This window comes from Leptodactylus fuscus, chromosome 6 (genome assembly GCF_031893055.1).
Source record: "Leptodactylus fuscus isolate aLepFus1 chromosome 6, aLepFus1.hap2, whole genome shotgun sequence".
Classification (NCBI taxonomy): domain Eukaryota; kingdom Metazoa; phylum Chordata; class Amphibia; order Anura; family Leptodactylidae; genus Leptodactylus; species Leptodactylus fuscus.
This window is the reverse complement of record NC_134270.1, coordinates 34,734,778-34,806,866: the sequence shown is the minus strand read 5'-3', so window position 1 is coordinate 34,806,866 and position 72,089 is coordinate 34,734,778. Positions and strand designations below refer to the sequence as shown.

The following is a 72,089-nucleotide window of genomic DNA, read 5'->3' as shown; positions in this document are numbered from 1 at the left end:
TTAGCACACACATTCAGCTCTACTTCATCGGGCTAATAGAATGCATTGGCCAGCGCTGATTGGCCGAATTCCGTACTCTGGCCAATCAGTGCTGGCCAATGCATTCTATTAGCTTGATGAAGCAGAGTGTGCACAAGGGTTCAAGCGCACCCTCGGCTCTGATGTAGCAGAGCCGAGGCTGCACAAGGGTTCAAGCGCACCCTCGGCTCTGATGTAGGAGAGCCGAGGGTGCACTTGAACCCTTGTGCACCCTCAGCTCTGCTACATCAGAGCCGAGGGTGCGCTTGAACCCTTGTGCACACTCTGCTTCATCAAGCTAATAGAATGCATTGGCCAGCGCTGATTGGCCAATGTATTCTATTAGCCTGATGAAGTAGAGCTGAATGTGTGTGCTAAGCACACACATTCAGCTCTACTTCATCGGGCTAATAGAATGCATTGGCCAGCGCTGATTGGCCAGAGTACGGAACTCGACCAATCAGCGCTGGCTCTGCTGGAGGAGGCGGAGTCTAAGATCGCTCCACACCAGTCTCCATTCAGGTCCGACCTTAGACTCCGCCTCCTCCAGCAGAGCCAGCGCTGATTGGCCGAATTCCGTACTCTGGCCAATCAGCACTGGCTAATGCATTGGATTGGCGTGATGAAGCAGTGTTGAATGAGTGTGCTTAGCACACACATTCAGCTCTACTTCATCGGGCTAATAGAATGCATTGGCCAATCAGCGCTGGCCAATGCATTCTATTAGCGTGAACTGAGTTTGCACAGGGGTTCTAGTGCACCCTCGGCTCTGCTACATCAGATTGCTACATCTGATGTAGCAGTGCCGAGTGTGCATCAGATGTGTAGTTGAGCAAAACTGACTCAGCACTGCTAAGTCTCTGCATTCGCATAGGAATGCATTGGCCAGCCTTCGGCCAATCAGCGCTGGCTCTGCCGGAGGAGGCGGAGTCTAAGGTCGGACCTGAATGGAGACTGGTGTGGAGCGATCTTAGACTCCGCCTCCTCCAGCAGAGCCAGCGCTGATTGGTCGAGTTCCGTACTCTGGCCAATCAGCGCTGGCCAATGCATTCTATTAGCCCGATGAAGTAGAGCTGAATGTGTGTGCTTAGCACACACATTCAGCTCTACTTCATCAGCCTAATAGAATACATTGGCCAATCAGCGCTGGCCAATGCATTCTATTAGCTTGATGAAGCAGAGTGTGCACAAGGGTTCAAGCGCACCCTCGGCTCTGATGTAGCAGAGCTGAGGGTGCACAAGGGTTCAAGTGCACCCTCGGCTCTCCTACATCAGAGCCGAGGGTGCGCTTGAACCCTTGTGCAGCCTCGGCTCTGCTACATCAGAGCCGAGGGTGCGCTTGAACCCTTGTGCACACTCTGCTTCATCAAGCTAATAGAGTGCATTGGCCAGCGCTGATTGGCCAGAGTACGGAATTCGGCCAATCAGCGCTGGCCAATGCATCCCTATGGGAAAAAGTTTATCTCACAAAAATCACAATTACACACCCGATAGAGCCCCAAAAAGTTATTTTTAATAACATTCCCCCCTAAATAAAGGTTATCCCTAGCTATCCCTGCCTGTACAGCTATCCCTGTCTCATAGTCACAAAGTTCACATTCTCATATGACCCGGATTTGAAATCCACTATTCGTCTAAAATGGAGGTCACCTGATTTCGGCAGCCAATGACTTTTTCCAATTTTTTTCAATGCCCCCAGTGTCGTAGTTCCTGTCCCACCTCCCCTGCGCTGTTATTGGTGCAAAAAAGGCACCAGGGAAGGTGGGAGGGGAATCGAATTTTGGCGCACTTTACCACGTGGTGTTCGATTCGATTCGAACATGGCGAACACCCTGATATCCGATCGAACATGTGTTCGATAGAACACTGTTCGCTCATCTCTAATTATTGGAACAATTTAGATGAGCGGCAGACCTAATAAATACGTTATGAGAATTTACTGTATTATTAGTCTCCTTTGATAGAATTCTATAATAATGGAGTTTTACTCTTTGTATATTTTTTGATGTTTTCATTTTAATTGAATGGGTCAGTCCGGCTCAGAAAAAGACGTCTTCTGAGAATACGAGACAGTCAATCAATCCAGTTGGCCCAATTACTTGGAAAGATTGTAATGGTAAACAGATTATAACAAAGCTAAATGCAGCAATGTGAGCGCGCAGACACTTCTACATTGTAAGCAAGGCATGCAATCTCAGCCGTACCTAGGAAAACAACATGATATCGATTGGGGAAGAAAATCATTGCACGGAACGTCAGAGATTTGATTTAGCTCTGAGTAGATTATTACTGATAATGTGAAAACTTGAAATCAGTTTAGGGACTTATTGCCATTTTCTTGTTTATAGCCAACCACTTACTCAAGAAGAGAGTCAGTCATCAGCTTACATCCGGGGACTGGTTATTACCGCGCTGCATAACTAGAACTTTACAGGGTTTGTCCATTTTGGATTATTGTATATACAGATGTAAGTGGACGTTATTTTTTATACTGTTGACTAGAGATGAGCGAGTAGTGTTCGATAGAGTACTGTGGTATTCGAAATACTCGTACTCGATCGAACACTACTAGCTGTTCGAAGTTTAAGGTTCAATGCAGAACCAGCGTTGATTGGCAGAATGCTATACATTCTGCCAATCAACACTGGTTCTTCTCTTACCTTTAGAAGTCTTCTCCGTGCAGCGCCCCCGCGGCGTCTTCCGGCTGGAATTCACTCTGCCTAGGCATCTGGCCTAGGCAGAGCTGACTGCGCTTGCGCGGGCATGCCCTTGCATGCGCAGTCAGCTCTGCTCAGGCGTCGGGCCGGGCAGAGCCAACCGCGCATGTGCAGTCGGCTCTGCCTAGGCCCCGATGCCTAGGCAGAGTGAATTCCAGCCAGAAGACGCCGCGGGGGCGCTGCGCCGGGAGAAGACTTCAAGGGGAATCCAGCCCGACCGTCACTCGTGGACTTGGTAAGTATAATTTTATCGAATTTTGCATACCCCTGAAACGAGCATTTCCCCCCATAGACTATAATGGGGTTTGAAATCCGTTCGAACAGTCGAACAGTGTGCGGCTGTTCGAATCGGATTTCGAACCTCGGACATTTTAGTGTTCGCTCATCTCTACTGCTGACCTATGTACAGTGACACGGAGCCACCACTATACATTGGACAGGGCTGCGGATCTATTACAGTAGCTTCTGGCTCTCTGAAGTGGGCAAATAAGCTGATCAGCGCAGGGTCCGGTCTTTGGACCCCCACTGATCAGATACTGATGACCCTGTGACCTAGCCTGTGGGTAAGGAAGTCAACTTAAACTTTGCTACATCTATGGATAGGCAATTTATATTATGTATGAAGATAGTTCATATGCTATGACTAAGGGTATGTTGTAAACCTGAAACTTATAAGGCGTGGTTCACACTAGCATTTGAGTCTCCGTACGAGACTCCATCCCAGATTCTGCTTGAAATCGGTAGAGCAAGAAGTCCTTCAAGGAGAATTTTTCTCTCTTTTTGAATCTAAAAACGGCGGACACCTGGCTGACTCCATTATAGTCTATATTTCCATGTGTAACTACTTTTTAGACAAACAAGGTTTCCTTTTTTCAGGTCCCCGTGTGCACCAAAAGGACGGAAGCCTGAACGTTAGTGTGAAATTGCTGTTATCACGTCTTATGTAGATTTTAGGCGATTTCCCTGTAAGCACAGATGGACTCCTTTGCAAGTTCAGCAATGTCCTAGACACCGGTCCTGTGTCCTCCATGCATTGAAGTATGTCAGATATCTGAGCTGGACCTTTTCCCTTTTTTTTTATGCTCAATGTATTACAAAGTCATAGTCTCACCATGTGTCACAGTATACACTAGGTTGTCCCCAGGAACCATGCCAAAGGTATATAGCGTTACAATATGGGTCTATAAGCAACATATAATGGGTCTGTATAATGAACTTCTCTCACTTGTTTCCATCAGTCCTATCATGCTGTACATTTGCACCATGTAAACTTATCCCCAATGTGGTCAAGCATGAGGAGTAAAGCTGGCCATATGCATAGATAAAGGTGATGTGGAATTTGCGGTACATACAAGACCCCTCTGTCAGTGGCTTAACTCCCACAGGAACAAAACATCAACTCCAAGATGTCCGGTCCTTATATTTTCTGACATCTGCCATTTACCAGTTCACATGAGGAGATCAGTCATTCTTGAGTTTAGTTGACATATTTAAAGTATAGATTAAAGTTGGCTGAACCCACTGGTATTGGCAGGACTGGCCATCTATCAAATCCTCCAACGACCTCCTACTCCGCTCTGCTCACATCCGCTCCTCACACAACCGTCTCCAAGATTTCTCCTGTGCATCCCCCATACTCTGGAACTCCTTACCACGACACATAAGACTGACCCCCACAATCACAGGATTCAAGAAGGCCCTGAAGACTCACCTATTCAGGAAGGCCTACAACCTCCAATAACACAATCACCACAGTGCCATCTGTACAGTCTCCCCCTCTCCTTCTGTCTCTATGCCCCCTTCCCTCATAGATTGTAAGCCCTCGTGGGCAGGGCCCTCTACCCCACTGTGCCAGTCGGTCACTGTTAGTATGATATGTACCTGTATATTTTGTGTTTTTTATGTAACCCCCAAATGTAAAGCACCATGGAATTAATGATGCTATATAAATAATAATAATAATAATAATAATAATATATGTATATGAATATCTACTCATACTTGGAACTGCATGGAACGCTCTTAGGCCGGGGCCCCACGGGACAGAAACGCCGTGATTTGCCTGGGAAAAATCATGGCATTTTACAGTAAGGGCAAACTGGATGGGATTCTACCGAATCGGTCTCAACATGTCAATTATACCTACGGAAACACTGGCGGTTTCCCAATAAGTATAATTGTAACAGAAAGTCCATGGAGGAAAATTCCACAAACTTTCTGTCTAAAGCCCTGCGGGAAGAACTGCGATGCATTGCTGCCATGATTTTTCCCGCAGTGCTTTTTTGCTGTGGGACGTCCCGTGGGGCCTTATACTCAAGAAGTACGTATATACTCGAGTATAAGCCAAATTTTTAAGCACAATTTTTGTGCTGAAAAAGCCCCCCTCGGCTTATACTCGAGTCAAGAAAAAAAAAATACTTTTTTTTTTTTTGGGGGGGGGGGGGGGGATGTCTATGACCAGCCGCGAAAAAAAAGGTATGGAATCTTCCATAAAATAGTGGGGGGGGGGGGAAAGAAGCTTTAAAAATATATAATAAAAAAATGAAATAAAAGTTGTAAATCCCTCCTTTCCCTAGAATACATATAAAAGTAGAAAGTGTCTGTGAAACACAAATACATTAGGTATCCCTGTGTCTGACAGTGCCTGGTCTACTGAATATAGGGGATCTGCAGTGCTCCTGTTCCGTCAGGAAGGGGTTAATAGGAGCACTGCAGATACCCTATATTCAGCCAGACTGAGTTCCACGAGGGGGGAAAAAAAACCCAGTCCTCAAGCTCAGGGAAGGGGCAGACAGACAACCAAAACACCCCCTCCCCTTCCCCAGCAACTACTGCACCCAAAAACTATTTTAATTTTTGAAATTTTCCAGTAGCTGCTGCATTTCCCCCCCTCGGCTTATACTCGAGTCAATAAGTTTTTTGTGGTAAAATTAGGGGGGGGTCGGCATATACTCGGGTCGGCTTATACTCGAGTATATACGGTAGTTGTCACCCACAGGAGTAACACAAGAAAACTTATGTATCAGAAAATATGTAACAAGTTTATTTCATCAAGCCAAAAAATACACGATTAAAAACAATTAAAATACAAAATAATTACAAATTAAGTACCGTTACAAAGTGTACAAGGTAAAGTATCACACAAGTATGTATGTATTCATATACGTACATAAATAAGATGACAAATTGATGAAAACTGTGTCCAGATGAAGAGACGCGACCTCCACCTCCAGCCGCAACGCTCGTTTCAGTGGGATGCCAGGTACGTAAAGCATATGATGAACGTAAGGTTTTATTCACCTCTGCCACATGGTTTTCCTTTATAATGAAGTATTTCGTTTTGATAGGAAATAGAGGGGTGTTTGTATCAATATGAAATATTCTGCAATGGCGGCTCCAAACACAGATGTGAATATAGCCTTAGACTATAAAGGGTCATATTTTTATGAAGTAATGGAGGAAGAGAAGGTAAATGAGTCGGGCACAAACACATAGCGTCAGTGTATGTCTCCAATATCATTTACCAGAAATAAAATATCATTTCTATATCGGGTTGCAAATTAGAGGACGGCAATTTAAAGACACTAATGCAATTTTAATACACAAATGTGATTATTGGCTTGGAAAGCTCACCTAGTATCTATTAGAGATAAGTATGTGATTAACATTAGCCATTATTCAAGATTACATTTTCTTTCATTTTATTGGAGACCCCCGATGGGACTAATGATTGAACTGCACATAATGCAGCATAACTAGGAATAAATACAAATTAACCTTGAAAAATCTACTCTGATCACTTCTAATTAAGTCAGCGTGGTAAGGGTCAATGATTAACAAATAATGGAGACAGCGCTAAGTACATTCAATCAATGCTAACTCTGTATACGGGAAACGTGTCTTACTCTTACCTTACGTGGAAAGACAACTAACCCTACAGGTAATTGAAAAACTAAGCATAGCAAAAAACATAAGTGAGATTACAGGAAATTGCCAAATTGGTTCCATGTGATGAGTTATTTTATCACGTCTCAGATCTTATCAGAGATCAACCACTTCCAAGTTCAAACATAGGACTTGGTTTAAGTTGGCCATGCAGTATATACTTAAGTGTAGAGATCAGTTCTGTGCGACATCTCTAAGTGCAATTCTATAAGTGCATTGACCAGAATTAGACCAGATCTCTGCAGACTTTCTGCCCCAGAAACACATAACCTTGTCTCCTAGTCATACTTCTCATCCTTCTTCCTGCTTCTCTTTGCTGCTAGTGACATATCTCCTAACCCTGGACCACCTCAGGATATCCTCAATATCAGACCTTTCTCTCATCACACAACCAGCACCAGCACAGGGAACCCTTTAAATCTTTCTTGGTCTTGCCACCCCCTCCACCAGTGCATTATAGAATACTCATGCCATAGGTAACAAACTAAATTACACCCATAATCTTTTTATTTCTGGTAAAAATGATCACAGAAACTTGCCTGATACCCTTGGACACTTCCTCACCTGCTGCACTCTCCTCGGTCTCTCTCCAATTCTCACACACTCCTCACCCCAACAACAAACCTGGTGGAGGCGTTGACCTTCTCCTGTCTGACTATTGCTCCTTCACCCCAATCCAACTACTATCAGCTCTTATCCATCCCTCTTTTGAAGTGCATTTTGATTGCATTTAATTACCTTCCAACCTCCAAATCGCTGTCATATACTGAGCACTAGAATACCAAATAGTTATTTAATACTTTCAATTCCCTTCTAAATCCCCTGATGCCCCCTCCAACATCACTTATTTCAGCAGAAGACTTTGCCTCTTATTTCAAAAACAAAATTGACACCATCAGAGATCCTCAATCTACATTCCCCAACTTCTTGGTGCTCTTCATCCTTAACCTGCTGCTCCACCATCATCAATGAAAAGCTCTCCACCCTAATTTCAAAATCCCACCTCAACACCTGGGCACCTGACCCGACCCAATCTCGCCTAATCCCCGACCTCAATGAAGTCTTTATTACTCTTGTCCTATTTACTCTTTGACAGACTATAGTCAGGCTTCAGACCCCACAGAAACTGCCCTAACCAAAGTCACAAATGACTTACTAACTGGCAAAGCCAAACGGCAATACTTTGTTAGCTTTCTGCTTGACCTCTCCTCTGCCTTTGACATAGTTGACCATTCCCTCTTGTTAAAAACTCTTACATCCCTTGGTATCGTAGACTTGGCCTTTTCATGGATCTCCTCATACCTCAGAAACTGCACATTCAGCGTTTTCCACTAACACACCACTTCATCATTGCACCCTCTTTCTGTAGGTGTCCCTCAAGGCTCTATTCTGGGCCCCTCCTGTTCTCCATCTATACCATCTGCCTTGGATAATTCATACAATCCCATGCTTTTCAATGCCACTGTTACGCTGATGTTACTCAAGTATATCTCTCTGGACCACACATTAACCACTCTAGAAGCCATAGCCTCCTTCCTCTCCTCCTGCTTTCTCAAACTTAACATGGAGAAAACAGAGTTCATCATCTTCGCCCCACCTCACACAGCCCCTCTATCTGACCCTTCTATCAAAGTTAATGGAACCACACTTGCCCCAGTCCCACAGGTTCAATGCCTTGGGGTTACTTTTGACTCTTGACTCATCCTTCAACCCACACATTCAATCCCTCAACATCATCTGCTGCCTCCAACTCATGAACATTCATCATATCTACTCCTTCCTCACCCTTGAATCTGCAAAAATGTTAGTCCATGCCCTCATGACTACTGTAACACCCTTCTCTGCAACCTCCCAGCAAATGCTCTCACCCCCCCCCAGTCCATCCCAAACTCTGCCACTCACTTAGTCCAGCTCTTTCCATTTTTCATCAGCCTCTATCCTCTGACAATCCCTTCACTGACTACCCATCACCCAGTGAATTGACCTAATCTGACCTAATCTCCAATCATCTACCCACACATAACCTCCAATCCTCTCCTTTCATCATTCCCATCCCCTGTTGGTCAGTTTCGCACCACAGCCCCATTCACAGAATCCTTCTTTGACTTTACCCTGTTGACAAACTGCTATGTTGTGCCATTAAAGGGTTACTTTTCCCCTTTCTAACAATGAAAGTCAGTGTATCATAAATTTTCTTCACCAGTCTTCACTCCAGTGCACCAGAGTTCAGGGTGATAAATTTATAATATACTGCCAGTCATCAAAAGAAATCGGAAAGGAGGTCAAATGTGTTACTGGTGACGTACAGGCCCTCCTCCCTTGTGAGCCCAGTTACAGCTGTGGCCCCTATTGTTACACCTTTATGGAACTTCTAAATCTTTAGACTCAAGTGCAACGGAGCCTTCCGCCACCCCTCAAGTTATGACCCTGGCAGGAATTAAGTCAAAGCCCTTTATAAAACCCAGGCCAACATCAGCAATTGGTACTTCAAGCCCTTTAGGGAGGCCACCCAAAGCAGAAGACAAGAAGCAGAATGTCAGGTATGTGGATGTGGTAAGGTCGTGACAGTCCTACTATTGTTAGAAGAGTCAAAACTAGAATTCAAGGTGCCCCATAAGCAAACTCAGGAATGCACCTCCAGTTCCATCGATAGTAACATACCTACCTCTACTTGAGACACAACAAGCAAGGACAGGTATTGCAGAAAGGATTCAAAATTTGTTAATAAAGTATATTGCAAAATTTATTTATGACACAAATATTGTCCGAAAATCAAAAGTTATCCGAACGTTTAGTAACACTTTAAAGTTATAATGTACTATGAGTCTAATATTACACTGGACTAAGTGATCTCACGGTTATAATGCATGTAGAGCCCATAAAATGTGATGTCATAGGTGGTAGACTCAGGTAAAGGTTTGATGCCCATAGTCACGAGACAGCTGCCAGCTCTAACATCATTAGGCGGACAGCTGTCACTCCCAGTCATCCCATTAACACGCCGTTTCGGTTCAGCCAAGAATGCATACTAATGTCTAGCGAGCAGGTAGGGGGTACGGCTGCCAATCACTTCTGGCATTCCTTGTCTTTGGATGATGCAAACGTAATAAGAAAAATATAGAAAAATCAAGAGCTATCACCTTGACCATTTTAGTCGATGAATCCCGTCATTACGAATATAGCGTAACCTTGGGTGGCGATGTGAGCTAAACTTTTATAGGACTTGAGTTTCCACATATGCCGTGCACATAGCATTCTGGGAAAACACATTGGTTTGTAACACTTCACTGATATTCCCGACAGTAAATGGGCTGAATGAACATAAGTGTTGCTTTTATAGCATCAGGCCCCCCTCGTACCATATAAAATGATCACCTGGTATGAATATCAATCAGGAAGAGTCAGACACGCAGATGACTACCTGCATTAGAGGGCAGAGCAAATCATTGCTAATTTCCGCTAATGTTGTAAGATCCTCTTTCTGCTGCCTGTCAATCTGTAACTGGAGAGATTTAACATATCTAAAACCCAATTAAGCATCCTTTATTTACTATGAATAGCATTACTGGGATGATGTAGATGACGGCCATTGTAGCAGAGAGTGCTTTCAATGACTTCCAAGCCGCAAAAAATCCGATTTAGTGGTTTATAAGTGTTATGAGACATATAAGACGCCTCACAGAATATTATAGACATGAGATGGGTCATTAGTCTTATGCTATGTATGTATTTCTATACAATTTGCCAAGGCCGGCTCTTCCTACAGAATATTGCTTGACACGTTTGCCCTTGCTGGACACTTACGGTAATAGCTGGTGTATATCTTTCAATGAGGTGCCGTTTTCGGGAGGCCGCACTATAAATATTGGGGTGTCATCAGCGCACAGAAGAAAGTTTGTCCCTAAATTTCCCTTCATAAAAATTGGATTCTTTGGATAAATTGTTTCTTTTCTCTGGACTACACCTTGCCATATACTCTACTATGTCTTAGTATAAGATACCGTATATACTCGAGTATAAGCCGAATTTTTCAGCACAGTTTTTGTGCAGAAAAAGTCCTCCTCGGCTTATACTCGAGTCAGCAAAAAAAATTATTATTATTATTTTTTTTTTTTTTTAGGAGGTGGGGGGATCTATGACCAGCCGCAATATCAATGTATAGAGTCTCCCATAAAATAGTGGGGAAAAAAAGAAGCTTTAAAAAAAATTAATAAAAGTTGTAAATCCCTCCTTTCCCTAGAATACATACAAAAGTAGAAAATCACTGTGAGACACATACACATTAGGTATCCCTGTGTCTGACAGTGCCTGGTCTACTGTATATAGGGGATCTGCAGTGCTCCTCTTCCGTCAGGAAGGGGTTAATAGGAGCACTGCAGATACCCTATAGTCAGCCAGGCTGAATTCCAAGTGGGGGAGGAAAAACCCCAGTCCTCAAGCTAAGGGAAGGGGCAGACAGACAACCAAAACATCCTTCCCCAGCAACTACTGCACCCAAAAACTCCGACCATTTTAATTTTTGAAATTTTCCAGTAGCTGCTGCATTTACCCTCCCCCTTGGCTTATACTCGAGTCAATAAGTGTTCCCAGTTTTTTGTGGTAAGATTAGGGGCCTCTGCTTATATTCGAGTCGGCTTATACTGGAGTATATAAGGTATGTTTCTTACTTGTTGGCAGGGCTCATTAATAATGAGACAATCTAAGTTTTGCTGTTGAAAGCCTTAGCAAACCATTGTATTCAGTTTGGGATCCTGGTAGCAAGTGTTCAATTCACCTGCAGCGCCATATAAGGGGGACATGAGTATTACACAGTCTTCCTTGAAATCTAAGGACTGCCCATTACGGTCATGCTTGTTTGACATAGGTTATGCTAGGTTCACACTAGCGTTCAGCTTTCTGTTGTTCGAGTCCGCATGCGAACAAGAAAGACTGAAAGCTTGACCGCTTACAATGACACCAATGGAGCCCATAGACTATATTGGGGTCTGCCGGGTAACCGTCGGGTTTCTGCTGGTTTTATACTGAAACCATTGGATAGAAAAGTCTTTTATATCTGCTGATTTTAGGAGGAATCCAACGCAGATGTGAACTTAACCTTAGACTGGGGTTTGGCTTCCCCTGGTCGGCACCCTTAATTCTCCATATGGAGACTTTATGGAAGATTTACAGAATAGTCACAGATTAGTGGTATTGGCACTGACGAAGAGAGGCATGGTCAGGAACGGAACAAGAGTCAGGACTGGAAATAATACCGTAAGTGCCATGCGTGGTATCCAAGGGAGAAAGCAGAAGTTTTCTCAGTACAGAAGACCGAGGGCTGGAACAGGAGTGACAAATGAGCAATCCAAAAATAAAAAACTACATGAACATTGCGGAGGGTTAGTGACAACAAGGACCTCTGGAGACAGAGAGATTTGCCTACTAAATGACTGATATAAGCTGCGCCTGGTGCATGGGTGGAGTAGGTAACGGTAGCCTCTCATAGCAGAATAGTGGGACAGGCCGTATGGATTAGCTCACCAAGTCCAAAGAGTCATGCCAATTGTTAAAAGTGGTGCCCCTTCGGTTAAATATCCTAATTTTTTTAGGCTGGTACAAGAATAGAAAGCATAACACCTGTGCGTACAAACCGCCGCATGTTTTTGCACATTTTTATGCAGTTTAGATCGTGTTTTTGAAACTACGGTTATTAAAAATCTGCAGATGTATTTGGCTTTTTGCTCGGAGATATTGGATGACTCAGTTTCCATCAGCCCATAACAAGTAAAGCTCCATTGCCGATAAATACATCCTTCAGATATGCATGTGATAAATATTTCCTACAGTACGGTCTTTGGGTAGGAAACATGAACATATGGCCATTAGGTGGAAGAGAGGATATGTTAGAAGAAGCGGCATTGCTAATCAGGTACATGCAACGATTCTCTATCAGCCCTTGTTACATAAACTCGAAAACTGATCTCAGCAAAGTGTTACCAAATAAATCTGTTCAACTGAAAAATGATATTCCCCACGAGCGAAGAGATGTAAATAGTGAGAATCACATGCGCGGAGATATTAATGTTACAGTAGACGCTCGCCATTCATCTTCTCTTTACACGTTCTTACCCTCCAACAATTCAACATTGCGAATAGTAAACCAAATGGAGAACTGAGCTGAACATTTGACTTTGTAATGTCCTGTCGTTTGCAGACTATGCGCTGTTCACACTATGTCACCTAGGTGCATAACTGAAGCAGTTTTAGAATTGGTTATCCAATCACATGAAGCCTGACTGGTTTAGTGGATAGGCACACGGAACTGCCCTCGGGTAGGGGCATAAACCAGACTCTCTTGTGATAAGATATCCTGTTATGGTCCATTGTACAAGTTGGCCACAACCATAGAAGTGTCTGGGTCCAAGCAAAGCACAGATGGCACCAGATGGCACCCCTATGCCATCTGTTCTGTTTTTCTGTGGATGTGTACATACACACAGTCATGTGCTTGTAGTCTATGCCACTTCTAGACAACTCTGTGTTAGGATTCTCAGCATGGGCGTAACTTTAGGGGGTGCAGAGGGTGCAATCGCATCGGGTCCCAGGAGCCTTAAGGGGCCCATAAGCACTGGAATCAGTATTGAGATTGCAGCTTCCATCTGGCCCATAAGCCAAGGAGACCCACAGATTACCCGAACCACACTAAGGGGGATTAAACTCCTTATCACCCATAACCATCACTATCAAGAATTCACTGTAGGGGTGAGGTAGGGGCCCCGGACAAAAGATTACACCGGGGCCCACAAGACTTTAGTTACACCACTGGACATTATACTGTGGGGCCACATTGGAGGGGATATTATAGAGTGGGGCCACATTGGAGGGGACATTATAGAGTGGGGCCACATTGGCGGGGACATTATAGAGTGGGGCCACATTGGAGGGGAGATTATAGAGTGGGGCCACATTGGAGGGGACATTATAGAGTGGGGCCACATTGGAGGGGACATTATAGAGTGGGGCCACATTGGAGGGGACATTATAGAGTGGGGCCACATTGGCGGGGACATTATAGAGTGGGGCCACATTGGAGGGGACATTATAGAGTGGGGCCACATTGGAGGGGAGATTATAGAGTGGGGCCACATTGGAGGGGACATTATAGAGTGGGGCCACATTGGAGGGGACATTATAGAGTGGGGCCACATTGGAGGGGAGATTATAGAGTGGGGCCACATTGGAGGGGACATTATAGAGTGGGGCCACATTGGAGGGGACATTATAGAGCGGGGCCACATTGGAGGGGAGATTATAGAGTGGGGTCACATTGGAGGGGACATTATAGAGTGGGGCCACATTGGAGGGGACATTATAGAGTGGGGCCACATTGGAGGGGACATTATAGAGTGGGGCCACATTGGAGGGGAGATTATAGAGTGGGGTCACATTGGAGAGGACATTATAGAGTGGGACCACATTGGAGGGGAGATTATAGAGTGGGGCCACATTGGAGGGGACATTATAGAGTGAGGCCACATTGGAGGGGACATTATAGAGTGGGGCCACATTGGTGGGGACATTATAGAGTGGGGCCACATTGGTGGGGACATTATAGAGTGGGGCCACATTGGAGGGGACATTATAGAGTGGGGTCACATTGGAGGGGACATTATAGAGTGGGACCACATTGGAGGGGACATTATAGAGTGGGACCACATTGGTGGGGACATTATAGAGTGGGGCCACATTGGAGGGAACATTATAGAGTGGGGCCACATTGGAGGGGACATTAAAGAGTGGGGCCACATTGGAGGGGAGATTATAGAGCGGGGCCACATTGGAGGGGACATTATAGAGTGGGGCCACATTGGAGGGGACATTATAGAGTGGGGCCACATTGGAGGGGATATTATACTGTGGGGCCACATTGGAGGGGATATTATACTGTGGGGCCACATTGGAGGGGACATTATAGAGTGTGGCCACATTGGAGGGGATATTATACTGTGGGGCCACATTGGAGGGGACATTATAGAGTGGGGCCACATTGGAGGGGACATTATAGAGTGGGGTCACATTGGAGGGGACGTGCTCTGCTCATATCTCTTTGTTTGCTGTACTCTAGGTGACTGATTTTGACTTGTTTACAGGATATCTGTTTGCTTACTGATTTGGCTTTGAACTCTTGGACTTGACCTTGGCATGTTTTCTGATTTGGATAGTCTGCGCTGTTCTGGTTTGACCTTTTTTGTTTTTGCTGCTTTTCCTGGTCTGATTTCAGTTTACCGTTGCACCTATATTTTACATTACCTACTGGCCTGATAACCTGTGTCCTGATGGCCAAGTCCATCTGGCCTGGCAGTGGAGCAGATTTGTCTTAGACTCTATCAGCCAGGGCAGTGTGAGATTCAGGTAGCTTGTACTAGTTCTCTCTGTTATCTGCCAATTTCTGCAGCTTTGGGAATTACTTTAGAAGCAATTTCATAACACTCTGGAGGCAACTTGACTCCCCCATGAACCAGAGGACCTGATACATGCCATCAAGGGGGAATCAAATACCCCCATACACATTAAGTTGTCAGTCAGCTCCGCCAAAATCAGTGGGTTCGGCCAATACTAATTTGAGATGTCTTCTGAGATGGCAGTTTTCCATATGTGTAGTATGCAGAAATCTGAAGGCAAGAGAGGAAGAAAATGCTGCAAAAAATGATTTACTGCAGATGTTTTTTTGTAGATGTTCAAAAAGGTTATGAGGATTTATTTTCTTTGCATCAGGAAGAAAGTGCACCTGATACTTCTAGATGAGCTTGGAGAGAAAACAGACATGGACTGCAAAGAATCCAAGATTTAAAGAGGCTGTCCACTTTCAGACCAGTTTTATTGTTTATATAACAGAAAGTTGTACAATTTTCCAATATACTTTCTGTATCAATTCCTCACAGCTTTCTAGATCTCTGCTTGTTGCCATTCATTCTGCTTACTCCCAGTGCAAAATCAGTCCAGGGTCATGTGATATACAGTCCAGGATCATGTGATATACAGTCCATGGTCATGTGATATACAGTCCATGGCCATATGATATACAGTCCAGGGTCATGTGATATACAGTCCAGGGTCATGTGATATACGGTCCAGGGTCATGTGATATACGGTCCATGGTCATGTGATGTACAGTCCATGGTCATGTGATATATGGTCCATGGTCATGTGATGTACAGTCCATGGTCATGTGATATATAGTCAATGGTCATGTGATATACAGTCCATGGTCATGTGATATATAGTCAATGGTCATGTGATATACGATCCATGGTCATGTGATATACGGTCCATGGTCATGTGATGTACAGTCCAGGGTCATGTGATATACGGTCCAGGGTCATGTGATATACGGTCCATGGTCATGTGATGTACAGTCCATGGTCATGTGATATATGGTCCATGGTCATGTGATGTACAGTCCATGGTCATGTGATATATAGTCAATGGTCATGTGATATACGATCCATGGTCATGTGATATACGGTCCATGGTCATGTGATGTACAGTCCATGGTCATGTGATATATGGTCAATGGTCATGTGATATACGATCCATGGTCATGTGATATACGGTCCATGGTCATGTGATATACAGTCCAGGGTCATGTGATATACAGTCCAGGGTCATGTGATATACGGTCCAGGGTCATGTGATATACGGTCCATGGTCATGTGATGTACAGTCCATGGTCATGTGATATATGGTCCATGGTCATGTGATGTACAGTCCATGGTCATGTGATATATAGTCAATGGTCATGTGATATACGATCCATGGTCATGTGATATATGGTCCATGGTCATGTAATATACAGTCCATGGTCGAATTCTTGCTGCATTTTGTCAGTCTAATCTACACATATTATAGTTATGTGTGTGTATATATATACACACACTTGTAAACAAAGCACAAAAAAACCTACAACACAAACTGACCTGCAAACGTGATGAAAACAAGACACAGCTGCATAGAATATCAATTGGCTTTATCAGATCCAACCCTGTCCCTGCAGACACTAAATCTATCGATCATCTATCGATCTATGGTATCGCCATGTGACAAGTGCCCAGTATCTGGCCCCGCCTCTCTTCCCTCAGGACAATGTGTAGCACGGAATTCCCCTGTAACTCTGCAGGGCAGCAGACAGCTGGACCTCATGACGTCACTCCGTGACCCAGTGAAATATCCCGCCGTACAAGTCTGTTAGAGGGCGTGGTTACCCTAGTTAGTGGGCGTGGTGTCCGCGCCGTGCGGTGAGCGCCCGGGAGATGTCAGTGAGGACGGGCACACGCGGTGTCTCGGGAGTAATAATGACCGGTAATAACGTGACTGAGGAGCGACACCCCGACGACGAGGAGGAAGCAAAACAGGAGGAGGAGGAAGCGGAGCCTGAAGGGGGGAGCCGCTCTCCTCACTGCACGGTGAGGGTAGGGGGGCGGCCGAGGAAATGGGGAGGGGGCTGCAGTAGCGGGCACGGCAGTGTGACCGCCGCCTGTCACCGTTACCTTCTATACCATGTGCTGAGGACTACAACTCCCAGAGTGCTGTGCCTGGTGTACCGGAGCCGGGCCTGGGTGAAATGCCGCTCTATTAGGGGTGACCTGGCGGGGGGCGCTGCGTACTCTGCCGAAGGAAGTTTACGGAAAAGTTTGGCAGCAGCCCCCTCCCCCCAAAAAGTGACAGCAGCTGTTTCCTCTGTGTATAAGTTGTGGCTCCCCTTTATAGGCTGTATAGGGGCTTGGGTGTATGGGCGCAGTGCTGGTCAGAGGGGACCCCCAAAGTCTCTTCTGACTGTATAGTAATGTCTATGGGGTGGGGGCACAGTGATGGTCATAGGGGACCCCCAAAGTCTCTTCTGACTGTATAGTAATGTCTATGGGGTGGGGGCACAGAGCTGGTCAGAGGGGACCCCCAAAGTCTCATCTAACTATATAGTAATGTCTATGGGGTGGGGGCACAGAGCTGGTCAGAGGGGACCCCCAAAGACTCATCTAACTGTATAGTAATGTCTATGGGGTGGGGGCACAGAGCTGGTCAGAGGAGACCCCCAAAGACTCATCTAACTGTATAGTAATGTCTATGGGGGGGTGGGGGCACAGTGCTGGTCAGAGGGGGCCCCCAAAGTCTCTTCTGACTAGTGATTTTGGGAAGATCACATGACCTGATCCCCATGATTAGTGTTAGTCGGGTTGACTTGGCTGAAGTTGGAATACAGTTACTGCCCCGGCTTCTCAATAGATTATTTGTATCATATATATTCCCAGCTTGTTACATATTTCCCTTCATAGGATTCCATCACTACATCTCCTGCTCCTTTCTGACTATTAGTCAGTCAGTGTTTTGGCCTACTGACTCCGCAGTTCTGCCCATCACCCACTCACCACTTTTCACTTTCTTTGCTGCAGCTGACTAGCACTTCTTGCTGCCATGCAGTATAGACATACATGGCAGCCATAATGTATCCAAGAGGTGCAGCCGGACTCAGAGATGGGTTTTAGAAAACTAGGATTCCGAATTGGTGGTTTGGGGTAGCGACTCCACAGCTCTGGTCCTGGGCTCTCTTTGGCTGTCTGTAGGCAGAATGCCTGCCCTGTTCATTCAAGGGTAAAAGGACCCTGACTCCCGTGGTGTTCGCTCATCTCTAGTGTTTACATGCAGAATTCTGGCGTGTGATCATACCCTTACTTCTGTGTGATCATACCCTTACTACAGCATTAAAAAACTGGTCATCGTGGGGCACCTCCTATGTCTGTTTCTGAGACTGGAGAGAAAATTCAGTAACTTTGACATTAAAAGGGCTTATTGAATTTCTAATCTTGATGGCTTATCCTTAGCGTAGGCCATAAATATTAGCTTTGTGGGGAATCGACACTTGGGGACCCCACAATAGGGCTGCACACTTTCCAGTAATGGATTTTTATTTAATTTTTTTTTAATGTAGATTGAGCCCCATATAGGGATCACAATGTTTTTTTTGTTTGTTTGTTTTTTTTTCTCCTATCCGTATGCCTTTGTAGAATGGGAGGAAATCCACGCAAACACGCGGAGAACATACAAACTCATTGCAGATGTTGTTCCTGGCGGGATTCGAACCCAGGACTCCAGTGCTACAAGGCTGCAGTGCTAACCACTGAGCCACCGTGCTGCCCCACTTTCCAGTAATGTTCACATGCTTGCAGTTACAGTTCTCGTTGTACAGGATAGCGTTGGGTTTAGGTGCTGCATCTCTGCCTGGTTGAAGTGTATGGATGTACCTGAGACAGAGTTCACATAGGGTTTTTTGGGCTGGAACCCGAGGTGGAGGCAGTCTCAGGTTCTGGTCCAAAATACGGGTAGCTGTGACTGGATGCCGATGCAACGTCCTCCGCTCCGGGTTAGGCCCAAATGAATGGGCCTATTCGGAAGGAGGGAATGTCTTCAGGTGGATTTGCGAGGCGACTCCACCTGAAGACTGAGCATGTCCGTTCTTTTTTCCGACAGCCAGAACAAACAGCTCCCAGAAAAAAAGAACTGACCGGCTCCCATAGATTTCCATGGGAGCCGTCTTTTTGGTAAGGATTTCGAGGCAGATACGGCCTCAGAATCCTGACCAAAATACCCCGTGTGAGCTCAGCCTTAAGCTGCCCATACACTTTGTACCACTTTATTGGGAACCAGTCTGCCCTGTACAGCTATTCTGCTGGGGCCCCGGGTTTCAGACTTCCACAGATCTAATATTGATAGCCCAACTCATCTATCAATATCAGAAACTGGTTAACCCCTCTAAGCCATTCTTCCATTGCATGCTATCTTCCTAACAAGCCAGCTCCTTAGTTTTCCACTACATGTAGTAGCCCCTTCAATTCCATAGCTGTCAGTGGCCACTTGCTTTCAGATGTCTGGTGACCTCAGATGACACGGGGTGAGGGTTCTCTGACCTATTGCTACTCTGCAGTATTTGGCTACGTGACCTTACAGCACCTCTCTGGCTGACTTTCTTACTCGTCTGGAAAAGCAATAAAAATGAAGTCCCAGGTTCTATCCAGGACTCTTCTGTTGTGGAAAAATGGCAAAAAGTCCGTAGGGGTGAGTCAGTCCCGTAAAATGGCAAAATAGACTAGGCCTTCCGATGTGTAAAAGTCGTAGAATGCAAAAACCAACCTAAGGCCAGGTTCACACTTTATTATGTGCAACATGCTTGGAAAATTCTGAGTATTTTGCACCCGTTGGATGGCGGCTTTCCTCTACTGACTAGGCCCATATGAATGAATCTGCGACCAAATCGAACAGGGTGCTGATATATTTACTTATTCCAGCGTCTTGCTGTGATCTCGAGGCAGATTCCTACATGTGACTGTAACCTGTATTAATAGGCCGCTTCTGTGTTCAAAAGTGTATGTATGACCCCCTGTTCTTGTGCTCATGGGGGTACAGGCGTGAGTCACTTATCACATACCCTGCTATTCTTGCTATGGTATGACAACCCCTTTTAGGATCTCTGTTACCGTAACGTGTGTATGCTGAATGATGGCGGTTTGTGTTAGCCAGTTGTGGCAAAGCCAGCAAAAGGATTAGGTGAGTAGATAATGTGTGGGGCACGCGGCTCACCCCCTGAGATTAGAGAGGTATTCGTTGCTGACCTGGGATATAGTTTTGCTTTGTTGAGGGTTTGGATTTTGCTGCCGTTACTTTGGGAGAGCGCTATAAGAGTGTGGGCATACAATGGCGTTCATCCTGCATGAATACAATACCGAGATGTGACTCGGTATTCCACTCCATATCTACATACAATGCGGATCTGCCATGTTAAGGCCTCACAACAGGGATTTGGCTTTAGGGGAGTACGAGTGTTAGTTTCTTCTTCATGCATATGGTTGTTCCAATCCAGTCTAAACCCTTGTCTGTGTATATTCTACCCATCCACAGTATAAGGTGTAGATCACAGGTCAGTTGGGGGGGGGGGGGTAGTCATCAGGTCCCCAATGATCACTAGAATAGGGGTGCTGCTTTGCACCCAGGCCCAATCGATGCAGATGTACTACCACTCCATTCATTTCTATGTCAAAGTACTGCAAAGTAAAGCATTTGGATATTTAGAGCACCCCTATTCTCCTCACAGATGGGGACGTGGGGGGGGGGGGGGTGTCATCTGACTCTTAGTAATTGATTGCACCCCCACCCCTTTTTATTTTACTGTATACACCAGTATATCTGTGTGGCAGCAGAGATATCTTTATAGTACCTGACCACACATCAGTGGAATGGGCGCTCATGTAGGCTGTGGCTATACGGAGTCCACCAGATGGAAGCCACTGCTGCTTATTGACTGCCGTCCTTACATCCTCCAGGAGACAACACCTCAATATCTTCACTTCTACCAATATAAAGGCTGACCTCATGTCTGTAAATAGTCCTTCATATCCCTTCTCTTTGGGGCTGACCGCTGTCTACAGATTCAGACTAGTGAATCAGGTCCTGAGTCTACAACGTGTCTTCTATGTATCATAGATTATATCATCATATGCTTTTATATAGAGCTGACTCCGTTCTACATCCAAAATGTGGCAGATGTTAAAGGGGTATTGCAGTTATGTTCACAGAACTTGCTGATCGGTAGGGGTCCTATAACTGAAACCCCTACTGATCATTCCCAGTGAAGGAAGCATGTGGTCGGCTAGCTCTAGGAGTGTGGGTATCCGTGTTTTAGTTGCTGTAGTCCTATACTGAAGGGGCCACATCTTCATCATCCGTGGGGGTCTCAGCGGTTGGACTTCTGCTGATCAGCTAGATAACTCCCATCCTGTGGAGAGAGGGTTACATGAATTAAGGTAACTTCTTGTACCACTGGAAGGGGTATTCCTATTTGGACTGGAGCTCCATGCACCATGACTTGTAGTAATATTGCTGCTTTAAGGCTTGAGGACAACTTCAGGGTTTCTCTATTAAGGGAAAAAAAACTCTGTATAGAAGCTTAAGGCTGAGGCCCCACGTTGCGGAAAAGCAGCTTTTTTTTTTTTTTTTTTTTTTTTTGTTGAAGATTTTGCTGCAGTTTTTTGAGCCAAAGTCAGTAGTGGATTGAGCATGAGGTAGAACGATAGAACTTCCTATATATTTCCCATTCCTTATGTAGCCTTTCTTGGTTTTGGCTCAAAAACTGCAACAAAATCTGCAACAAAAAAAGCTGCGTTTCCGCAACATGGGGCCTCAGCCTAAAAGTTGCTCTTGATTCAGTAATCTACAGTTGTACACTTTGGAGCAATAGCCTTAAAGTGGTTATCCTACAAATCACATTCATCCCCAGGATGGGTCATGTATGGTCCCCAGAGGTCACAGAGGTGTCTGCAAGGAGAGGTGGTCCGCACGCTTCCAGCCGCTCCAGTCAGAGTTGATAGATTAAGATAACCAAGTATAGCTGGTACATTGAATGTCACTGCAGAGTTTATACTGAACTACTTTATCGATCTGACTCCAGACAGACCTTTATTATACCTGCTCGTGTAACCTGCTGTCTGGCTTGTGCAATATCTAATCGATCGATCGCATGTTCCTCTAAAGAATAGTAGGTGGTCAGGTTTTTTTTTTTGCCAAATACTGTAGTCAAAGCTAGTTTTATACTGTAATGATAGAAAAGTCATGGAGGTGCATAGGGGCCATAATAGCTCATACATTCCCTCCAGGGCTCCCATCTATCTGGCGTATAGGAGCTCCCTGTTCATACTCCAGAAAGGAATAAACCAGGTATATATGTGCCTCCATTGCACTTGGTGACATACTCAGCTGTTTTTACCGCTCACAACCATGAAGTACAACGAAGATGGCTCTTTCTGGAGTGCTACCCAGGGGTCAGGAGAACCCCATTCTACCTGTATATGGGGGTTGCATGGCCACAAATCTGATGTCTAGTCGGCTATGATCAGAATCTGTAAGTCCGTTTTCAGACCTTCATGTTTGTATTGATTCCACATCTCCAATATCTTCTGATTCAGCATGGTTTCTTCTTAAGATGTAATTGTTAGACCCCCCCCCACCCCATATCGGGTGTTTTCACTTGGGATGTTTTGATGCTGAATTTCATGGTTCAGAGGCATTGAGATCTTAGTATTCTCTGCCATAGTTTCCAGTTTCCTCATCTCTTCCAGCCAGGCCATGTAAATAAATAGGACTGACTGTCAGAGTTGTGCAGCTGTCCATGTGCAAGAAGAGGTCTGAATTCTGCCCAATCTCATTGCTGCAGCCTCAGTGATGAGCCGCTGGCACCTCATTGTGAGCAGGAATGACAAACACAAATGGCATGTGCGACCGACCCCAAAATAGCACATCGGGCTCATTTGCATTCCCTCGCCTCCTTATATGTCCCAGTGCACATAGCGACCCGGGACGTTCCTAGTCACTGCTATCCAGTCCTCAAAAGCCATTCTGTCTGCTCGGACTGCCGGGGGGAGAGCAATGGCGTGATGTCAGCAATACCGTGACGCGTTTCTCTTCATAGTATAAATAATCCTTGTGTGTTCACAATGACTGTGTGTGTGTTGTAATTTTTATATTGTTACAGCAATCTGTGTAATATTGTACTTGTTTATTACACCTATAGAAGGATAGGTTTAGCTTCATGTTCTTTCTATATACATGATGCAGATATTATACTGCTAGATTTCATAGCATAACCATATTTAAAATGGCGAGATCAAAGTTAAACTTTTTTCAAATGTTATTAAAAACTTTGCAGAGTTTTCCAGATTTTTCACTAACCACCTTAGTGGTGACTTCTTCAGTTTTGGACATGTGACCATGAAATGAGGGACAGTCTATGGTCAGTAAATCGGCCATGTGGTCTGGCCTTCAGCTCTTGGTTGATGTACCAAGCGGCCTCTGTCCGGACCTAGAGTAATCCCCCTGCGCAGTAACAGGTGTGGGCATCTGCTAGTACCTGATGTCCATGTATGATGCTGCTGACACTCCTAGGTTATTGTATATCCTTGCAGGTTGTGATCGGTACTCAACTCTGCAGGTCTATTATATATGTATAATTAATGTATATATTAGTCTTGTCTGGGGCATTATCATACAGGCCCAAAGCCTTATGGTAGCAGTAGCAGCCTGTATAGGCCCAAAGCCTGTGCTAGCAGTAACAGGCTATTACTACTAGCACAGGCTTTGGGCCTATATGGTAATATCCCAGACCACATGACGTCTGGGATATTGCCATATAGGCCCGAAGCCGGCTAGGATTAACATCGGATCCCGGAGAGGGCCTACTCGCTGCCGGCCTCCGCGGCCTATAGTATAAGGTGAAGCGGGGACGGCAGTGAGCAGGTCTGGGGAGGTTGGTAAATAGGCCGCTGCCTGCTGGGAATACTCGAGCAGGTAGCGGCCTATTCTACAACAAACAAATATTAAGTTCTCATAATTACTGACCTCATGCTGAAAAACTCTGCTTATGCTTGATTATATACGGTAGTAGTAGTAATCCATGTCAATATCACTATAGATATCACATAAGAGTAATGAATCATGGATTGCAAGTTTAAGGGAAATGGACCATAAGTAGAAAACTATACTAACAAAATGCAAACTTCCATCATCTAACCAACGATTGCAAACCAATCCAAGCAAACTACTAAATGTTTGACCAAATGGTAACATAGCCTAATGCACTGATATGGTTTGCTGGCATTGTAACCTTAAGGCTGGTCTTACACGGCCGTAATGTAAGTCCGCAATTGAGCGTTTTCAATTGTGGACATATTATATTCAATGCGGCCTCTTACACCACCAGATATTTTATCCACGGGCTGCAACCGTGGTCCGCAATTTATAGCACATGTCTGTAATGGCCGTGAATTGCGGCACTGCACGGACTCGCCCATAGAACTCTATGGGCGAGTGCGGAAGGACATGGACATCTGCAGAGTCTGTTGCCGATCAGCAACTAGTGGGCCGTACATTCAATACGGTTGTGTAAGACCAGCCTAAAGGTTCCCCATGATATCTATGGTATTTGTTAAATTGTGTATATGTGTCCATACAATTTTATCTTTGGATACGAATAAAATTTAAGTTTCTATGGATTTTGGGTGTGGTTGTTGTTCTTTGAAACATTTATTTGAGCTGTGACATGGCAAAAGTGGACAATTCCTTTAAATCTTCTCTATCTCTAGTTTATGCCTCACTTTATACAATGTAGGATAAGCTATAGTTTGATTGCTTAAAGGGATTGTGTCATTGGTGTCAGTGGTTTTGAGATGGACATTCTTGGATATCCTTTAAAAAGACTATTTACTACTACCTTCTTCCTTTTTGGATTCTCCCTGCCGATCCATTGTAATTCTGGTTAATTACTTTATGTAAATGAGCTCACCAGTCCCCCCCCCCAAGATGTTCTTCCGTCCAGATCGCGCTGCTGCATTTCAGTTCTCACGCATGTGCAGTTCTGCTCCGTTCAGAGCGGTATTGCACATGTCCGGGCGCCATTTTGGTGTAGCTCGCTATAGAGCAGCATACTGAACATTTATTTTATTTCCTATATTCTAGGAAAAATAAATAAATAAATCATCCATCAAACCCTTATTGTGGTTGGGCTAACTTCTGGTGCATGTAGTGTTCCCGGCCACAATAAGGAAATCATTGCCTGATTTTGACTAGTCCTAGACCATACAAAGTTCCTGCAATAACGGCCTCATCCATTGGCATCTGAACAAGACAACAGATGTCACCACTAAGATGGTTACAGAAAACTTTTAATTCTCTGCAAAATGTTATTTACTTATATGTACAAAGATGTGCGGTGGCTTTTGTCTACCATCTGAAATACGTGTTCCTGGAAAAGTGCTTTTTTTTTAATAAGTGAATTTTCTTTGTGTTCTTGTTCTAGGACAACCAAATGCTGATGAACCAACTGAAGGAGATTACAGGGATTCAAAACGTAACGATTCTGAGTGAGGCACTGAAGGTCAGTTTTATATAGTAGGTGGAGGGGACACCACAACTAGGGGGCTTTGCATGTCCCTACATTCTTTCCAATGGGACTGCTGAAGACTTTCACGTGCTGTATTTCCGATATATTCTATAGCCCCATTGAAACGAATGGCGTGGCGGGCACTGCCATAACTGCATATCAATGCCGATATGACCATGGCCTTCTAGTCTCTTGCATGATGGGCTCACATTAAGCTTCATAACTTTGTCAGAAATGTTTGCCCTATGAAAACTAACCACGTTCCGCCTCTTACCCTAGGTCAGTAATAATGACCTCACACAAGCTGTCAGCCTTCTCACCGAAGAGTGTGCCAAGAAGCCAGAGACCCGGGGGCTAAATAATGAACTGACAAATACTGAGGAAAGTGCTACAGTCATTCAAGGAACAAATGGTATGTCCTCATCTGACATCTCCTCTCCTTATTACAGTGCAGACAGATTATTACTGTATATACTCGAGTATAAGCCGAGGCCCCTAATTTTGCCACAAAAAACTGGCAAAACTTATTGACTCGAGTATAAGCCAAGGGGGGGAAATGCAGCAGCTACTGTAAAGTTTCAAAAATTAAAATGGTCGGAGTTTTTGGGTGCAGTAGGTGCTGGGGAAGGGGAGGGGGTGTTATGGTTGTCTGCCTGCCCCTTCCCTGAGCTTGAGAACTGTCCCTACACACACACACACACACACACACACACACACACACACACACACACACACACACACACACACACACACACACACACACACACACACACACACACACACACTTGGGATTCAGCCTGGCTGAATATAGGGGATCTGCAGTGTTCCTATTAACCCCTTCCCGACGGAACAGGAGCACTGCAGATCCCCTATATTCAGTAGACCGGGCACTTTCAGACACAGGGATACCTAATGTGTATATGTTTTCATAGTAATTTTCTACTTTTATATGTATTCTAGGGGAAAGGAGGGATTTACAACTTTTACTTACTTTATTTTTTTTTTTTTTTTAAAGCTTATTTTTTTTCCCCCACTATTTTATGGTAGATTCCATGCATTAATATTGCAGCTGCTCATACACACACACACTATATATATATATATATATATATAATCTCCATATCCGTGTTTCCCCGAAAATAGGACGTACCCCGAAAGTAAGGCATGGCAGACATATTTTGCTGCCTTGCCGGCGTGCCGGGCGCTTTCATTCATTTCTATGGGAGCGTGTGTGGGCATTAGCGATGGATGTCTGCTGACACCAGCAGACACCAGGCGGCTATGGCAGCTGCCCGACTCCTGGGTGGCCGCCATAGTTAAAATAAAAGTATTAAAAATTCAAATCAACCCATTTCCCTAGAACACATATAAAAGTATGTAAATACTGTGAAACACATACATGTTAGGTATCCCTGTGTCCAAAATCGCCTGCTCTATAAATCTATATTAAATACTGTACAGTATAAAAATATTTTTAGATGTTAATTTTTATATTTAGCAATATATGTGAATTCTTCTTTGAAAAAAAAAGACACCCTTGAAAATAAGACATGGCGCAGCTTTGGGAGCAAAAATTAATAAAGACACAGTCTTATTTTCGGGGGAAAAATAGGGAAAAAAAATTTTCAGGCAAAAAATGGTAAAATATTTAATATATGGGAGTTGTAGTTTTGGAACAGCTGCAAGGCCACATTGACAGGTGATCCTGCAGCTGTACAGGGATGTATAGGGCGTTTTTTTTTGTGGGGCCAGGTGTAGACCGGGCATTTTCAGACACAGGGATACCTAATGTATATGTTTCACAGTAATGTTATATATTTTTTTTTTTTTACTATTTTAATATCCCCCGCCTAGGGGGGTTTGAACCTGCAATCATTTGATTGCAAGTCCCATAGACGTCTATGGGAGATTCTATACATTACTATCGCGGAGGGTCATAGACCAGCCGCGATAGTAATATATATCTATGACAAGCCTCGGAGCCTTCATTAGGCTCCCGGCTGTCATCGGAACAGGCCGGCTCACTAAAGGTATGAGGCCGGGAGGGGGCTAACTGACTGTCGGGACCTGCGGTGGAGGAGTGGGTTTGCAGCATGGCCGCGCTACTGCCACCGCTGGTTTTCTTCAGCGGCAGTAGCACGGCAATCCGCAGGCCCCGGCAGCTAAGACAGTCCCCGGCATCTGCTGTAATAGACCGGCGGATGCCGGGGAGTGTCTTAGCTGCCGTGGCCTGCAGATTGTCACGCTCCTGCCGCTGAAGAAAACCAGCGGTGACAGTAGCGCGGCAATCTGCAGGCCCCGGCAGCTAAGACACTCCCCGGCATCCGCCGGTCTATTACAGCAGATGCCGGGGACTGTCTTAGCTGCCGGGGCCTGCAGATTGCTGCGCTACTGCCGCTGAAGAAAACCAGCGGTGGCAGTAGCGCGGCCATGCTGCAAACCCACATTCAGACTATAAGACGCACCCTCATTTTCCTCCGAAATTTGGGGGGAAAAAAGTGCGTCTTATAGTCCGAAAAATACGGTATATATAATATAATTTTTTTTTTTTTTTTTTTTTTTTTTTGCTTGACTCGAGTATAAGCCGAGGGGGGCTTTTTCAGCACAAAAACTGTGCCGATAAATTCGGCTTATACTGGAGTATATACGGCTCTTTTTAGAAGAGCTCCCACCTTGCCTAGTAATTCCCTCTCTGGCTGTAGTAGCGTTCTGTCCATAACCTGTGACGTTACTGGCAATGAGAGGATATCTTGTATATCGCCAGACTGTGTCCTGCCTGCATACTGAGGATGATTCTGCGGGGCAATCGCAAAAGCTTCCTATAGATCTGTATGTTAGAAATAACTTCCTGATGTTATCGTGCATATGTCTATAAATATAATATGTAGTTTTATAGAAGCTGTAGATATGTTAGGATTTGGTTTATAGATTAGAGATTTATGGATATTTATATTTTTGTTCTCTCCTCTTTCTTTTATAGGGCTGGTTGACACAGTTCACAGTAAAGATGACCTTCAGGCAGCCATCGCTCTCAGTTTAATAGAGGCCACAAATCATCTGCTGGAGGCGAGAGATCCCAACAGGTACTAAGGCGCATTTTCCTGCACTGACCCTTTTTCACCCCTCCCTCCCCTACATACTTACTAAATATAGGTTAAAAGGGTTTTACCATCAAGCAAGATAACATACCGGTCAGGGGTGGTCTGACTGCTCAGACTCCAATTGATCAGGAGAACGTGGGACTTTTGCTCTCCATACTGAATGAAGCAGCATGCACCCGACTCCATTTATTTCAATAAATAGCCAAAGCAGAGTGCACAGCACTACAACTGGAATGAATGGAGCGTTGCGCGTAATGTCCGATCACCGCTGTGTTTAGAATAGTGGATGTGGTCCCCTGTCTTCCTGATCAGTGGAGGGTTTTTTGGGAGTTGGGGGGGAGAAGCTAATTTTCCCTGTAACTGGGGGTTGGTACATGTGGCCCCAGTTACAGGAGGAATACAGCATCCTATATGTTACTGAAGATCTAAAAACTTTGACCCGGTGGTTACATGATCCACTTTGAGAAGAGGGGGGAGCTACATAATGGCGGTGCCCATAGCTGTGTATACAACGCTTATATAGCACTGTACACACCGCGATCTGGAAGGTGGGGACAGTAATAAACTGTGCTTGGCTTCTCTTGGTGAGCTACAGCTTGGATGTACCGATACATCCTTGCAGAACAAGGCAAGGATGCTGGGTTTCCGTCTCCTGTCCAGTTTCTCGGGCAGAAGATGGAAACCCACAAAGCGGAGACTGGGCACAGGTGTGAACCTGCCCTAACCAGCAGGTGGCGCAGTAGTTAGCATTGTAGCATTGGCGGTCTAGGCTCGAATGTTCTCCCTGTGTTTCCCTCATGTAAAACTGATCACTAACTGACTCTTCTTAATTTTATTACACCCGTCAGAAAATGAAGAGGAATTTGAGGCAGACTTCCACTTCGGATTCCTCTTTATTTTCCAATTCCTGCTCTCCATGGTGAAATACTGATGCTAAGCATCAAGGGGAGACAGAATGTAGGAAAAATCAGCCATGGAGTTAGTGGTGAATTCTTCTCTTTGAATAGGTCTTAGTGTAAATTTATCATATAGGTTCTTGCTAATGTGCCTTCTTTTATTAAACCTGGAGCCTATAGAAGCCATTCTGGTCCTTGCTCTTGTCTTCTAACCTGTACACGACATTGAGATTGGCTGTTGCGGACATCACTTTGTGCCGTATTGGTCAGCCAAATGCTTATTAAATCTACTTGCTCAGATTGAGGCCACCTGGCCAGGGCTCTGCAAGCTACCGTTATGTATAAAGACCTGAATAAACCTTTCATTTGTCATATTCATTGGCAGCATCGGACAGTAGTAAAAATCCTAAACCCCTAGCAGAGTTCTTATGAGCCTATGTAGAGGGCAAAGCAAGCAAACCTTGCTTACTGCCAATAGGGAGTAAGTGGGACAACTGAACTCTTGTAGATTATAGGGCCGCTCTTATCAGACAAAATGACATATTTGCGTGCCATAGAGCTCTGGATGCGGCTCCATCTATGCCAGGGGTGGGCAATTAATTTTCCCATGGGGCTGCATAAGAAATTGAAACTATTCTAGAGGGTCATGCGCACTGTGTAAAACTTAGCTCCATCCACTTCTGTTGATTCCGCCCATTCTCAATCATCTTTTCATGTGCCCCCACACAGTATAATCCTGTTACACTCACCCGTACATTATATGTCCCCACATTATAATGTTCCCTTCCAACTGCCCCACAGTATTAAGTCCCTCTCCTGGTGCCCCAGTTTATCCTGGGGGAAACTAGAGGGCACATGAAACTGGGGCAGCTGGAGGGGGACATTAACAGTGGGGGTAGTTGGAGGGGGGCAATAAATTAATGGCAGCTGGAGTGAGACATGAAACTGGGGGCAACTAGAGGCAGACATGTCCCCCTCCAGCTATCTGCACGGTTTAATGCCCTCTCCAATTGTCCCCAATTTAATGTGTCCCCCCCCCCCCAGTTTAAGTGCCCCATTTCATGTCTTCCCCCCCCCCCCCCCTCCATATCTGCCCCCAGTATAACATCCCCCTTCCATCTCTGCCTCTAGGTTACTGGGACATAGACACCCAGACAGCCACACACGCACACACTCTCCACCCTGCATCTCACATCCCCCTCCCTCCCTCCTCTCTCAGTACCTTAGGACACACACCACACGTCTCCATCTTCTTGCACTGTCCTGCCGGCACTAAGACATGCCTCACTAGACTCGCTGTGTGGGCTGGACTGAATCAGTCAGAGGGCCGGATATGGCCCACGGGCCGTACATTGCCCAGGTCTGATCTATGCTATACCCGTTTAAGTGGTGAGATGAAATGACTGGATCCTCGGCTTTTTTGCCTTTCCATCTGTTTAGTGTTTAAGTCCACCCGTGCCAGCTGTTAAATGCATAGTTAGTTACTTGTCCAGTTGTTTCCAACCTTCTTCTCTAGTTCATTGAAGGCCTGTATAACTTTATATAACTTTCTGATTTACTTTAGATCCAGTGACCGCTACATACTAGAAAACAAAAACCGCCCTAAGAGGAAGCGTTGCGACGTTTGGGGAGATGTTCCTAACCCTCACGACTTAATAAGGTCTGGAGACTGGCCGGTCGGACTGAAGAACATCGGGAACACCTGCTGGTTCAGTGCCGTAATACAGGTACGTCAGAGTTTGATGACAAGGGTACATGAAATAGGAGGATATTTTTGTTGTGACCTGCACTGGACCTTTTCAGCTCACATTGTAAGAGCTGTGTTCGTTCTCTGCTGTGCATGTCTGACCATTAACCAGTTAATGGGTTTTACATGGGGCTTATGGGTTTTCAGGCTTGGCTATAATCCTATTAATATTATAAAGGTGAAAGTTTGTGAGTTTGGATGTTTGTGGGTTTGTGTGTTTGGATGTTTGTTCCTCAATCACGCAAAACCCGCTCCACCGATTTGGCTGAAATTTTCCACAAACATAGTCACTACACTCGATTGCGCAATAGGCTACTTTTCGTCACAATAGCGCACATATGTTTTTCCCAGGACCCCCACAAAACCCAAACTCACATCACTATTTCTACAATCTCACACACTTTGGACCATAGCAAGCCACAAGATTCATATTACCCTCTACAGCAGAGGTCAGCAACCCCTGGCACACATGCCAAGAGTGGCACTCCTGCCATATTTCACTGGCACACCAGCAGCACAGGACCTGCAAGAGTTAAATGAAGTCTGAGTCTCTTCAGTGCTCTGCTAGAGCTGAGGCATAAGGACACTCCCCTTTGAGAGGGGTGCAGGAAACCCAGGGGGTGGAGCTTAATCGCTCAGGTCTGTGCCTGCTATAGTGGTCTGCATCCTGCAAAGATTCCCCGAGGAGGAGAGGAAGCTGCTAGCAAAGTGAAACTGAAAAACACACAGGTACATAGGATTACTGTTCTCATTAATGTCAGGCATTTGGGATTATTAGTTTAGTCTTAGTAACTCCATGTGCCTCACATTAATAGGAATAAACCCCATCATGTCCCTCATATTAACCCCTGTGTGCCTCACATTAGGAATAAACCCCATCATGTCCCTCATATTAACCCCTATGGGCCCCATATAAGGGTTACTAATATGTGAGACATATGGAGGTACTAATAAAAGACATCAATAATGAAGATACTTAACTATTACCTCCAAGTCTCTCACATATCAGTAACTCTTACACAAGGGTTAATGTGAGGGACATGATGGGGTTAATTGCTATTACTAAGAGGCGCATGGAGTTACTGAACTGTCATGCACAGGGCCAGACTTTATGTTGCTTGCTCAAGAGTATCCTGTGCCCAAAACGTACATGTACTGGCGGAAAATAACAAATCATACAATGTCGTATATTGAAGTATATTAACCTGAAATACCTCTGTCCCAAAGACACTATGTACAGTTTATACCAACACCGTATAGCAGCTGAAATACAAATTACATTCAACACAAGTCTCATGTGCTCTCAGAATTACAGCAAAAACAAGATAGTTACATTTCATATCCCATACCTTATACACAGTACGAAAACCTTACCCGCGCCTGTATATACCCACTTCTACGATCACCGCAGACGAAGTCGCGGGTACCAGCTAGTTTTTCTATAAGTTATTCTCTGTATACACAGAGCCCATAACACTCTGCCATTGAATTTCGTGGCCATCTCCCACCCACGTGTTCCTGTACTCCATATAACTGCTGTTGACTAGAAGTTTGAAAGACAACCTGCCGCAACCATTGACGTTGAATACAAGTATTTACCGAAATCCATAATTTTGGAGCATCATTTGTGCTGTTCCTGTATTACTCCTCCTAGAAATTTAGGAATATACTTTGTGCTACCATTTGGTGTCAGACACTGTCCAATCAGTACTACCTTTATCAACCCATGCAAGGACACACCCCTTTGACAAGAGTGGCAACACCCAGTTCCCAATCTAATCTATGAATTTCCAATAGGAATATCAGGAACAGCACAGAGGTCATAGAATAGGTGTTACAGGTTTATTTTGTGCTTTAGCACAGATGTCTGGAGAGGTGACTGCTCCTTAACAGCAGCTAGGGCAAGATGGCCGTCCACATGATTGACGGCAGCTTAAATTCTGTTTCTGTGCACAAAGTAAAAACAGGGATTGGACAGGGAAGATATATTAGTATCTGGTTTTAATGCATTAAAAAGTAGTTGTCTTACAATTCTAGCATCCTGTATATGTCCACAGGTGATCTTATTTTTCATGTCTAGCTGTGACGCTTAAAGGAATTGTCTATTATTTTTTTTTTTTTTTTTTTTGGGGGGGGGGGAATATTGGCAAAGGTCTGGGCCTACATTCACACTAACATTGCTGATTCATGGCCCTCAAAAATGAAATTGATAGTGTTAGGGTAAGTTCACACTGGGTATTTTGGTCAGGATCTTGGTCCGCCTCAAAATCATGACCAAAAAGACGGCTCCCATTGAAATTAATAGGAGCCGGTCACTTTCTTTTTTTTTTTTTTTTTTTTTTTTTTCGGAAGCAGTTTGTCCCAGCTCCCGGAAAAAGAAGCGACATGCTCAGTCTTTCAGGCGGATTTGCCTTGTGACATCCGCCTGAAGACACTCCCTCCTGACTATGCCCATTCATTTGGGCCTAATTCGGAGCGGACTATGCGACTGGATGCCGGTACACTGCAGCGGCATCCAGTCGTGACTACCTGTATTTTGGAACAGAACCTGAGGCGGCCTCTGCCTCAGGTTCTGGTCCAAAACACCCCGTGTGAACTTACCCTAACAGCCAAATGGGAAATGTAGCTCGGCCAATCAGAGGGTGAGGCCGGCCATTGCTGCTGTCAGTGCTCATTTACTGTATGTAGAGATGGAGCAGAGACCAGCAGGGAGACTAGGTAGCCTTGAAATGGGTCAGATAATGTGATATTCAATAGTCTCAATTCTCTCGCTTCCAGACAATGCCTTTTAAATCCCTGCAACTGGAACATAGTATGTAGGATTTTTCTTTTTTTTCCCCCTCTTCCCTTTTATTGTGGAGAGATCAGCTCAGTGTCTACAGTGTCTGACTATTAAAGATCCCTTAAAATGTATGACTCTCCTAATTGCTAATTACGTTACTTAGTAGGAGCGGGACATTAACCGAGGGAAGGCGGCGAACATTTAAAGTTTAGGTTCAGCGCAATTTTTCCAATTCCTGTGAGATTGAATTCTTCGCGCTGGCTGTTCAATGGCTGTGTTTACACTATTTGATTGCTAAACGGAAAAAGCGAGGGAACGCCGCGGTGTGGGGGTGCTGAGTGACTGCGGATTGGCACTGAGCTCTCCAGTTTGCTTCTTAAATTGAAAGACTGTGTTAAACTGGTTGGTTGGCGTTAGTGGCGCTCAATTAAAAACAAGCATTTTACTAGGTTTCCCGGGTGCGCGTGATGAGAATAAGCCGTAGTTAGAAATACGGTCTGCAACTTGATTGGTTTCTCGCTGTTTATTAGCGTGACTCAGAGATAGAAATAACCCCTTCAGTTTGATTGGTTCCCAGCTGAGTATTCCACAGAGCGCCTTTCAGAGCCGCAATAATGTGGAAACCTAAACTAGCAATTAAAAGGAACGCTTGTTTTCTTTATTTAAAATGGTGAGGTTTACTTAAAGCCTGAGCAATAAGGAAAAGTCTGGCCTGTACCGCTGAGGCGCTTCAATGGTTAAAGATCGCGTTGTCCTCAGAACCATCGCCTGTATTTCTTCCTTCGTTGGTTAATGTATCAAAAAAATTAAATAGATTTTGTTTCTTTTCAGTCGCTCTTCCACCTGCCTGAATTCCGAAGGCTAGTCCATAGCTACAGTATCTCGCCAGGGATGATCGAGAGGTGTCGCAGTCGCAGTGTAAGTACCTTTTATAGGGGGTTGTCCGGGAGAAAATTAAATTCTACCTAGAAAGTAAACTCTCTCTCCCCACCTAACTTATAATTTACATTAATTTAAAAAAAAAAGTATAATTCCCTATATCCCTGGGGCAGCCATGTGACCGCCCCAGGGACACTTTCTGATAATCCGGTGATGTTCCATTTCACAGTTTCCGAACCGGAATGTCCGCAGTCGTCTTACATCCCAATCAATGCTTACATGTCGTCCTGTGTCCGGAACGGGTCCTCCCCTCTCAGTCTCTTACAGCGCGTGCGCGGTCTGGAGGATGAGTTCTAGACGTGCAGTAGATAGCATAGCTAGGTGGGGGATAGCTTAGGAGGAGGGGTCTGTAACAGTGTGGGGGGGGGGGAGGAGCATTGACAGGTATACAGGAAGTTACATAGTAGGAAGGTACACCTGTAAACAAATGCAGAACATGCCACAGACACCTAGAAATCGCTCAAAACCCTGCTAAAAGCATATGGGTGCCCTTTTAACCCATTAATAACATGAACAGACCTTTTAATTAAAAAATAAATAAAAAAAAAAATCTACCTGGAAAACCCCTTTAAATCTAAGGCTCCATGTAGCGAGCTGCAGCAAAGCGAAGGAAACCCGTGTGTGTAGTGTAGGGTTTTGTTTGTTTTGTTTTCTCCTCCCTCTGCAGCATTTTTCACAAAGTCTGCAGATTTTTTTTTTTTTTTTTTTTTTCTCTTCTTCTGCAGAGTTTCTGCCTCTTATTACACCTAGATCTTGAGTTGATGTACTAAGAGAGGTCCTCAATGTTAAGTGTTACAAAACCCTTTTAGGCTAAGGCCCCACATTGCGGGAAGTGTGTGTGCATCGGGACAGATCTGTGACTACAATTTAGCTACATTACCTACAGGCAGTCTGTAGTAGTCTGGGACACATCCCCTTGCCTCATCATTGGTTCATGTTACCGCCACAACACTACCCTGTGGTCGCAATAATTCATGGTTAGGGGGCTATGGAAGAACCAGACTGCCATGCTCTATCCTGTACGGCCTTTGTGTGTAGTGTCTGATAAGCTGGTCATACATGATCATTCATTGCAAGCCCTGTATTGTTTCAGGAGAAGAGAAACATTGCCTTTGTGCAAGAGCTCCAGTATCTCTTTGCCCAAATGGTTGGAACCAACAGAAAATACGTTGATCCTACTGCTGCCCTGGAGCTGTTGAAGGATGCGTACCTGTCCGAGGAGGCGCAGCAGGTAAGGACGTGCTCTGTACTGCAGGGTGTGGAATTGGTGACCTGTTTATTTGATACGTGTGTGTGTTAAGTGCAGGGCTTATATCTGTCTAGTAGCCGACATGATGTGCCATTAGTAATTAGTAAAGGTCAGTATTTAAATGTAACCTTTTAATTTAATTAACATAATAAAATGGCTAATAGACGCCGGCAAAGTGACCCTAGTGGTCTTGGTGAAGAACATGTCAAGACTAGAGATGAACAAACCTCCCAAGATTCAGTTTGGGTTTGGTTGGTCCTGATTTTGTTTCTGGTTGAACAAATTTGGTAAAACTGAAATTGAATCTAGGCTGTAAGGCCCACCAGTCTGACAGTGGAGGGATATTGGTGCCGACATTAATGGCACTGATGTCTACAGCCCTGGGGCCGATGGAGTAACTAGGAGTAGCTGGACCCCGACTAGGTGGAATTTGCTGATTTTGAGGCAGAATCCATATCAGCGTTGCATTCTGATAAGATGTAATGTTTGCGTTCTCCTCCATGTTTCTATGTTGTTCCTTGTGCTATTTTTGTCAGCCTTGAGACATCTGTTCTGCGATACTTCCTATTCTACCTCTGAGTCAGCGGTTGTGTGAAGGGCTTCTTTCTAGGTCACGTTGTGGTAAACGCCAGCGATACTACGGACTGTTCTGGGATATGTGCATAGTCTGTATCAATAGAAAGAAGAACAAGGGATGGAACAAAGTGTGTGGTAAATGTATAAAAATGACCTAAACTAATGTTGTATTTCTTCATGCTAGCAAGATGTCAGCGAGTTTTCCCACAAGTTACTGGACTGGCTTGAAGATGCCTTCCAATTGGCTGTTAATGGAGAGTAAGTCCTCCCTACTTCTTGTAGACTATAAGGCAGGGTCCTCTGTCCCTCTGTCGCCATCAGTCACTTGCCTTTAGTATTATGTATTCAAACCCTTTTCATATAAACAGCTTATCAATGCAACACAATTTTCTTAATATCCTGTTAACTATGGGGCAAACTTATAAAGATTGGCATGTTCACTGCCAGTCTTCATATGCCGTGCACTGGCAAAGCATGCGCCTCATTTATGACCAGGTGCATGCCGCCTCTTAAATCGGGCACGCGAACCACTGGACCTTGTACCTGCACTGACTTCTGACAGCTTGTAGTTGCTGTAGATGTCAGGGCTCATGTATTCCAGTTTACATCTAAGGAAAGTGGTGAGTGTGGTGCAAAACGGAAAGCAATTGCACGTTTCTGTGCAAAACCCATGGTGCAAAAATTGACATGTGGTCTCAACTAAAAAAAAACAAAAAAAACCAAACATTAAAGCTGGTTATCTAGGACTATTGAGCACCAGACAATCAAATCCATTGGTCACACAGCTTTACTGCAGCTCAGTCCCATTCAAATAAATAAAGCTGATCTGCAGTGCCAAGAACAGTCGCCACAGAAAGCACCGTATAGTCTAAGTAGTGTAAAGGCCACTACAATCAGTGTCTTGGATCTGGGCAACACCTTAATTTTGCAAATTTCACCTGTTACAGAAATCTAGTTAGGTGAGGAGTAGGAGGGAGCTGGAGAGAGGGAGGGAAAAAAAACACAGCAAGCAAGCGCTGGAGATGGGTTAGGGTCACTTGGCTCGAACCAGGTTTTTTTTTCCCCTTGTAAATTGCTGTGTGTCCTTTACCTTGCGTTCACTTTCTTACTTAATATCTTGTGTGTAGGCATCCAACAGACAAGACTGAAAATCCAATGGTGCAGCTGTTTTATGGCACTTTTCTAAATGAGGGATATCTGGAAGGTAGGTCTTTATCTCTTTATCTATGTACACCACTATTTCTTAGGTCTTCCGTGTTGCTGACACGTCATGTCGTCTTTATACCTGACCCCCAATCGGTTCTTAGCAGCTGATGCACAGAGAAGGGAGCAGGATACGGACAGCGCTGTTCTGTCTAGTGGCCAGGCCTGGTTACTGCGGATCACTTCCCATTAACTTGAATGTGAGCTGACTATAGTACCTGCTCTGGTCCCATATGGTCAGTTTCCTGCGCTGCTCTGTGTATAAGCTGTCGGGAACAGCAGTATGTTTTGGGATGCCAGGTGTTCTAATATCTATGACCTATCCTTGAAATACATTATCAATATCTTTAGCCTGAAAAACCCCTCTAAGCAATTCACATGAACTTTCCATCACTGCTGACCTCAATGACTCAAAACAACACAGCATTTTCTTCATGCAGATGTTGGTGCATAGCTCACTCCAAAATCTGCATGAAAACCACCTGTGATCTAGCTGACACTCAACTCACACTTCACTTTTTAAACACCCCCCCCCCCCCCTAAATTTGTCAATTCCTGACACTGGGTCCATGTATAAATTGGTTTGGTGCTAAATCCATGTGCGAATTTGTCCAGTAGAAATCTGAGGCTTGGATTTCAGTAACATATTGCACTACCCGTACATTTGGTGTTCCCAATTGTGTGCCCATTCCCTTACAATGAGAGCAGGCAGTGTGGAGTGAGCCATGTGGCTGGTCAGGTGCTACATTTAATAAGTGAGAATTATAACTTTATTTCTGCGGTTTTCAGCTATTTTTACTTGCATTTACTACTCTTACGCTCTCCCATCGCTTTTATTTGTGTCCTAACAGATAAAACCTTCTCCAATGTTGAAACCTTTGGGCAATATCCTCTTCAAGTAAATGGCTTCAACAACTTAAATGAATGCCTGGAAGGAGCCGAGGGCGAGATCGAGCACAGCGAGAGCGGCAAAATCATGCGATTCAGACAAGAGGTTGGTTTGGTAGTGGTTATGCCTCTGCGGTAATAACACGGTCCCCAACTTTGTGTATTTCTGCCAATATATCTATTTCATAGCACAGATATTGGTCGGACTTCTGAGTGAGTCATATCGGGGTATATAACGTTCTTAACCCCCTCCCATATGCTCAGAAATCCTGATATATATTAGTTTAACTTCTCTCCCTTTAACAAATCCTGTTCTTTGATAGGGCAGATTAAATTGTCTAAGAGGTTCACTTTAAGAAAAATTTGCATATAACCAATGTATACCCTTCTCACTACGTTGTCTCCGTTCTCTTTGCAGCGCTGGTTTACCAAACTACCTCCGGTGTTGACCTTTCAACTCTTACGGTTTGAGTATAATCAGTCATTGGGGCAGCCAGAGAAGATTCACAATAAGCTGGAATTCCCGGAGATTGTTTATATGGACAGGTAAGAGTGGGTCAGAAGAGTGCAGGTGTAATATGTGGTTGTACATCCCTACACATGCAGTTCTTGCCGCTATATGTTGATCTTTGGTTACTAAAATTGATATTGACTTTTTGGTGATAAAGGTACCCATACATCTTCAATAGCTGTTGCCTGAATGCGTGTTGGGCTGGCAGCAATTTTATTTTCTTTTTTAAGTGTTTTAAATGGGAGAAGGGATTACGCTGCTGTTAGACACCTCTTGGTGCCTAATGGACTCCTCCAATTACATCATCTGTTGGGGGGAGAGCTGACACAGCCCATACATTTAATGTAGCTGACCCCTACCTCCAAATTTGAAGGGTATACATATTCTTATGTATATGGGCATTTTTTGACCTCATAATTTCAGAAGGTGACTTGTATCTAGCACAAATAAGATGTATAGTATTAGTTAGACATTGATCTGTAAATTTCTTGTTCAGGTTCTTATACAGGAATAAAGATCTTATTAGGAAGAAGCGGGAGGAGATCAAGAAAATGTATAAAGAGATTGACCTACTCCATCAGAAGCTGGAAAGGTAAACTAAGGTCAATAACCATTTCCTGCACTAAACTTTACTGACTGTGATAAAATATCCAGATCTGTGTACAGGGAAACCTCTCCAGGAGAGCGCCCCCTACCCACATTGCGTTTTCAGTGACTGGTTTTAGGTGTTCCATATTAACTCGATAAGATGCTGGTTGTTTGTCTCCAGTATCTGGGCTATGGTGTCCCACAATTGCTGGAGGGAGCCTGATCCATAGCATGAGAATCAAGGTGGTCCAATATATGTTCCATTGGGGAATTAGATGGCCAGGGAAGGACTTGTTAGCCTTGGTCATGGGCTACAACCACCATTGGACACTTGTAACTGCTTGACATATTGCGTTGTCTTGCTGGAAGAGTCCATGTGCATAGGGCAGGCAAACAGTATGTATGGGTGTATGTGATCTACCAAGGTGGATTCACATCCAAATCTATTCAGCTTGCCTTCCACATGGATAAGTGGGCCAAGAGCATGCCATACTAAAATTCTCCAGACCATAAGGGCTAGTTCACAGGTGGCATGGTATGTTGTATTTTGGTCCAGATTGTGACACGGGAAGCCACGTCAGAATAGGACCAAAATGCGCCTGTCGCGGCTTCCGACCGTCACGGCTTCCCGCTCCGGAGTAGGCCCAAATGAATGGGCCTAGACCGAAAGGTGCTGCTGCGAGGCCGAATGAGCCATGGAATCCACCTGACGAAAGGGCAGCTCACTTCTCTTTTCCATGAGCGGCAACATGCCGATCACGGGGGGGGGAAAGTAAGCAAACTGTCTACATAGACCTCTATTGTAAGGGGGTGGATTCTGACATGGATCCACCCCCCTCTTGCCCCTTGTGAACGAGCCCTAACTCTACTGTTAACAGCTTGTGTTCTTCCTGCAATGTTTACATGGTGTCTGTTCTCTGATGTTTCTTGCCTAACACGTCAATGGTGGTGGCTTATATTCAGTGACAACAAAGAATTGGGAGTGTTACATTTCAACATGGCCCATCCTTCTTTCTGCCAACATTATCTGTCCTGGGAATATCTCATCCCCTCCCTGCCCCTCTCCTCCTCTAACTGGTCTCATTGCTGTTGCTGTGGATAGTTGGGTTATCCCCATAGATCAGATTGTTGGTGATGTCATTGGAAAGACTGGTTTATTTCTAGCAACCAGACTGTCATAACAGGCCAGATATATCTCAGCCCCTCTATCCAAAGCTGGACTATGGAATGGGACCTGGCAGCCATCCATCCGTCCATGCCATCCCTCACATCGATCGGCTTTAAAATATTTGCTTGTTATATTTGTGTAGGGCAAGCTGAGGTTGTCCCCCTACTAGTGAGACGTTCCCTTCAAGGGAAGCCTCCTGCGGATCTCTAAAGCATTACATGCCTGTCCACATAATGCAGGAATGAGCTAAATCTATAACTGCTTGCCTGACCCTCCATCTTGTCTGGGATCAGACAGTCACTTTCACTATCGTTCTTTCGATCAGGTACCTGAAGTACGGCTCTGGCTCCCACCGTTGTCCCCTTCCTGATATGCTTCAGTATGTGCTGGAGTTTGCTCTCACAAAGTCTGCAGGGAGACGCCATGCTGGGCATGTGACAGATATCTCGCTACTTTCAGCAGATGACTCCGGCTCCTCCGGTACTCAACTACAGGAAAATGGGTAATTTCATTTATGGTAAAATGCAAACCTATAAAATAGATGTTCTAGCTAACCTTGTAAATGAAGTGCCGCACAGCCAAAAGCAATTTTCTTGATGCTATTTGATGCGGATTACAAAGCCTTATCTTCATTTGTTCTCTGTTTTTGTTTTATGTGGTGTGTGTTTGTGTTTTTTCTTTAATAAGCCAAGATGTGAGTTACATTGTTGGAAATGTGTCTGACAGTAAAACATGCTCTGCTCGTGTATTATACGGCCATAGTCTTCATCATTAGTAACATACACCATGTGCGATGTGCTCACTGAAGGCTTTTGAGTGAATTAAAATGTTTTTAATGTGAAACCCCATTACCCACTGTACAGGGGGTAATAAGTGTCTGATCACTGAGGGTCCAACTGATGGGACCCCTGTTCTTGTGATCGGTGGGGATCCAAGTGAATGGAGTGATAGTACCAATGCATCACTCCAATAACTTCTATATGACTAAAGGAGCTCTATATTGTAAAGGGGAGTGGTGGTCAGACATGCGCACTACCAGTTCATTCTCATAGGGTGATTGTAAATTTGTGTGTGTGGTTTTTTTTTTGCAAGAAAGTCTCATGCAACCTGCATTGCATCCTGTAATGAGAAAGTTATTAGTGACTTGTAGTTAAAAGAACGGTCCTGTTGCAGTTGACCGAGGTGACAAAGTTGTGATTTTTGCAGTCTATCAGTCTTCATGTTAGTGTGTGACAAATTGCATGTGTAGCTGTATCCTTACTAGCGTGCACGAGGCGTATGTGCAGTCTCTGAGCCAGGGTTCGTTCACATCTGCGCCCGGGAGTCTGTTCTGCAGGTTTCCATTTCCTGCACAAAACTGTGCAGGAGACAGAAACCTGCCGGCATCTTACAAAGCCATTCATTTGAATGGTATTGAAAAGTGTCCGGCCGTGAGCGTTTTATGTTCTTCGCAGCGAAAGGTGTGGTTTTTTTTGTTTTTTTTTTAATAAACTGGACACAGTCGGACATACAGTACTGTGTCTGAATTAAAAAAAACTGTTTCGCCGTGGAGAGCATAAAACTCTCACCGGCGCTCATGGCTGGACTCTGCATGACAGGTTTGTCTTCTGCATGCGGAAACCTGAGAACAGAGTACCGAACGCTGGTGTGAACCAAGCGTCAGTGAAAACTGCGTGGATGACGCACGAATTGTTATCCCTATGTCGCGCATGGTTTCCACGGTCCCATACAATCAAATGCATTGATAGCTACACTTCTGGTCCGGTACAGGATCTGCTCCATAATTTGCAACTCTTCAGTTCGACCCGGTCAGACAGCTGCAAAAACTATGGCTGCGTCTGGCCCATTGAAATGATTTCATTACTTTGATTCAGAATTGTGACTCTAAAGTATACTCATGTGCAGGAGGCCTAAGGACAGGCACCCCTACTGACCAGCTGCTTGAAGAGGTCATGGAACATGGACAATTGACACTTCTTCTTCTCAGGTTAGAGATGTCATGTCCTTTGGTCACGTGGCCATGCTGCAGCTCATTCCTATTTAAAGAAATGGGATAGGAGGTGTAATATCAAACGCAGCCACTAGGATGTATGGCACTGTACAAGGCTTGTACAAATATCACGTTCCCTTCAAACAGCTTATCCTTGAAGGTGCAGGTTGCCATATCTCCACCAATTTGATATTGATAACCTACCAACAACAGGTTAGATCAGCAATATCTTGGTTAAAAAAAATAAATAAAATCCTTTTAATCCCGCTCAGTGGGCCAGAAAGTCTGCTAATCTGGCAGTAGCAGAAATAGTCTTATGCCAGGTTACTGGGTAGACTACCTAATGGTCTAATGCAAGTATGGTGGGCAATGTCAGATTAATAGTAACTGTTTTCATTGCACTGTCTGGGTAATCTAGGACTTCTAGTTATCGAACACAGTCAGCTCTGAGGATGTAAGATCTGACTTAAGCCAAGTTACTTCTGTGCCGTATAACAACCTGGTCATTTTAGTTCTGTTCTCTCTAGTATTGTAGCCAATGGATGCGGTGACCATTTGGACGGTGCTGAAGCAACAGCCCCAGAAAGCGCTTCATCAGCCTCTGAACAAAGCCACTTATTAGTTCCCGACACCCCAGCGCCACGAACTGTTACAAAGGAAGAACTCCGCTCTGTAGAGGTCTGCTTACAGAGGTGGAGAGCGGAAGTTGAACAGGACATGCAAGGTGAGGGGAAGAGTAATTCAGCTAGGTGAAAATCAGACATGTTGTACTCGGCATACCATAGAAGTCAATGGAGCGATGCTGATTCATATTCATTACAACTCAATCACACAGGGGACTTGTTAGCTACTTGCTGTGGTTTGCCATTAAATTTCTGTTGCATGCGACTAGTAGGGTGTCAGTGCAAAGTTGTGACCAACACTGAAAATAAATAAATACACTCATGGTTAATATCTACTGGATATCTGCTATGCTAATGACCTGTTGTGTGATTCTGTCTTCCTTCAGACTTGAAGAATTCAATTGCCCACATTAAGAAGTCAATTCAAGAGATTTACCATGATCCTCCTCTGTTACAGGTAAAGACTTGACTTTCCGGTGCTGGTTGCAAGCCAGTTATAATATGCTGGGTTGCAATAACAAAATGCAATAGTTAAGGCCCCGTTCACATGGGGCAAGAGGGGGCGGATTTTGGCTCTGAATCCATGTCCTAATCTGCCCCCTCACAATAGAGGTCTGTGTAGACCGCTAGCTGCCCTTTCTTCAGGCGGATTCGGCGGCTGATTCAGCCGCGGCGTCCGCTTGAGTCAGCACGCTCCAGACTAGGCCCATTCATTTGGGCTATTCTGAAGTGGGAAGCCCCGACTGTCTGAAGCGGTGACATTCATGGCAGGCGTATTTTGGTCCTAATCGTCAGGACCAAAATACGGTCCCCTTGCCACATGTGAACTATTTCTTACGGTTTGCAGAGTGTCGACTTTCAATTCTGTGGTACCAGAGTTATTATGTACCAGAAGTGAGGAAGAAGAGTGCACCTAGATATAAAGGAGTCTTGGGCCCCTTCCTACACCTTAGCTGGTCATCTGGTTCTGCTGAAAGTCTACTGATATTATGCAGAGACAGTAATAGAATGTGAGGCTATAAATTGGGTGAAGCCGGTTCCCTTTGTGATACTGATGGACAGATTTGCAGTGCATGATTTCCTAAAATATCAAAGCCTGTGTGAGCACTACGAGCGGCCTAACCCTTGTTACTAGCTGTGCATGCTCTGTGTCATCGTCCAGTGACCAATGAGTCTACCACCGGAGGGAGGTGTGTTGCATTTAGGAAACCATGAATGAAGTATCAACAGCTGAGAATTCTGTCTGCGTAAGGCCGGGACGGGCTGATGGAGAAGGCTAAATCTGAGGCGCTACAGTCATCTTGTCAAAGTGAGCTTATGCATCTATATATAATAGACTCCAGGAAAGATGCTGCATGCGCAGGAGCATGACTAACAATCCCGAGGGCCCTGGCACTTCAAGGCTTCTAATTACATGCCATCATCTTACCCTGCTGTGTCACCAACGTCATGGCCTGCCATTCACATCCACTCTGTCCCAAAATAATATCCTCTGCACATCTTTAGGTCCTGTGCTAAAAATGTGCTTTAGAGAACTGCGTCTATACCAATTGCTTGACGTACTAGATCAGGACAGCCATGTTCAAACACTTTATGGCGGTCTGTATGATGCACAGGCTTGTAGAAAACTGCATGTGTTTGCTGACTGACTGCAGGCAATCCTTTATTATATTGTATTATTGACCTGCTCATTGTGAATATGTTAACAGAGCTACACACAGACAAAATTGTTAGTCCCCCCTCGTCTAATGAAAGAAAACCCCACAATGGTCACAGAAATAACCTGAATCTGGCAAAAGTAATAAATAAAAATTCTATGAAAGTGAACACATGAAAGTCAGACATTGCTTTTCACTTCAACAGAATTAAAAACACGACACAGGCCTGGATAGAAATTATGGTTCCCTTACCAGACAGCATGTTTCAGCTCCTTCTAAGGATGCTCAATAGGATTTAGATCAGGGCTGATAGAAGGCCACTTCACAATGGTCCAATGTTTTCCTCTTAGCCATTCGTGGGTGTTTTTAGCTGTGTGTTTTGTCATTATCCTGTAGTAAGACCCATGACTTGTGACTGAGACCAAGCTTTCTGACACTGGGCAGCACATTTCTTTCTAGAATCCCTTGATAGTCTTGAGATTTCATTGTACCCTGCACAGATTCAAGACACCCTGTGCCAGATGCAGCAAAGCAGCCCCAGAACATAACATGTGTTAGCGATGTTTGGCGGTCAGGGTTCATTGACTGACTTGAACAATGACTGTTAAAGTGTTTGAGTATTGTAAACTTGGCGTTCTTGTATATAATCGCCAATTTATAGGGAAAGAACAGACCTTTCATCTTTTCACTGCCATGTGTACCCATGCCTACTATATGCAGGTGTAGGATTTGTGTTCAATAGACTCTTATGTGATGATGATGATGATGGATATGATATTTAATATTTTTAGCATTTTATATATATATATTTTTTTTTTAAAGGTTCCTTACAGACTTCACGCAGTGTTAGTTCATGAAGGCCAAGCCAGTGTTGGTCACTACTGGGCATACATCTACAGCCATACCAGACAGTGCTGGTTGAAGTACAATGATATATCTGTAACAGAAGCCACTTGGGAAGAGCTGGAAAGAGACTCCTATGGAGGCGAGAGAAACGCCAGCGCTTACTGCCTCATGTACATAAACAACAAGCTGCCTTATCTTATTGAGGGTAAGCCATGAGGGGGGGGGGGGGGGGGGGTGTTTTGTTTGTAAGGTTATCCTAAGTTATGTGGTCTGCAGTCTCCTAAAAAACTTAGACCACTATTTCACCTATCCTTCCCCAGCCCACACCAAGTTTGTTTGGAGATCTCGGTGGGAATAGGGAAATCTGTTCGTCAGTATATAAACTGCCAAAGGATTGGACAAAGATTTCTTTCCCGGTGCACTTGCCATCTGAGTATTCAGGACACCTTCACATACAAACTAGAAAGACGGCCGAGCCTCCCGAAATTGACAGGTTCAGCCAGCTTTCATCTAATGTGTATGAGTGACTTAACACTTTATTTTTCAATCTGATCCTCCAGACCATGAAACTGGACAGCTGGAAGATCGGATCAGCAGCCTACCCCCGGTCTTCGCACAGTGTGTTATAGAAGACAATCAAAGGTTTGAGCGCGACGTGGAAGAATGGCAGGAAGCTCACTCCTGCAAGATCCCACAAATGGAGCCAGCGGTTACTTCGGAAGAGGGCATCTTGCCGAATGGTAAATAGTAGGGCTTTCCGAGAATAATGGAGACTTTATTTTTAAAGGTTTGTTGGGCATTTAATTGCTACTTGTGTTCTAAAATGAATTGCCAATGAAATGCCCAACTAAATAAAGAATAAAGGGACTTTCAAGGCTTTATAACGGACCTATCCTTTGGTCATAAATGAAAGATCGGCAGTAGTCCGACACCTTGGCCCCCAGATGCCCAGCTGTTTAGAGTCTGAGCGTGGTATCCTCTTCTGCATTTTTCTTAGGAAACCTGCAGACCCCATAGACTATAATGGGGACCATGTGGTTTCCCGTTCAGTTTCCGCCCGAAAAATGCGTCATGGGTAACGGAATCCCCAGATGGATACCAGGCTCAGATGTGAACAGAGCTTAAGACTCCATATACAAAGATGGCCTCCACTCAGTACTGTACACTTCTTTAACCCTTTCCCGATGATGGGTGCTTAACTATGGCGGCCGCCGGGCAGTCAAAGGCCGCCATTTTGTCGGTGATCGCCGGAGCATGCTCCAGGGCCGACGTCAAGTTTACATGACGTGTAAAGGCTTCCCGGCTTGTCTGCGTTGATTTCCTTATGCAGGCTGGTCTATGCAGCCTGCAAAAGAGATGGTGGTTTTTTTTTTTTTTTTGGTTTTTTTTTTTGCAATGCATTAGCATTGCATTAGTGATCAGACCCCCTGGGGTTCAAGACTCCTAGGGGGTCTAATAAATGCAAAAAAAAAAGTGAAAAATATAAAAAAAAATTAAAGTGTTAAAAATTCAAATCTCTCCCCCCCCCCCCCTTTTCTCTAGAACACATATAAAAGTATTTAAATACTGTGAAACACCTACATGTTAGGTATCCCTGTGTCTGAAATCGCCCGCTCTGCAAATCTATAAAAATTTTCCTGTACGGTACACGCCGTAGTGGGAAAAAGTCAAAAGTGCCAAACCGTTGTTTTTTTCACTGTTTTGATTCTGATAAAAATTTGAATAAAAAGTGATGAAAGCAATAGCATTTCCTGAAAATGGTAGAACTATAAAGTACACCCGGCCCCACGAAAAAAGACGCCCTATGCATCCCTGTACATGGACGTAAAAAAAGTTACGGCTTTTTTAAGGGGTTAAAATGTAAATAAAACCATATAAATGTGGTACCCCCGGAATCGTACAGAAACACAGAATACAGGGGACATGCCATTTTGGCTGCACAGTGAACGCCGTAAAACCGAAGCCCGTAAGAATGTCGCAGAAATGTTTTTTTTTTTTTCTTCAAATCCACCCCATTCTGAATTCCCCCCCCCCCCCCCCCCTGCTCCCCAATACATTATATAGAATAATTAATGGTGGCATCATAAAGAAAAACTTGTCCTGCAAAGATTAAGACCTCATATGGCTCTGGGAGTGGAGAAATAAAAAAGTTATGGGGTTTAGAAGGAGGGGAGTCAAAAACGAAAATCTAAAAATGCCATTGGCGGGAAGGGGTTAACTGCCTAACCCACTGGTCGATTTTTGTCTCTTCTTATAGTTTTATTTTCACCAACTTTTCAGGCACCGCTTGTGGGGACTTCACTAGATCGTTGTCATCAGAACATGCCATGATCTCCAAAGACCAAACGGCTCTTGCCATTACCAAAACTGCTGAGTCCTATGAGAAAAACGGAGTAGAGGCTGCACTACAAGAGGTAAGGGATGGAAATGCCAGGCAAATGGAAGTGTTGTGGTCCAGATTGTAATACCTACCTATGTGTCCACTGCGCTTACAAGCATGCTTGTAATACTCTTCAGTTCACATCATCATTTCTCCCCCCCCCCCCCCCCACACACACACACACACCTGGCCCTTGCAAACTTAGGCTCTTTATTTGCATGGTCCCTGACACTAATACTGCCTATACTGCTGTGATGGCATTGGTCTTCTTAGAGCACTCTATAGATACCGCCATACACTTGTGAAGTATTGCACTCATGAATTGGGGTGAATTCTGACTGCACCCTATTAAAGTGACAGGAAGCACAAAAAAGGCCAAAGAGGAGGGAGGAACCCTTTCTCTAAACCCATTTTGTTTCATGCTATCACTAAGCCTGAGAAATAGAACCATTGTCTGTGTTGTCTGTGTCTCAGGTTGTTGGCCATCTTTACCCTTCACTTCATAGCTGTCCTGTGACATGCTGTAAGTAACAGGCTGCAGCATGAGCTTCCCCTCCCCCCTTCTGATCCCATCTTGTCTATGGCACATGCTGCAGTACTCACAACTAGAGATGAGCGAACACTGTTCAGATCAGCCGATCCGAACAGCACGCACCCATAGAAATGAATGGAAGCACCTGGCACGTACCGTATTTTGCGGACTAAGGCGCACCGGACTATAAGGCGCATTACCCATGAGCGCCTTATAGTCCTGCCTAGGTCCATATATAAGGCGCACCGGACTACAAAGCGCAGCGCTGTCCGGTGCGCCTTATATGATTGAAAACGGCGGCCGGCAGACTTTGCCGGCGGCCGCTTAACCCCCCGCGTGCCAGCCGCTTCTATTCATTTCAATGGCACGCTTCCATTGAAATGAATGGAAGCGCTTGGCACACGAGGAGTTAAAGGGATTCTACCTTTAAAAGAACTTCCTTCTTGATCACGTCGGAATAGCCTTAAAAGACTATTCGTCTCTTACCTTTTTACCATAGCCAGCGCCGCCTTCTTCCGCAGCTCCGTCTGTCTTCTTTGGGCCTCATGGATGACGCATGCGCAGTCGGCTCTAACAGGCTCTCGCAGCCAGAGCCGACTGCGCATGCATCATCCATGAGGCCCAAAGAAGACGACACGGAAGGCGCGAACACAGCTCAGGGAGAAGGCGGCGCTGGCTATGGGAAAGGTAAGAGACGAATAGCCTTTTTAAGGCTATTCCGATGTGGTCAGGGGGAAGAAGTTCTTTTAATGGTAGAATCTAGAGTTGAGCGAGTACTGTTTGGATCGGCTGATCCGAACAGTACTCGCTCATCTCTAGTAGAATCCCTTTAAGCAGCGGCCGCCGGCAAAGTCTGCATGCCGCTTCCATACATTACAATGAGAGCGCGCTATTCAAATAGTTAGAGATGAACGAATACTATTTGAATAGCGCGCTCCCATTGCAATGTATGGAAGCAGCATGGAGACTTTGCCGGCGGCCGCCGCTTAACTCCTCGCATGCCGCCGCTTCAAGCCTTATATAAGGCGCACTTTCGATTTCTGAGGAAATCGAAGTATTTTATGTGCGCCTTATAATCCGGAAAATACGGTACACTTAGCCGGTCGCCGTGCCAGGTGCTTCCATTCATTTCTATGGGTGCGTGCTGTTCGGAATGGCTGATCTGAACGGTGTTCGCTCATCTCTACTCACAACCATTGCCGTTCAAAGTATGGGGAGTGAGTTGTGGGCAGACAGCTGATCTGTGGGGTGCCGACATCCTGATCCCTGGTGATCTTAAAATTGATGAACTGTTATGGATAGGACTTTCATTTTTTATTTAACCCTTTAAGCTTTCCTTCAGCAGGGGATTAACCCCTTATGTTCTCTGTAGGATTTTGTCAGGATTGTGCATGGGCAACTATATCTCTCTAATTTGCTTTTAGCATTCATCTCATTTCTAGGCTTTGCTCCTTAAGGGTTAATTGGCTGACTCGTCCGGTTTCTCACACGTGTGTATTGTGGTGTTTTTAGCTTGATGTCTTTGTATAGTAGAGCTATTACAACCTGTTACATACCCATTCTTCTCCCCCCATCTTGTCCTATTTCCGTGTCTATTTTCCTGACTCTCTCGTACCTGTCCTTTTCATCCTTTTTCCTTTTTCACTGTCACAGCCGACAACTCCCGAGCCGGAGGAGGCCAGTCATCCCGAACCCATCCCATCTAATCAGACAGGGGAGAAGGAGCAGCAGCCCAGCTCCCAGCTTTCCGAAGTAGAGATCCCCACTGTGGGAAAGATACTTGTTAGATCGGATGCTGATGGATATAATGAGGAGGTACAGAGCACGAGCGCTCCGACTCCATTCATTTGTCACACAGTAGGGTCAGCTTTTTAACACATGAGTGCTTGGCACATACATTCTGTAATGGGTAATGATGATACTTATTTCAATTACAATCCTTGTCTTCGGAGCAGTGTTGCCTGAGAGCACAATACATTGGTAATTCAGCAACATAAGCTGCCAGTTTGGGATACTAACACCGGGGTGACTTTTCTGTCTAATGGTGTGGGTTTTTTGTTTCCCCCCCCTTCACTTCTCAATCCGGTTTTTCTTCTCCTTTTATTTGTCCGCGGTGCCAGACTATGCTGAGCCCTGCCATGCAAGGTGTCATCCTGGCCATACTGAAAGCCCGCCAGGTCTTTGATCGTGACGGCCCTGAAGCAGGGCTTGTGAAGGTATTCTAAGGCTTGTTGTGAACTAACAACCTGCCAGCCAAAACTTTTAGACTGACTAATGCCGGTGTGAATACTAACACGTGCGCTCATTGACATGTATTTGGGTACATCCATATATGTTGTGGAATTTGCTTCCGGTTTTCTGTATCTTTCACCCTATGTATTGCAAAGGGTGGAAAGTCGTAGAAAGAATTAACCTGCTGTGGACTTATAATCTGCACCGCATGTCAATTTCTGCACTGGCCTTCTCCACCTGCATGTATGCTGATGTTACATCTTCAGCAAATCTGCTCTGTGTATACACAGCCTTATTGTTATCTAACCTGGATTGTGTGTTGGTTGCATTCGGCGCACCCCATACAGTCTGCAGGTCTCCTATAAATTGGTGATTCCAGATGACTTTTAATGTGTATAGGTTTTAGTTCCATGTCCAGCTAGAGATTGTAAGTATCTAACTGGAAGTCAGGGAAATGGGCCTGATAGGTTATGGCTTGTGTATAGGTATGGTTGGGTGGTCTTCTGGGGGGGGCATACCTTGGGCTATCGAACAGTAGAAAGCCAATGTCCTCTCCCATTAAGTGACAATGGTGCTGGCGTACAGCGGTGTTGGCTGTGTTATAGAAACTGGGAAAAACCTGTCCGTCTACAACACTGTGCTAGCACCAGTCTCCTGTGCTGCGGGACATTTCCTTCATTGTATTTGCATACTTGGCGGCTCATATTATTGACGTGCCAGCTAAACAGTGAGAGAATAGAAACCACAATAACACAATATAAACATGCCAAAATCCTAAAGTAATAGACCATGCAGATTTTGGTTAGTTATCACTTTATCCAGCCTCTTACGTCTCCATGTATCTCACTTTCGTCTATGGAGTGTGGTTTTTTTTTGTTTTTTTTTGGTCTTGCTCTATCTATAAGATGCATATGGGAAAGGTTTATTAATCTAATTAAAAGGAAAATGCCCACAGTGACCGATCACAGCAGACTATGAATCTCATTGGTTGCTATGAGCAACTAAGAATTTTTCCTATGGCCAGTTTAAGAAGTCAGCCCCATAGAATCCATTACACTGTCAAATGCCCAGCAGTCCCATTTGAATGGGACTGAGCTGTAGCATGGCCCTAAGACTAATAATGTGTGTAGAGTGAGTTCTAGATATATAGAGATGTTTGATATAGCACAGATATTTGTAATATTTGTGTAGCTTATTATGTATTTACCGTCTAAGTTATTCAGTACATGCATTAATAACTTGGTGTATGCAAAAAATACGGAAATCGCTCTACCTTAGACGTTGTTCAGATGGTACCATATGACGCGGGGTGCACGGAACATCCGACCATTAGGATGGAATCCAATTGAGAAAAACGATGATGTAAAAATCCAGCACGCCCAATAGTTGAAAATAAAATATAACTTTTACTTCATAGTGGTTAAAAACAGCAAAAGCTCCTTAGAGCATGGATCCAGAATAAAATAACAGCCTACGCGTTTCGAGACTCACATCCAGTATGTGAGTCTCGAAACGCGTAGGCTGTTTTATTCTGGATCCATGCTCTAAGGAGCTTTTGCTGTTTTTAACCACTATGAAGTAAAAGTTATATTTTATTTTCAACTATTGGGCGTGCTGGATTTTTATATCATCGTTTTTCTCAATTAATAGCTTGGGCCATTCCGTTCCTGTCTGCACATGAAAAAAATGGAGAGAAAAACGCACTTTTCTCTCCACATTATCGTGTGGAAACCACACAGACCATAATATAGTCTATGGGGTCCGCGAGTTTGTGTGTGTGTGTGGTGTTTAAATGCAGATTACGTTTTTGTTTTGGGGGTCCTAAAGTGGACCCCCCCCCCCAAAATAGAAACCCATGCACAGCTGTGAACCAGGCCTCGGACTCCTTTATAAATGATTGACAAGCATGGTCAGTCAGAATAAGGGTTGGTTCACACTAGTGCTTATAGGAGTCCGCATGGAGACCCCCGGACGGAATACAATCACAATTGGAAGCGATGTGCTGACAAAACGCATGGACCCCATAGACTATAATGGGCTCTGTGTGCTTGCTGTGCACTGCAAATCATTCAGATGGTGTGAACCAACCCTAAGTAAAGATCCTCTAAGTCGGGCTGTGTAAAAGTAGGAGTTGGAGTCAATGATTGTGACTACTGACCACACAAGGAGTTTCAGTCTCTTGCCACGTGGTCACAAGTCTCCATGATCCTTGAGCTGAAGTCAATACTTGTGAGCTACTTCCAGCTGCAGCCCAACATCCAAAAGCTTGGCCCCAACTGAGCAAAAAAAAGTGTCTCTGCCTAGATGTCAGGAGGGTGGGGGGCAATGTGTAAGTCTCTCAGCCTCTCTAGGGTGGTTTTGTAGCCTGGCACATGTGTGGGCTTCATGCCACCTTTAAGCGATTACATTTGCTTGGAATTTTTAGCTGCTCTTGTTCTGTGAAAAGCACTGTCAGCGCCACTATTGTTCCATCTGCAAAAACATGCAAATTTGTTTTGGAGCTTGTGGAACATCTATTTTTGTCACCACATGCATATGCAGAGAGCCGCTTGGGTTCCAACAAGATAATTTTAGGCTGTACCATGCAGAATCATCCTGCGCTTGACGTAAATTGGTTTTCAGTGCTGAAAAGGTAGCAGATGATGTCTGTAGCTTTTTCAAAGAAGCTTTCACTTTGAGGTTGAAAATCCGTTTTCAAACAGACATATTCATTCCCGGCTCCCGGTAATTAAGTAGCTACACCTCACAGCTAAAGACACTGAAGTGCGATGCGCCTGGATCGCACGCGGCCCGCTGCCCCTCTTCTATCCCGGTCATTTGTGGACAGCGGGGAAGGGGAATTGATGAAATCCATTGTTACATTACAGGCTGGCTTGTTACTGATATTCCACATGAAACAGTTTGCTGTCATTTCTCTCTCTCCGCCGTCGTCCCGGAGTGTTTTCTAGTTCTTAGCCCATAGGAAAAAGCTAAATGGCGCGCCGTTAGTTATGCAGAGTTTCTACATATAAAAGCAGTTTCAGGATTTTACAGATGAAAAGCGATGGATTGTAATTTACAAAGAAATTTCAAAAAAAAAATTCCCAGGTGTAGCATTGTAAAAGTAGATACAGTACCGTTCCCTTTATCAGAGGCCTGTCTTTGTCTTGTGATGCTGTATGAGATGTAAGTTTCCAGGAGGAATTGCTGAGGAACGGCACAATAAATTGAAGCCCAGTATTGTTCTTATACGGGATATAAACCTATATGATGACAGGCATGTTTAGAACCATTAGTTTGCATGCACGGCTTGTATGTCCCAGAGTGATATTTGGGGGACAGACTGGTTTAGGGTTCATCGGTCAGCATTTGTCTGCTAGGAGTATCTTTTGGGTGCCCTATGATAAAGGGGCCATTCCAATAACCTCGCATGACATCATAGCAGTCTTATACTTGGTCTCTCCTTGTCAGGTCCAAGATTTTCTTGGTGTTGTGCTGGATTTTCCAAATTTTGGTGGACTGATTTCCTGCACCCATGGCAAACACCTGATAGGCAGACACTTTCTCAGTAGTATGTCAGTGTCCATAGAGATGAATAGCAGTCTGTACTACAAGGCTGCCTCGTGTATGCCAGAACGGGAGCCGCTTTCCCTTCTGACAGCAGGGGGACCCGCTCCTATAGAATCCATTTGCAGGGCTTATGGACATATATTGCATTCATGAGCCAACCTGAGTCTGCCAGAACAAGAGCCATAACATACATGAGACGGCCTTATATAAATGTCTAAGTCCAAACCAATTCTACACAGAGACATGATGCTATGTACTGCCTGACATCTCAGTGCCAGTGTGTGCTTGTCAAGAGTGTCAGACATGGCTTTTTCGTTTTGTAATCTGTTGGGACCATAATGATGCTGCTCAGGATTTGCAACCCTTGAATTGTGAGGGCCACTCGAGCCCGGTATATAGATGGTTCAAATATAACGAACAAATTAAATATACAAATATTAAATAAATTTTAACCAAGTGTACATAGTTGGATTTGATTGAGGGAAAATTTAGTGTTGCCATTTTTTTTGCCCCTTGGTCCTTTTTTTTTTTTTTTTTTAGTTTTCTGCATGAACCTTCCTTAACTTACTGACTCTCTGCAGGCTTTCCGGGAAGAATACTGCCGCCTCTACCAGCTTTCTAAGGAGCAGCCATCTCCGTCCAATGACCCCCGCCTGCAGCACGTGCTGATCTACTTCTTTCAGAACAAAGCCCCCGAACGCGTCATTGAAAGAACGTTACTGGAGCAGTTTGCGGACAGAAATCTTAGCTACGATGAGCGGTGAGGAACAAGGGTTTATCTGCAGACTTAAAGGGGATCCCGATTCCCTTTAAGTCTTCTCTTTCTATCCTTTGGTGTCCAGTGGGTGGTCCTACCAGTAATTGACAGCTCTCTGTATAAACAACCCTATGGGGAAGCTTGTCCGCTGACAAGGGCCGCTCACTCTGAAGTTCTGAAAGATATAAATCAATAAATGGAAATTCTTATGAATGTTTTGCTGCACACCAATATATCAATCTGCTTGGCCCCTCCTTATATATAATGTGTTGCCTGCAGAGGGGCCCTGTTCCATGTCACGGGTTTCCTTTACCATATTACTAATATCCTACACAGGGTACAGCCGTATAATGTGTTGTTCTTTAGGCCTTACTTTATAAACCTTAATAGTTGATATTCAGATTCTTCATCTTAGCTTCCACTCTTATGCTCTTCTAGATCGATAAGCATTATGAAGGTGGCTCGAGCAAAGCTGAAAGAGATTGGACCCAATGACATGGATATGAAGGAATATGAGGTTAGCTGACTCAAAATGGAAATCCTGTGCATGTACTGTACGGAGGCGCTTACTTACAATTGCAGAAATGCATGTAGTAACCTGGCTGCCCAGTTATATGGTGATGTGTCTGCTTTCATGAATACTGCTGGTATGTACAGTTACATATTATTCTGTCTCTTGCTCTATTCACTACAGTTGGTAATTGCCGGTACAATCCCCCATAGTAATAACTGTACGGTCAGGTTACTTCTCTCACTCTCAAATTTTAAAGTTTTTATAGGACTTTTTATTTTTATTTTAATACAGAAGTGGCACGAGGACTATAGTCAGTTTCGTAAGGTGTCTATTTATCTTCTGACTGGCCTGGAATTGTACCAGAATGGAAAGTAAGTGAACCCTTATTAGATTTTTATTTATTATAAAAAAAAAAAAAAAAAAAAAAAAAATTTATGTTAAAGTGGGTTTATTAGAAGACAAAGTGACTTTGCAGTCAATATAAGTGGTGTTCTTTTACATCTGTAAAGGGAAAGTCTATCCTCATGACTAGAGATGAGCGAACACTGTTGGGATCAGCCGATCCGAACAGCGCGCTCCCATAGAAATGAATAGAAGCACCCGTGCCGCCGGCAGAGTCAGCGTCACAGGTGCTTCCATTCATTTCTATGGGAGCGTGCTGTTCAGATCGGCTGATCCGAACAGTGTTCGCTCATCTCTACTCATGACCCATCTATAAATGTTGTAGCGCAATGCTGATAACTGCAGAATGTCCAAAAGTCACTGGTTCATGATGTTGGGGCCCTGCTTTCCCCTTTATAAAGTCTTAGGGTTCTTATTCGTTTGAGTCATGCCTGTGACCAGTTTTGATACCTCAATGTGGCTTAAGGACCTGCATGGTCGGAGAATGCAGGTTTTAAATGTCTCGTCCAGGTGTTGCAGCTCCGCTCCCATTGACATCACTCAGTCTCCCTGTGCTGTATGGTGCACACACAGCTGATCTGTGAGAGCCCTAAACCTAGCCGCCACACAGATCCTAATTTATGGCTCACCCTTGGGACCGAAGACTCCCCATTGTGTCCTTATTGCATTGACTTACGATTGTAGAAGTCTCCATTGTATACTAGAGCTGTCACTCACGCAAAGGGAGCATGCTGTGCGTAGGGCACTTCAGAGTAAGGGTCCGCCCCCACGACTCTTGCAGTCACAACATGACTAGGATTAAGACTTCTTCATTCTTACAAGTAGCTTGACCATTAACTAAGGGATCGGTAAACTCCTTCACACGGCAGGTTTCGGTACTGCTGACAGACCCTTCAGCAGTCATTGACGTTTCCCAACACTCCCGTAAAACCATGTGCATTTATTTTCTTGTAGCTTCTGTATTTCCACAGTAATTCTAGAAGTGAGTGACAGCTTGTTGTACCTGCCCTGCAAGCACAGAATATGATGGACAGCTGAATGAGCTGCAGAGACCTAACTGCTTTATATAAAGATGTAGTGAGGGGCATTGAAGGGAAACTCGGAACGTTGGCTAAAATGATGTTAGAAAAAGTAACTTGTCAGGTGTGAGGCAATGTGACGTATCTATAGACAACCCTTGTGTACATCTTGCTAGATCTTATGGACATCATAGGGGGGGTCTTCTCTTCCCAGTCTCTGCATTCATGGCCGCCTTAGCACTACATTACTTTGAGAGACGATGTTAATGAAGGACTCGGGGTTGGCTCACCCAGATTTACTGTTATAGGGCTCCATTACTCTAATGGACATCTGTTCTGTATGTACATGCAGAGCACTAAGCTGATTGGGGTTAGGGGTTGTCTTATTAGGGGTTTCCTACTGATTCTGGTTAGTTTTCATGCTACACAGTACAATGTCCAGGATGTGTAAGCTCAGGATTATAAGAAGCAATGGTTGGGATGAGAAAAAGTATATGTAAGAGACTGTGGGGAAACAAGGAAGGGATCCATTACTAAACCAAACTGAGGGCAATGTTTCTAAGTAGCCAGGCACATTTACCTATTCTGAGTCCAGGCTTTACTATTGTTGGTCACTCTTGCAGTATTACTAGCCTCTTTCTCTTGTCAGATGTCGGGAGGCTCTCACATACCTGGTATACGCCTATCAGAGTAACAGCGCACTTCTCAGCATAGGAGAGAATCGTGGGGTAGAAGAAAAACTGCTGGAGCTGTACAGACGGAAGTGCCTGCTGGTGAGTATTCCGAACTCTATTCTGAAAGTAGGCAGGGTCCTTAAAGGGGATGCACAATAAGGGTGTATGCACATCACTCCACCAATGGCAGGTGCTCGAATAGGCTTCACCCTATTAAGGAAAGTATAGACACTCTGCACACCAAGGATCACTTGAATAGGACAATTCTGAACCAAAACATTAGGGCTACACATTTTTGGATCTCATGTGCAGTAACAGAACAGAGGCCTTCATCAGATATGGACTAGAAACTAGGGAGCCAGGTGGGGGTATATGGCAAAGGCTGGTGAGAATTGGGCAGCTGGGGTCCTGCCAGCATGAAAAATGCAGGGATTATGTGGGATTATAAAACTAAGTGATTTATAGTTTTATTAAAAAAAAAAAAAGTTCCAGTCCAACTTGTCAAACTGTGCTTGAGTCCTATGGGCAGTGCTGAATGGTGACTGACAGCAGTTTCTCTGAGCGACGTCCTTCCTTATAGGAGGGTCCCTACTGTGTAGGACAGCCCAATAGACGCCCAAGCATAGTCAGATGACGCGTTAACCTGAATTCTTTTACAGCAAAACCCTGTGAGACAGAATTTGTAGCTGATTTCGAGTCCAATTCTACCTCCAAAATCCGTTCCAAATTCCAATGGGAGGGAGTGACTGACACCTAAAAACGAGGAGGGATCCTCCCATGGGTGCTGCGGCCAATAACCTATGAAGTCATGTAGGATGAAATATGCACTTATAGGAGGATCTGTACATGACGGAGGTTTTTAGGATATGTCTTGGTCCTATGTATAACTATAACTTCTGTGATCACTGGCTAGTAATGAATACAGGTTCACCAGTATGCAGATAAAGGGCCGGTTTTATCTCCATCAGAGGTTGGCTCTATTGGAGAAGACGGCTTTTGTTCCCAGCTGACACTCCTTCCCTTCTTTTAGGCACTGCCCTCCTATATAACAATGAGATGCGCATAGGTCATGTATATGAAAAAGGTATCTCTAGCGCCAAATATTGTTGGTTGCACAGTGTGCTGCCCTGTCAGGGCTCTGGGATCTTCACCCTACATTTGGTTCTCTTGTGATCCTTGTCTTATAAGTAGATGGTCCTTTTATTAAAGTTTATAATTTATCCCCCCCCCCCCTTTCCCAAAAGGACATAAATGATATGGCTGCCAAGATGTTTGAGAGTCATGATGAAGACCGGATCAGTGAAGCGATCAGCATAATGAACGATCTGATCATCCCTTGCATGCATCTCATCTTTAACAACAAGATCTCAGAAGAAGACTTAGCTGCTATTGAGGAAATGCGGAGTCGCTGGTGCTCCTACCTTGGCCAAGATATAGACGGTGAGTCTTGGTCCTTATGCATGTTGAAGATGTTGATGTATTAATGTATCTGGGTATTTAGATGAATTGCGGATTTCTTTGCGCGTCCTCTGACCATCTAATGCTGTTGAGCAGCCAGATTTTCAGCCCTGACCCCTTTGATCCTCCTATACATGAGCTGTAACACTCTTATCTAGTTGCTTATATAGTGTCTGAGTGCCCGAACCTGCTCAGGTAAGTATCCAGCATACATTGCGGAGACTTGCTCTGCCCCCTTGCCAGTTGGCAGCTTTATTTTGCTCCGCTTTCTCTTCCCTTCAGATTGCCGGTCGTTCTGAACGCCCCAGGCTGATATTTGTGAGCAGCCCCTGGTCTCTCGCTGTCACTACCTACACATTAGTATTCTCTAATACTCTAAGGTCATTTGAGGTTTTGAAGGACTGATCCAAGCTCCAGTATGTGAGTGACGCTCTGGGAGGTTGGAGGACTATCCGTCATTCAGACCTAGACGCGCATTTATTGCTGCATAATCATGAGCTAGCGGTGTGATGGGGAGACGGACGGGGTGTTCATCATCCCTTAATGTGTTTTTCATGCCTATTTATTTTGTCATGTGGCGTGCTTATTACAATCCATTGATGTTATCTTATTCACATTGTAAGAATTTCTGCCTGTATGTATCCAAGACCTAATCCAGACCCGTGTTATCAGGGTTTAGTTTTGCTATTGTGTGTGTCATAGGGGGACGAGGCGGCTGACATCAGGACAATTACATGAGTCCTAGTGCTAAGGATAGGACATCCTTCTATAGCAGGGATGGGCAATTAATTTTCCCATTGGGGCGCATAAGAAATTGAAACTCTGCTAAAGGGCTGTGCTGTGGCAAATTTAGCTCCACCCACTTCTACGTTGACTCCGCCCATTCCCAATCTTCTTTCCATGTGCCCCACATATTATAATCCTCCTACAGTCACCCGTACATTATATGTCCCCACATTATAATGTTCCCTTCCAACTGCCCCACAGGATTAAGTCCCTCTCCTGGTGCCCCAGTATAAACTGGTGGAATCTAGAGGGGACATGAAACTGGGACAGCTGGAGGGGGGACATGAACAGTGGGGGTAGTAGGATGGGGGCAATAAATTAATGACAGCTGGAGCGGGACATGAAACTGGGGGCAACTAGAGGGGGACATTAAATTCGGGCAGCTGGAGGCAGACACTAAACCGCAGGGGAAGCTACCTCCACTCTTTAATGCCCCTCCAGTTTTCCCCATTTTAATGTCGTCCCCCCCCCCCCCCCTTCCAATCTGCCATCTCTGCCCCAGTACAACATTCCCCTTCCATCTCTGCCCCTAGGTTACTGAGACGTGCGCGCACACACTCCACCCTCTCTGCATCCTGCATCTCACATTCCCCTCCCCTCCCCTGTTCTATAGGCTCCTCAGATGATCTATTGGCTGGGGCCAGGGAGTTCAGCGGAGCATTTGCTGGATTTTTTTTTTTTTTTTAAATAAAAAATACTCGGCTGATATAAAACAAAGTTCTATTCCTCTCCATTGATCATGTGCCTCTTCTATTCTGATTCCTCCTGGGTTGCTGTGGCCTCTGCTACCAGGTCCCTTTCATCACAGTAATTCCCACGCAGCCAATCTCTGTTCACAAAGGTGACCAGTCCGTCAGTCAGTGGCTAAAGACTGGACATTTCCATACAAACTCCTTGCAGATACAGTTCCAGGTGGGATTCGAGCCCAGGACTCCAGCGCTGCAAGGCTGCAGTACTAACCACTGAGCCACTGTGTTGCCCCAAGACTGAACACTTCTTGTGTAATGAGTGGGATCAGGGGACAGAAGCCATTGGGACCCTGGGGGTGTTAGATCCGGAGCTGTGGGTAACGGTCACAATGGTTATGATGAGTCTGTGGGGCTACACTGAGCCTTTTAAAAATCCTTTTTAATAATCCCCCATCCCTGGATCATTTATCGCCCCTCGTCCTTGTAACTCATCACCTTGGATCTATAGCCCTGGCGATCAGGCATTGGTCACCCTCTCGGTGGTCAGCAGATAATACCATTTTGACCAATCCTCAATCTTACGGTTCCCTTGCTTTACTGTATCATCATTGTATCATACACAGATGTATTGGAGGGACAATCAGCGGGTTCAGGAGATCACCCCATAATACGAGGTATTATATATGATCTATAGATTGCCTTTATGTGTTAAAACCTAAGAACCCGGCATACAAATAAGGAGCCGGCGGCGGAGACAAAACTTTGACCTTTGCTTATTTGACTTTCACGCAGCTTCATTCCCCCTCCACCATCGCCCCCTTTTTAAGCTGCACGAGCGGTTGACGCAGTAATAACCCGTGTCACTTTTAACATCCCTGCATATTTATTGACTGACGGCCCCCACTCCTCTCTTCCTAAGGAAGATTAAAGCATAACGATTTCAGTTTATGGCACATTAGAATACACATTGTCCCTCCAAGCCCGTGCGAAGCGAGATTAATGGGCTGTCAGAAATCTGTCTCTGCCGGCAATGAATTCCAGACATAAGAGTCTCAGGCACGCTGGGTAGGATACAAATTAGCACTGAGCAGTACTTATTAGACAGTGAAGAATTCATATGTATTATTTTATTGTTGTACTGTGCCAGCCACATTCGCGGCACCCCTGCACCGTACCCCCCAGTACACCTGCATGTTTACGGCCCAGCGCCACAGCAAAATGGCTTTTAATCTTGGCATGTCAGACCGCATCTTAGAAATACCTTTTCTAGTTGACCCAGAGAATAGTGGTCACTCTCTAGATACAGCCTATATAGAATATGTCCTCTGAACAATGGCTGGCGGCGCTCTAATACCAGTGCCTGGGAATGGACTTGCACAGCGAGGCTGCTGGTATCACCAGGCTCATTGGATTTTTCAAAGTAAATACTTCTGTCTAGCTTTTTTCTTAAATGGCCCCTCTAATGATCCTCCTTTTAAAAAATATAAATAGATTAAAAATTGAAAAAAATCCTATTTGCACTATGGTGCATATCCAAAGTTAATGAAACTAAAACTACATAGAGCAAATCATTAACTCGCAGGTTGTGTATTCCCATCATTATAATGTAGGGCGACTGGATTCTCACCACCTCCAACTCCAGTTCTTGGCATTTAAGGGTAAATTCACACTGGGTTTTTTGCTCCGGAACCTGAGGCGGAGGCCGCCTCAGGTTCTGGACCAAAAGCCGGGTACCCACGACTGAAAGCCAGTGCACTGCACCGGCATCCAGCCGCGCACTAGGCTCCAGATTAGGCCCAATGTCCGGAGGAGGGAGTGTCTTCAGGCCAAATCGCGAGGCGACTCTGCCTGAAGGAGCATGTCGCCTCGGCTCCCGGAAAAAAACTCCTGAGCAGCTTCCATTGATTTTAATGGGAGCCGTCTTTTTGGTCAGGATTTTGAGGCGGATACAGCCTCAGAATCCTGGCCAAAAAACTGTGTGAACTTACCTTAATAGTCACCACTCTATTGATTCTAGCAAAGTTGGAATTTTTTTTTTCTCTAGCCCCCACCATTCCCAAACACAGTCCTGATAATTTTGCTGACCTAGTACTTGGGCTCTGAAGTGTCAAGTGGGTGGTGTCAGAGCTCAGGAAAGGGGGCATAACTCTGAGCTCTAAACTCAGAATTACAACCCTGGTCTGCCCCTGCCTGAGACCACTCACCTGATAGTACAGAGCCTAAATAACATATTGGGCACCAGAATGATCAGCATTGATTGGGAATGGTGGGGACTACAGAAAAATTCCAACAGAGTCTGAATCACAGTGCAGGCGCAATTTATTAAATTGTGTGAAGGTCCTTCTAAAATTACTTATTCCCTACTAGGGTTGAGATGGCGGCTTCTGAAATAATTTGGTTATTCCAACCAAATTGGGAATAGTAAGCTTGAGTCTTTAGAAATAACTTTCTAGTAACGTGGCCCTGTGATCACAGCAGCATCAGCACTGAATCTTTCACATTCTCTTAAAACGTCATGTTATGGAGGCTTCAAGTCTTATCACTTTCCCTATCAGTATGTCTTTGGAATATGGGATGGAAATCCACGCAAACACGGGGAGAACATACAAACTCCTTGCAGATGGTGTTTTTTGTTTTTATTTTTGCCCTTGGCAGGATTTGAACATCAGGACTCCAGCGCTGCAAGGCTGCAGTGCTAATCACTGAGCCACCGTGTGACCCTGACTTTACAAATATTCTGTATGTGACAATTTTTAGATAGGTTGGGGTCACCTATGTATGTTACTTAACTAGACGGGGACTTTGAAGTTGAGTGGTAGACCAAAAATGTCTGCCGTCTTGGCCTATAAAATACTCCTGACAAGGGATGACTTGTTGGTTCCTTCCAGTGGCTGACTCTCCAGCAGGTCTGAGATTAGTATCATTCTGTAATGTTAATACCACGTCAGTATTTCGCACCCCTCTAGACTGGTGACTATAACCATGTGCCTATTCTTTTCTTCATACGACAGAAGATCTACACCAGAAGCTTGGCCAGTTTCTTCCGCGACTCCTGGACTGCTCCACTGACAACATCGTGTTAAAGGAGCCACCAAAGATACGGCCTCACTCTCCCTATGACCTGTGCAATCGCTTTACAGCCGTCATGGAGTCCATACACGGGGCGTCCACGGTTAAGGTGACCTAAGAACAACAAAGGCCATCCAAAAGAAAACCACTACAGACCAACTTGGTCACCTCTACCATAGTGAACTGTCCCTGTGTCATACACAGAGCAGCCATAGGAAGAAGCCACTGATGCCTTATGCGGGTCGCTCACCGCTGGTGGCAGAGGAAGAGTGAGAATGAATGAATGAACTGTATGGGAAACTTGTATGTATTGTCCGGATGCTCTACAGCCTGGGCGTATGAATAAAACTGTTTAGTATCACACTGGATTTGTAGGATTTTGTGTCCTGTCTGCTGGTTGTAGGTACAACCGCAGAACTTAGACGACATTCTGCACTTTTTATATTGTCCCTTATGGATTTGTTGCCCCCGATATTGAGTAGCAGGTCTGTAAACTTGGCAGGAGATGGTATATGTATATACTGTGTGCCTATATAGGTGGTCTCTCCATACCTATACGTATGGACAAGTAAACAACCTGCCCCGTGAACTTGATATACGGCCATGTGTTGATCCAGCCAAGCCCTAGCAACACCGGAGGGCAAAGCCGAGAAGTCCTGGCTCTCGGCAGATAAAGAGGAGCGCACAGGCGAGTGCACCTTTCAGATTGCTTCGCTTTAAATAAATCCAACATCCATATCTCTTGCCAAGTCGCTGACAGGAGCTGACTGGGTAATAGAGAATTTTTAGCCTGTGGGTGTGGGTTTTTCTCAACAATCACACAAGCAGCTGCACAATTCCATTTCAGCAGGATAGAGCGAGTGGAAGGAAAGACTAGTGTGAGAAGCCAAACCCCATTGGGATCTGGCAACTACCGGCTCTTGGCTCTCTTATTTTGGAAACTGAAAGAACAAGAGAATATCAGGGAAATTTTAAACTGGCATCCGAACAATGTTCACCCATTACCGGGGGCAAAAAATAAAACCGGGACTTTTTTTTTTTTTTTTTTTTTTCTTTGCCTTTAATTGCTCCTTCCATTTCTGTTTTTAGAGACGTCGGTTCCTTTTCCATAAAATATGTAAAACCAGTATTGATGTGCCCAGGAGGGAAAAAAAGAGCACATGTAGTATTGCCAATGTTGACACCAGCTGTGCCAAAACCCATTGTGGAGTGCGCACGTGTGAGCGGTATACAATTCTTCCTCTGTCGCTCCAGATACGGGTGACATTTTCTCTTGACTTTTGTGTGATATTTTTACCATTAGTGATAAGGGCAATTCTGTTATGTGTTTTTTATGTGCAATAAAATATATTTATGTTTTTACCTTACGGTGTATGTGGTTATGTGGCCTTAATAAAAATGGGGGCGTATATGGAGTGCTCTCTCGCATCAACCAATGTCTCATATCTGGAGATCTTCCATGTCTTTCGATCCTTTATATCTTGTAGTCCAGAAATTGGCAGGACAGAAGAAGACACCATGTTGGGCTATTGACCCTAATCTTGGGTCAGAAAATTACCCATAAAATGTGCAGCATTCCCCGATGAATTGGATAAAAATATGGACCAAGCCATCAAATTTATTGTCCATTTAGAGCTAATGGTTATCCATCAATTCGGGTCCCTACAAATATTGTGACTTGGTTCTGTTGTAAAAGTTTTCTTAAATTATCCATCCACTTCAGTTACGGTAAAATGTTAGAATTATTTTTTCGGGGGTTCACGCTATTGATGGCCTATCCTTGGCATAATCCATTCCCCAGAAGTAGTTACCCAACATCGAGTACTCCCATCTCAATCAATGACTTCTTACCCATACGGTTCCAAACAAGTCCGAGAAAATCTTGGTGTGTCCTTCCCGGCTGTCCTCGGTGTCGTGTGATGATTTGGGGATGGGGTCTGACCTGGCACTGTGGTCAACTGTTTAGAGATCACCCTCTTCATAATTTTACATGGGGTCCATATCACAAAGCTGCAGTACCATGTATGTAGTTGGTGTGCGGTGTAAATAATGAGGGGTGCCGGGGTCCTGTTAAACGGCAGAGTGTGAATGGTGTTGAGTCTGACCCCCTTCCACAATCTAGAGCTGATGCTCTCCCCTAAGGATACAACGATCATGGAATCAATAGTGTATATCGAAATAAACCCCCTTAACACTGGTAAATGATACAGCTCATCCCTCAATCACGCGTATATGGATGAACAGATTAGCTTGAAACTTCCCCCACACATTACTTGGGTCCGGGATCGAAAGACGGGCTACTTTAAAGCCACGTACACTACCGGACTTTGCCGCCGCGACTGGTGATTTTTCACGGAGTAAGTTGTTGAAGGACCTGAGATGACGTCATCTCAGGCGCTTCAGCCTTTCACTTGGTTGGCTGGCGGTACTGCGTAGGCAGCTGTGAGATAAAGAGGGGGCACGCGGAACAGGGAAGGAGCATCATCGGGGAGGCCGAAACAGGTGTGGGACAGGGGGGAGCCAGAGCAAGGTAGTAGGTAGAGAGGCCGCGAGGGGCAAACTGGGTCAGGGCGCGCAGGGGTCAACATGGGGCCACACGGAGTCCTAAGCAAACACCAATGCCCAAATATAAGCGGCACTACGCCAACCCGCAGACGAAGGCGCGGGACAGGGGGCCTGGGGAGGGAGCGCCAGGGGTCTGAGGAGGGACAGCTGGGGGGCCAAGGGAGGGAGAACCAGTGCGCCATGACAAAGGGCACAGGGAGAGAAGGGGGAGGGCAGGGCCGTGAGATAAAGAGGGGGCATGCAGAACAGGGAAGGAGTATCAGCGTGGAGGCCGAAACGGGTGTGGGACAGGGGAGCCAGAGCAAGGCGGTAGGTAGAGAGGCCGCGGGGACAGACGAGGGGCAAACGGGGTCAGGGCGCGCAGGGGTCAATGTGGGGCCACATGAAGAGTCCTAACCAAACACTAATGCCTAAATATAAGCAGCACAACGCCAACCCGCAGACGAAGTCACGGGCAGATGCTAGTAGTATAATATATATATATATATATAATATATATATATAAAAAAAATTTTGCATTTATTTAACTAAGGTAGGAAACGTGTGTGTGTGTGTATATATATATATATACTATTTTTTTTTTTTTTTTATATATATATATATATCTTTCCTTAAAGAATTTGGACAGAAAAAAAAGCCTTTTCTGAATGAATTTGCCTTTAAAGCTGCGCACATCAATAAATCCTCGCTCCACCACTGCCTTCATTACCGACTGGTGGATCAGAAGTATAAAATATAACGCGTCTGTGCGGATAAGCGCTGGCTGTTTTATGACAGTCTGTATTTGCGGCTTCATGTCTTGTACCGCAGTCTGTAGACAGATGTCCCTGCCATGTACAGTCGTTCCCACTGGTATAGACAATATTATATTGTGTATATTATAGGAGTAGTCAATGAGAAGATACAATCTAATTGTACTAACCTGACTGCCGATCGGATGTGTCACCGCACTGTAGAATAGTAAGATGATTCCTCTTTAACACCGAGACTAATAAAGTAATCCTGGTAATTGCGCTTATTTTACTATGTGGCGTTATTACATGGCTCTCTTTATTACGCCCTGATATGTGCAGTGATGACATTCGAAACCTTAAATCAAACATGATTTTCTGGAAATTGCCGTAAGCTACAATTTTTACTCTTCCATTGTAATATAAGGTGTTATGAGTGATCTTCTGATACCACCTAGTGGTCACAAATATATCCAAGGCCCAGCTGAGGGTAATATTACCTGATGATCGGCTGTAACTTACCATATCAGGCCATTGTATTTATGATCTTGTATGTATTCTACATCTAGTAGGGCAGATCCTCCTAAATGGTATAAAACGGTTTCACATATTCACTTGATCAATGCGGAGCAAAATGCTTCTTTTTCCTCTTATCGGGATCAGGTTTTCTGTCCAGATTTAGGCTGCGTTCACACAGGGTTTTGAGGCCGTATCCACCTCAAAACCCTGACAAAACAGATGACTTCCATTAAAATCAATGGGAGCCGCTCAGGTCCGGAAGAAACAGCTCCCGGAAAAAAAGAAGCGAGGCGCTCATTGTTCAGGCCGAGTCGCCTCATGATTTGGCCTGAAGACACTCCCTCCTCCGGACTAGGTCCATTCATTCGGCCTAATCCGGAGCGGAGTGCGCGGCTGGATGCCGGTACCCGGTTTATGGATCGAAACCTGAGGCGGCCTCTAGCCTCGGGTTCAGATCCAAAAAAAAAAACCAGGTGAACTTATCCATAGGCTAGCCGAGTCTCAGATGTGAGATGTTGTCGGAGAATGTCCTGGATTGACTGCGCTGTATACTAAGCAATGAAGGTAAAATAACTTTGTACTAACAAGAGGCTTTGTGTGATTTTTTTTTAAAAAAATTTCTCCTATCCGTGATGGATCCCGTGTGTGTCGCTGTATCTCTCTCACACATGTATAATATATACATGTGTTAACTTTCATTGTAATCCTAACTGTGATGATAATGAGATCACTACTGAGAAGTCATAGAGATGTCAGTCTATTATGTAGCCACAGAAACCAGACTTTTTTTTTTTTTTTTTTAGAATTTTGATACGTAGCATTAAATTAATTCTTAAAATTTTAAAGAATTAAGAACAATGGTGCATGTGGATTTTCTAATAATTAGTCTGTGCAAATTTAGACAGTCTGAAAATACACCAGATTTAGCCCGGTGTCTGAGTCTGTCTTGTATTTAGATTGTCTAGTCTATAGTTATCACTTTTAATTGGTATATTTTGAGCTAGAATTTTACAAAACAATTTCTTTTATTTTTATTTATTTTTTTAAAGCAGCCGTCCCCACATGTCCAGCAAGGCAAAACTTACTACAAACTAGATTCGCTACATTTATGGCAGTGTCTACTTGTGACCAAAATAATCTGGTTCAATGTAACAAAGTCTTCCATATGATATATTCTTCTTAACCCAAAGGCGGAGTGTGACTTAAGGTATGTGTTATCTTTCATTGTAATCCTGCCTGTGATGCTAATCCATTAACTACTGAAAAGTGATCACTACAGAACAGGAAGTGTCACCCTACGATCTCGTTCACATCTGCGTTGGTATTCCAGCCAGGGGAGTCCGCATGAGGACCCCCCTCCCTGAATGGAATACCAAACACAACTGCAAGCGCTGTGCCAGTGAAAGCACACGGAGCCCATAGATTATAATGGGGTCCGTGTGCTTACCGCCAGATCTCCGCAGGGAACATGCGGACAGGAAAGTAGTTCATAGTCTACTATCCTGCCCGCATGATTAGTGCGGGCAGCGCGTGGCAAACACATGGACCCCATTATAGTTTGTGTGCTTTCACTGTTAGTTGTCTTCCTTTTACACATCATACTTAGAGGTGTTACCTTTCATTGTAATACTGGCTTTTATGCTAATCAATTTACTGCAAAGTGATCACTACAGAGCAGGAAGTGTCCCTCTAATATGAGGATTAATGATCAAAACTTGGTCTGCAAGGTTTCAGGAGTTTTTTTTTTTTTTTTTTTTTTAAATATAAATAGTGATCCATAGAATTCAAAACCAAAAAATCTAAATTTCTTTAAAAATTTTAGAAAATGTTTACCATGTAACAAATTGGTCTTTTCCTGATGGCACATTCCCTTTAACCCATAGGAAGAGTGTAAAAGGAGGTAGTTGTCTATCTTTTGCACATCATACATATAGGGGTTAACATTCATTGTAATCCGACTAGGGTTGAGACGATCTAGAGATTTCATCATTTTATGATTTACGATCATTTACGATCGTGAAATTTGCTCGATCACCGATCGGAATCCGATCTTTTTCGATCCCGATAGTTCAACCCTAAAATTGACCTTTTATGCCAATCAATGAACTGCTGCAGAGTGATCACTATAGTGTTATATATATATATACACTGTGAGCAGGAAGTGTCGCCCTAATATGAGGCTTAGTGACCAGGCTTAGGCTGCAAAGTGCCAGAAGTTTTTAGAATATAGAAAGTGATATGTAGAATAAAAAAAATTTAAATTCAAGATTTTAGAAAATCTCTACAATGTAACGAGTTGCTCTGACCCTGATGCCTCATTCCCTTTAACCCAGCGGTTCTCAACCTGTGGGTCGCGACCCCGGCGGGGGTCGAACGACCAAAACACAGGGGTCGCCTAAAGCCATCGGAAAATACATATTTCCGATGGCTTTAGCCGCTGAGAAGCCGCGCTGCCTTTGCAGCAGGGTAGATCCTAGTGGGGTAAAGGACCTGTGATGACGTCATGACCATGTGATCGGACTCTGGTGTGGGCGGAGCTACTCAGTACAGTGCGAGTTACACAGGAAGGGAAAGCTGCAGTGAGTGGAGACTGGAAGGTAAGATGGAGGGAGGAGACAGCAAGTGTAAGCAAGGGGTGGGACGTGGATGCAAGCAGTGTGTGAGTATAATAGGAGAGGATGCAGGCTGTGTGTGAGCATGATAGGAGGTTCAGGCTGTGTGTCAGCAAGATGGGGGACATTAATCTGGGGGCAGAGATGGGGGGACATGATTCTGAGGGCAGAGATGGAGGGACATGAATCTGGGGGCAGAGATGGGGGACATGAATCTGAGGGCAGAGATGGAGGGACATTAATCTGGGGGCAGAGATGGAGAGGACATGATTCTGAGGGCAGAGATGGAGGGACATGAATCTGGGGGCAGAGATGGGGGACATGAATCTGGGGGCAGAGATGGAGGGGACATGAATCTGGGGGCAGAGATGTGGGACATTAATCTGGGGGCAGAGATGGGGGACATGAATCTGGGGGCAGAGATGGAGGGGACATGAATCTGGGGGCAGAGATGTAGGGACATGAATCTGGGGGCAGAGATGGGGGGACATGAATCTGGGGGCAGAGATGGGGGGGACATTAATCTGGGGGCAGAGATGGGGGACATGATTCTGAGGGCAGAGATGGAGGGACATTAATCTGGGGGCAGAGATGGAGGGACATGAATCTGGGGGCAGAGATGGGGGACATGATTCTGAGGGCAGAGATGGAGGGACATTAATCTGGGGGCAGAGATGGAGGGACATGAATCTGGGGGCAGAGATGGGGGACATGAATCTGGGGGCAGAGATGGAGGGGGGACATGAAACGGGGCAGATGAAGAGGTTATATGAAACTGGGGGAGAGATAGAGGGGGGACATATAATTTACGGGTGACTGTAGGAGGATTATACTGTGTGGGAGCACGGGAAAAATGAATGAGAATGGGCGGAGTCAACATAAAAGTGGGCGGAGCCAAATTGTCGCGGCGCGCTCTGCGCGCCACACATTTTTTCCCTCTTTCTACTTTTCAAAAGTTGGGAGGTATGGGTTGTAGCAAAATTAAGGCCCGTTCACACAGGCACAGAGGGGGCAGATTATGGTGCTAAATCCACGTCATAATCCGCCCTCTCACAATGGAGGTCTATTTAGACCGCCGGGCTTGATTTTTGTGTGAGCGGCATGCTGACGCTCACGGAAAAAAAAAGTGGGCTGCCCTTTCTTCAGGTGGATTCCACAGCTCGGTGACCCGTGGCGACCGCCTGGCGGTAGCAACCTCCCG

At 44.7% G+C, this 72,089-nt stretch overlaps 1 protein-coding gene across 2 annotated transcripts; it reads left to right on the top strand.

Moving 5' to 3' along the window:
* Nucleotides 1–16,949: 16,949 nt before the first annotated feature.
* USP28 (ubiquitin specific peptidase 28) lies at nt 16,950–65,823 on the top strand. Of its 2 annotated transcripts, XM_075279701.1 has the most exons (26): nt 16,950–17,122; nt 25,552–25,629; nt 25,915–26,047; nt 28,616–28,718; nt 31,197–31,359; nt 34,993–35,079; nt 36,194–36,331; nt 37,110–37,183; nt 38,053–38,129; nt 38,980–39,122; nt 39,435–39,562; nt 40,024–40,119; nt 41,609–41,785; nt 43,801–43,997; nt 44,283–44,353; nt 46,377–46,605; nt 46,961–47,140; nt 48,681–48,814; nt 50,966–51,127; nt 51,433–51,528; nt 55,675–55,853; nt 56,289–56,367; nt 56,656–56,735; nt 58,435–58,558; nt 59,704–59,899; nt 64,404–65,823. In XM_075279701.1, exons 1-26 carry the CDS (start codon nt 16,970–16,972, stop codon nt 64,577–64,579), a joined length of 3,453 nt encoding a protein of 1,150 aa, XP_075135802.1. In that variant the 5' UTR covers nt 16,950–16,969; the 3' UTR covers nt 64,580–65,823. The 2 variants fall into 2 exon arrangements, with proteins under 2 accessions (XP_075135802.1, XP_075135803.1); XM_075279702.1 differs by lacking the exon at nt 51,433–51,528.
* The last annotated feature ends 6,266 nt before the right edge of the window (nt 65,824–72,089 follow it).

Excerpts from the sequence above, each read along its gene's own strand:
- USP28 (XM_075279701.1), top strand. The coding sequence starts at position 16,970 with ATGTCAGTGAGGACGGGCACACGCGGTGTCTCGGGAGTAATAATGACC. Across the intron at positions 37,184-38,052 it reads CAATTGGCTGTTAATGGAGA|GCATCCAACAGACAAGACTG; the intron begins GTAAGTCCTCCC and ends TCTTGTGTGTAG. Across the intron at positions 56,368-56,655 it reads TGGATATGAAGGAATATGAG|AAGTGGCACGAGGACTATAG; the intron begins GTTAGCTGACTC and ends ATTTTAATACAG.